General features: G+C 35.0%; 1 pseudogene; it reads right to left on the bottom strand.

Moving 5' to 3' along the window:
- Nucleotides 36,346-37,763, bottom strand: LOC100499545 (MTRNR2L pseudogene; annotated as a pseudogene).

The raw sequence follows: 72,089 nt of genomic DNA, 5'->3' as shown, positions 1-72,089 counted from the left end.
TTTCTAGCTGTAGTTTTGATAGTGTATTCCTCTAACTACAATTCCTGCAGCTTGACTCTTTTCACATGGCTCCAGCCCTTCCAAGGCTCTAGTTAACAATAGTTTGACCTTTTACCTTCAGGCCTTAGGATGGTGCCAGTTTTCCGCTGTTGCTAGACACCGAGTGCTCTAAAATTCCTTAACCTAGTTTACATTTCTGCAAATAGCTCCTTCATCCTACTCCCTCTAGAAGCCTTCATGAGTGTATCTGTTCTGACCAGATTCTAAATGAAAACCTATCCAAGTGACCTTTTAAAAGATTGCAAATCAATGCCTTCTCTCCCAACATCCTCAATCCCTTTCATCCTGCCCCACATTTTCTCCCAAAGCACCTATTATCTTTAATATTGTTGTTTACTCATCAGATTCTTGGAAATCTGCCTCCCTTAGGTAGAGGCAGGCCCATGAAAGCAAGGATCTTTTGTTCACTGAGGTATTCCAAGTATTTTGAATAGAGTCTGGCAAATGATAGACATTGGAAAATTATTTATTGAATGAATGAATAAAGAACGAATAAATACATCGAACTACTAGTCACATATAGTAAGTTTACCAGAAACATTGTTGAGTATTGATATTGGTAAACATTTCTACATATTAACCCTCAAAATTGTATTTATGTCCTTTATTTTAACCTTAATAGCTTTTACAAAGCAATAGTAGATTGAAAATGAATATTACGTTAGATTCCATGTAATATCTGTGGAATCTAACAAAATTAAGTTCATATATTTGCAAACCTGGTTAGTTAGGTATTTTTTGCATGTACTAATAATTGGCCTATCGGTCAGGATGGTTTATGGGGTGCTGCAGTAACAAAGCCAACATTTCAGAGGCTTAAAGTGAAAAAGGTATAATAATTATCAATTTTATTACAAATTGATCTCAGATTGGCAGGGGATCTGATCAATGCCTTCTTTACCCAATTACGAGCTAACAAAGCCTCTGCCATCTTAAATGTCATTGATTGTTATGATCGGGGAAAGAGCACATGGAGAATCACATGCTTGTTCAACCTTTTCTGTCCATAAATACCACGTGCTATTTTTGCTCTCATATGATTGCCCAAAGCAAGGACCAAGTTTAACTTGAAGCGAGTGAAAAAATCCCATTCTATCCTGTACCTAGAAGAAAAGAAAAAACAAATATTAGTGATGAATGTGAATAATTAACAATTGGATCTGATGGCTTGAGTTGCTTAGCATGTGGCAGATGATGGTGAGAAATGTATTACGAATATTCTTAAACATTTTCATGAGATTTATGTGAAATATATAATACATATAATTATATATAGTTATATACTATATATAATATCATAATTATATATGCATAATATAATTACTGAGCAGATAAGGCAGAGGGATATAGCACACTGTAAAAAGAAAATTTACTCTTCTTTGTCCTTAAGGTCCTTGCAGTTTACTGAAAGAGGGTATTTCAAAAAACAAGAAAATAATTTGTTTCAGATAGATAAAACACTTTAATATTTCTTACCCCGATCCTCAATATCAGAATATTTCTTGAAAAACATTTAAAATAAATTTGTTTTTAAATTAAATTGAACAAAACTTGAAAATAAAACCCAAATGTATCAATATCAATTTTGTAAATGCTTTTATTTAGCTACTATAGGGAATTCTCAGGCCCTCTTTGAGGTGTGTGAAATAATGCTAAATTGTCACATTGTTTTTCTTTGGAAAGAACATATGGATGCAGGGATAAAAGCACAGAGCTATCTTATGTGATTTATGAGGTTCTCTGCTTACCCAAGGCTCATTCTTGTTCTCTCATTCCCCTTTAGTAATATACCTGGGTCATTTCCTAAGTATTTTAAGATGGTGTTCACTTCATGCCTGTCCTAATATATTTACAAATACTGCTCATGTTTTCTTCCAAAGATTCTGTTCCAATCACAGATTTATTGCTCCCTACATGGCTAAATTTCAAACAGAACTATGTCAGTAATGATAATTGTAGTAGGCAAGGAATGGGATAAAGAAAATGAAGCAGGAAATAAAATAATTCCTCTTCTCTGCCTTTGAGGTTTTCCTAAAACATTTTTATGGCCACAGTCAAGGTAAATAAATTCACTATTCAATAGTAAAATGCTATAGGTAAACTTGTAACAGTTGAAACATGACTAGTTTTCCCAATTTTGATAGTTTTGGCTTGTCTAATCAAATAAGTAAATAAAATTTCTCAATTCACCAAGCAATCACCAGCCAATATGAGGGCTATATCCTGTCTGGCCACCTACATCTAAGGATGATATACTTTTTTCAGAAATTTAAAAGTTCAAGTTAGTGAAAATACAATGTGAGTTGGTTAAACCAAAACTAACGCTTTTAAAGGATAGTTTCTATAAAATTTTAGTTAAATGTATGCATGTGTGTATGCATTTATTTTTTTATTTTCTCATGATGAATAAGCCAATTAATGCTTGATAAAATATAGAACTTTAATTTGTTGAGACAATTGTTTCAATATCATTAACTCTATTTCTGCTGAGTCACACTGTGAAAAATAACCATTTATAGTGATGGAAACTACCATTTCAAATTTTACTTTCTATTGAATATATATATCATTATACTAAATAATAAAAGTTTTTTACAAAATTGTGAAAATCAGGTCTTTTATTTTTTCTGATAAATAGTGCAAAACCTAGGCAGAGTGCATTAGCTCATGCCTATTATCCCAGCACTTTGGTAGGCTGAGGCAGGCAGATCACCCGAGGTCAGGAGTTTGAGACCAGCCTGGTCAACATGGCGAAACCCAGTCTCTACTCAAAACATAAAAATGATCTGGGCGTGGTGGCGAATGCCTATAATGCCAGCTACTAGGCAGGCTCAGCCAGGAGAATCACTTGAACTCGGGAGGTGGAGGTTGCAGGGAGCTGAGATCTTACCATTGCACTCCATCCTGGGCAACAGAGCAAGACTATCTCAAAAAATAAATAAATAACCTTTTTTTATTTAAAAAAAAAAAAAAAAAAAAAACCCTTAAACAAATAGCCCCAATGCCTTTATAACTATTACATTGTCTGGAGACCAAAGCCCAAGGTGGCTACTAGCAGTTGTTCTACTATTAGTCTTAAGACTAATCCCATAGGACATGATAATTAGTATAAAATGTCAGAAATAATTTGATATATTTTAAATAAATGATGTTCAAGTTATGTTAACTGGCCAAAAATATTATACATGTTTCCCTGACCTCCTTGCTTGAAGTATTTAAGAACGTGATGAATGGAGCAGCATAGTGGAATTCTAGCTGTAAGATTCCATTCATTCCACATTCCTAGTTCTATAAAGGTTTCCATTTCCTGCTCCACTGAAAACTTTCATCTCAACCTGACACTGAGCTTTTCATACGAAGTACCTCGAGTGCTTAGGATAGAGAGCTATTTCCCAGTGCAGAAGAACAGACTTGTAAGTGCAAAGTTAGTAAGGAGTAAGTGTAAAGTTACTATTGGTTCATTTTGTCTGTATTCCTCTGAATGAACAACTGGACCGTTCTTCCTGTCCTCACCTTCTGAGACCTTTCCTGATTCCCTCATTAGGATTTAGACATCCCATCTTAAGGAAGCTAGAAGCGATAGGAATTACCTCATGGCACTTAAATCAGATGTTACGTTTAATATGCTTGTTTCTTTACTACACTCCCCATCCCACCATTAAACTCATTTGTTGTGTAAATTAATACATAGATAATCATACTTTACGTGGCCTGGAATTTTGCCTAGAGATAATCAGAAGTAACTACCCATATGCATCATAATCTTCTATAGGAAGACAAAAAATGCTCAACAACCTCATGACATTTTGAAACTCCTTATTTTTCCTCTTTACTCTTTCTCATGCCTCAGGCTGTCTTGCTGGTTCAGTCCAGATTAACTGGAACTTGTTAATCGACTCCACCATTCATATCAAAGTATAAAAGAATAAGAGCAGCTGAAGATCATACTACTCTCTGGAGATGTGTTAGAGTGAGTCAAAGCCTTTCAAAATGAATTAATTTATTATAGTTAGATCGTCAGAATCTAAGAGACATCATTTGAAGAATATCTGAGTCTTCTCACCATTCCTGGAATCCTTCCTTCTAGGTGCATAGCTATACTTCCTAATATGTAAGGGTAGCCTTAGGAAAGGTTTAGTTCTGGTATAGACTAATCACAATATGCAATCATAATTTGCATTTTTAATGATTTTTTAAAAAAGAGCTGGGCTTTCTCATCATTCTTGGACTTCTTCCTTCTAGGTGTATATCTATACTTCCTAATATATAAGGGTAGCCTTAGGGAAGGTTTAGTTCTGGTATAGACTAACCACAGTATGCAATCATAATTTGCAGTTTTAACAATTTTTTTTACATATTATAGAAATTATGTGAGGTCTCCAATTGTTTACATGAGCCATGCTACTAGGATCTTGTTTTCCATTCTGTCTAAATTTTTCTCCCTGTGAAGGTCAGGACTTTAAGGTGGCTGTATTATCCCAGCTCCTGGTATGTTTGCACCCACTTTCTACTTCCTCTTGAGTGTGGGTGGGCCTGGTGACCTGTTTCCCAACAATTGAATATGTCACAAGCTATAGGATGGCACTCCAGGGATTTCATTCCATTTCACATGACTGACTTGACAGCATACTTGCCCCAGTCTGTCTCTTTCTTTCTCTTTTAAAACAAACAAACAAACAAACAAACAAACAAACAAAAACTGCCATGAATTCCATATACACAAAGAAATGGATTCTGCAAAGAATCCAAGGGCAATCTATAACCTTACTGACTTGAGATCCTGATGAGGACCCAGTCCTGGCTGCCACCTGGATTGCCCTATGCTATCCTAAACAGAGGACCCATCCAACCTGTATCTGGACTCCTGACCCACAGAAGCTGTGAGAAAATAAATTCGTGTTTTTTTGTTCTTTTTTTAAGCTTCCAAGTCCGTGGTAATTAGTTATGCAACACAGACAGCTAATACACTACTTTATTCTCTGATTCTAGACCACTGTCAAGATATAAAACATCCTACAAATTGCTTGGAAATACTAAACCACGGATAGTGACTGTGACTTTTATACTCAGAGCAGCTGGTTTTAGGAAGTACTGGTAACTACCAGGGGAACACATTTTACCCCTATATACACAAAAAACATATGTGAGATGTTACAATAATGTTTCTTTTCTTACTGATGTTTAATATCCGTATCTGCTTAATAGCCAGCGGCGGTAAATGGACCCATCTTGTAAAAAGGCTTCAAGGGGAAATAAATTAAAAGTGCAGTGTAAGCATTAGGCACAAATTTCCTTCATATGGTGTTGCACTATTGCCATATCTGTCCATGTGTCTGTCATGGGTTAAATCAAAACATTCATATAAACATTTTCTGCAAAATCCTGAGTAACTAAGAAGCAAGGGAACAGTTACATAAAATGCTAAACAGGCTCATAGTGACAGGCATGACTTTACTGCTTTACCAATTTTACCTAAGCTTTATTTATGTATTCATTTATTTACTTATTTTGTGCTATTTTCAAGTCTGTTTTCTCCCTTCCCCCGCCACCCTTTTAGAGATAAGTAGTTGAACAGCCCCTAAAGGCAGTTGTGATATGGTGGCCTCACCATGAAATTGTTGTTTTCCAAGTTTTTCTACAATGCTTTGCACTCAGCAACTTAAATCTAGCTCCTTCTTTTTAGAATCATTTTCCTTCACGCCATGTACCATCCTCAAGTGGACTTATATTCCGCTGAAGAGTTTTCCAGGCTACTATATTTAGAGTCACTGATATTTTATTTTCTCACTCAGAAATACAGTTCCGTTTCATTGAGGACACATTTTACATCTGTAAAAACATCTTGACCACATGTAATCTAACAATGTTGTTAGCTCCTTTTATCTTGCATTGTTTCAAGACGAGTTTTGAAAAGAATAGCTTTCTAATATGGTTATGTGGTAAGCAGAATAATGCCCCTTCCCAAAGATATCTACCTCTTAATTCCTAGAACCTGTAAATATGTACTTTACACACAGTAAAAGGGACGTTGCAGATGTGATTGAGTATCTTGAGATGGGGAGATTATCCTAGATTATCTTATTATGCCTCATGTATTCACAAGGGCTCTTATAATAAAGAAACTCCTAGATAGAAGATGGAAGCAGATTGAGCCTGAGAGATCAAGGCTACGGGGAGCTGCGATCGCACCACTGCACTCGAGCCTGGCCAACAGCACGAAAAGCTGTCTCAAAACAAAAACAGAACAGAGAATAAAAGAAAATTGAAGCAGAGACTAGAAAGAGGGAAAAATTCTATGCTGCTGACTGGGAACATAGAGAAGAGGGAGGTAGGAGCTAAGAAATGTAGGCATCCTCTAGAAGCCAAAATGGAAAAGAGAAGGGTTCCCTCCCAGAGTCTCAAAAAGGAACACAACCCTTTGGACCCATTTTAGATTTTTCACCTCCAGAACTGTAAAAGAATAAATGCATGTTGTTTTGAGCTAAATTTGTGATAATCACCGCAATAGGAAACTAATGCAATTTATAACAAAATGCTAAAGTTAGTTTAGAGGGTTCAGAAATTGAAGGATCTTATGGACTTCCACAATCTGAAAGATTCAAGGTGACTAAGTATCTCTCTTTGACGTGTGGAAAGGTTTATAACTTTTGTCTTTCTATAGTTGATAACATGCTTTGTTCTTAGAGTAAAAGCATCTCGTTTATGGGTTGGCATAGCCCATACTAGGGATGTGTGCTATTGCCTCACAAAATTTAAGGCCTACAGCCCTCCACCAAGGACATGTTTTTGAAAATAGTTTAAGCAATAATGAAGTCAAGAGATTATCTGGATCTGGATAGATCATTGAAGATTTTGCCAGAATCCTGTACCAAACTTGTGGGGACTGTCATTTTGTATTTGTGTGGAGACTTCTCTGCTCTACGAATTTCCTTCCACAGGGAAGAATGTCTAGACCCAGGGCACATCTAGCCAAAACTCTGTTACCAGATTGAGCACACGGAAGAACATGAATCCTTCTTGACTTATGGCAACAGCAAATGCAACAACAAAATAAAATTAGAGCTCTAACCAAAGAAGGCCATTTAATAGAAAGTTTACAGATATTGCATAAGTAGATACACATCTTATTCAGGTAAGGATTTGATGATGTTGTGCTTCGCTTAATAGACCATTGGAGACAATAGTGTCTAAATCCCATCTGGTTCTCATGATAAAGAAAATTAAACTGTAGGTGGGAGTCAAGGAAGAGAGCCTCGGAATTTTTCTTTAGCAACTTGATTTTCCTCTACAATTTGAGAAAATATGTGAATTAACTCTTCCTTGGATAGACATCTTGAAAGTGCCCTATCAGAGCTGAAACCTTCCTTCCTGTGACTCAAAACCTAAGCTCACCATATTAAGGACACATGCCTTTGCAGAATTACCATAATAATTCACAAATACAAGAATCCTTGTGTTTATGGTATAAGCACATAGGTTCCCTTAATGCCTATCTCACTCCAGTTTTGAATTGATACTTTTCTTCTGTGTACCATAATAAAATTGGAGCTCAAATAAAGCCCAGTTATACGTTGGCTTTTCCATTGTTTGTGGGGGGAATCTCAGAATAAAATAAACGGATTAAGTGATAGACTCCTATTTCAATTATAAATAAATTTTATGAAGACATGACTTCATGTCCAGGATAATTAAAAACTTGCTTATGTTTCTCCATATCACTGTAAAAAATTGCTTCACTGGAAGTAATTATTTTCCACTAAACTGTGTTTTGAAAAATTCATATGTAAAGTTTGATTAAGACCATGTTTTGCCTTTCAAGAGAAAGAAAAATCATAATCTATAAATATTAAGAAAAATAGGTTTGTTGTACATATGCTTATAAACAAAATAGCAAGTTTGGTGTCTAAAGGCAACAACCTCTGAGATATTTTGGTTGGTGACTCAGATGTGGAAGGAGTAGGTAACATTCTTCTCTGATCCTAGTTCTGTTACTACAGTCATTGAGTGAACTTAGTCAAATACAACAATGTAGGCAGCCCACTCATTCCACTTCATTAATGAAATAGAATTGGAAGAGGCTGCCTCTGAATGTATTTCAACATCGAAGACTTCTTATTCTGTTCTAAGAGGAAGGCCATCTCTGTCTCAATCCTGACATTGTTTTTATCTTTGTTTTTTTTTTTTTTTTTTCTGCATCTGGAACACACACGAATTTAGCTGGCATTTGTCATCTGTGTAGTTTTAGTATTTTGTAACTATTCCTGACTTTTGCCATACCCTACACCTCACTTCCTCTGCAAGACAAACAAACAAACAAAAAATAAAACCTGGAATTTAGTAGAGTCAGAGAAAACAAATTCTAGTCTCATTTTGAGAACTTTATCACTTTTAGTTATAGGAAGAGATTAAATGTATACTAATACTTTGGGTGTCATTAAGTAAATAAAATTGAATGTTGAATCTTACCAAGATTGTTATCAATGACCAACAGGCCTCTCTTCTGAGCTGTATTCAAACAATCTATTTTATGCATCCTAACTTTTGTGCTCCTAGGTCTGTTCACCCCAAGGAGGGTATGTTTATTTTCTGAATTGCATGACTGCCCTTTAGGCAGAGATCTTTCATTACCAATTCTGGTGAGCACACTTATCTGATACAGTATCAATTTAGCTTGCTGGAACACCAAAATGTCGTTTTGATTTTAATATCTTCCTCTTAAAAAAAACTTACATATATATACACATATATATGTGTGTATATATACATATATGTATATATACATATATATATATATATATTTTTTTTTTGAGATGGAGTCTCGCTCTAGCCCAGACTAGAGTGCAGTGGTGAGATCTCTGCTCACTGCAACTTCCACCTCCCAGGTCCTAGTTCAAGCAATTCTCTTGCCTCAGCCTCCAGAGCAGCTGGAATTACAAGCACCTGCCACCATGCCCAGCTGATTTTTGTATTTTTAGTAGAGCTGGGGTTTCACCATGTTGGCCAGGCTGGTCTTGAACTCCTGACCTTGTGATCCTCCCACCTCTGCCTCCCAAAGTGCTGGGATTACAGGCGTGAACCACCGTGCCCAGCCATTAAAAATATGTATTTTTATATACTGTTTTAAACTATAAATTACATATAATTTATATATAAATCATACTGTTTAAAAAATATATTATTAAAGGAAAACATGCTAGACAAATCTCTATATATGGCTAGTCTGCTTACTAGCTAGTGTGTTTGCTTCCAGAAATAACTTACATACAATAAACTACTGTGGACAATTATCAGAAAAGCTAATTGATAGAGCATTTGAGGCTGAAAGAATCTAAAATCTCACTAATGTTTATTTTGTTTCTGAAATAGCAAAGTATTCTTGATGTTTAGGTTTTTGTGTTTTGATGGTAAGCAAACATGGTGAACAAATATATAAGTTTATTGTGAAAATGGCAGTTTATTAATGAAATACCAAAATTAAATTTATACTTAGTCACAATATTCAGTTCATAACACACTTTCATAACTGGTCCATAAATAGTTCATTTTTTGTCTCTCTGTCTCTCCTTTTTTTTTTTCCTCTCTCTCTCTCTCTCTCACACACACACACACATCCATACCCACACCCATACCCACACACACCTGTGAGCCTACTGTCGAAAATGAGAGCTAGAATAGTCACAATAGATTATATCAACCTGTCTCTCTTCTCATATCTCTGCTTTTGCCAAGTGATGTATCTTTTTATTGTTTTCATAATTCCTGTGATGTTACTTAATATAGCTTTGGCATAAACATTTTGCCAATATGTACACATATATTATTTAGTTTTAGGTGTTTTTAACTTTATCATTAAAGGTAAGATGCTGTAAATAATCTTTGGGACCATATTACTGTCACTTTATATTAAACTGTTACCATTCAACCATATTATAAAATATAGTTGTATCCATTAATTTCTTTTCTAGATATTTCATTGTTTTAACACAGAGTTTCTCAACTTTGATAGAACAATTGAGGTTTGGGGCTGATAATTCTTTGCTGAGTGTCCTTGTTCATTATAGGATATTTAGCAGCACTACTGGCCTCTACCCACAAGATGCCAGCAACATCCCTCCAGTTGTGACAACCAAAAAATGTCCTTAAACATTTCCAAATGCCCTCTTGGGAGCAAAAGTCACCAGAGGTTGATTTGAAATGTCACAGTTTGTTTATTCATTGCATTGCCAATGTGTTCCTGCGGGGTGCTTTTTTTCCCAAATTTTGTATCATTCTGGTGAACTTTCTGAACTATCCTCCTGATATGCATCTTGCAAAAGTTTTTCTGAGGAATGGAATTGCTTGCTTGTAAGGCATATAACCATAAATCTTCACTTAAAAAACGTCAAATACTTTTCCAAAATGCCTGTACTGAATTGCCCTTCCACCTGCTCTGTGAAGAGGTCCTTTGATTCACAATTTCTTCAACTCTCATCTTGTCAAATTTAATATTTGCCAAGGCTAGTTGAACAATTATAAAACAGTATCATACTGTAGTCCTAATTTACATTTCCGTGATTACTAAAATTAAACATTTCCTCATAAAGACTGAACATCTTACAGTCTTATAGACCTATTTTCCACTTGTGTATTGTATTCTGTTAAATAGTGCCTTTGCCTGTTTTTTTCTTTTTCTCTCTCTCTCTATCTCATCTAATTTTTTCTTTTAACACTTGGTTAGTTATATATGTTACAAATATTTTCTCTCAGTTTATAACTGTACTAGTCCATTTTCATACTGCTATAAAGAACCTCCTGAGACTAGGTAATTTATAAAGGAAAGGGGTGTAATTGACTCACAGTTCCACCTGGCTGGGGAAGCTTCAGGAAACTTACAATCATGGCAGAAAGGGAAGCAAACATGTCCTTCTTCACATGGTAGCAGAAGAGAGAAGAAGGAGAGCAGATGAAAAGGGGAAACCCTTTATATAACCATCAGATTTCCTGAGAACTTACTCTCTATCAGGAGAATAGCCTGGGGAATACTACACCCATGGTTCAATTATCTGCACCTGGTCCTGCCCTTGACACATGGATATTATTACAATTCAAGGTGAGATTTGGGTGGGGTCACAGAGCCATGTAATTTCAACCCTGGCCCCTGTGAAATCTCATGTTCCTACATTTCAAAATACAATTATGACCTTCCAAGAGTCCCCCAAAGTTTTAACTTATTCCAGCATTAACCCAAAAGTCCAAGTCCAAAGTCTCATCTGAGGCAACACAAGTCCCTTCCACCTATGAGCCTGTAAAAATCAAAAGTAAGTTAGTTACTTCCTAGATACAATGGGAGTACAGGCATTGGGTAAATACACCCATTCCAAGTGGTAGAACCTGGCCAAAATGAAGGGGCTACAAGTCCAGAATCCAGCAGGGCAGTCAAATCTTAAAGCTTCAAAATACTCTCCTTTGACTCCATGCCTCACATCCAGGTCACACTGATGCAAGAGGTGGGCTCCCACAGCTTTGGGCTGCTCTGCCCCTGTGGCTTGGCAGGGTATAACTCCCCCATCTCTAGGCTGCTTTCATGACTGATATTTAGTGTCTGTGGCTTTTTCCAGGCACATGGTGCAAGTTGTTGATGGATCTACCATTCTGGAGTCTGGGGGACAATGGCCCTCTTCTCTTAGCTCCATGAGGCAGTGCCCCAGTGGGGACTCTGGGTGGGTGCTCCAACCTCACATTTCCCTTTGTCACTGCTCTAGCAGAGGTTCTCTATGAGGGCTTCACCTCTGCACCACACCTCTGCTTGGACATCCAGGCATTTTCATACATTGTCTGAAATTTAGGCAGAAGTTCTTAAACCTCAATTCTTGACCTCTGTGCGCCAGCAGGCCAAATCCACATTAAGCCACCAAGGTCTGGGGCTTACACCCTCTGAAGCAATGGCCTGAGCTGTACTTCAGCCCCTTTCTAGCCACAGCTGGAACTGAAGCTACTGGAATACAGGGCACCATGTCTTGAGGCTGCATGGACCAGGGGGTCCTGGGCCTGGCCCAGAAAACCATTTTTCCCTCCTATGCTTCAGGGCCTGTGATGAGAGGGGATTCCTTGAAGATCTCTGACATGTCCTGGAGACATTTTGGCTCCTTGTTACTTATAGAAATTTCTGCAAGGGACTTGAATTTCTCTCCAAAAAATGAGTTTTTCTTTTCTACTGCATCATCAAGCTGCAAATGGTCCAAACTTTCATGCTCTGCTTCCCTTTTAAACATAAGTTCCAATTTCAGATCATTTCTCTGAAGTTCAAAATTCCACGGATCTCTAGGGCAGGGGAAAAATGCCACCAGTCTCTTTGTTAGAGCATAGCAAGAGTGACCTTTGCTCTAGTTCCCAAGAAGTTACCCATCTCCATCTGAGATCACCTCAGCCTGGACTTCATTGTCCATATCATTATCAGCAATTTGGTCAAAGCCATTCAACAATTCTCTGGGAAGTTCCAAACTTTTCCATATCTTCCTGTCTTCTCAGCCCTCCAAACTGTTCCATACCTTCCTGTTACCCAGTTCTAAAGTAGTTTCCACATTTTCAGGTATCTTTATAGCAGCACCCCACTCTACTGGTACCAATTTGCTGCATTAGTCCATTTTCGTACTGTTATAAAGAATTTCCGAGACTGGTTAATTTATAAAGGAAAGAGGTTTAATTGACTTACAGTTCCACATGGCTGGGGAGGCCTCAGGAACTTACAATCATTGTAGAAGGGGAAGAAAACACAACCTTCTTCAAATGGCAGCAGGAGACAGAAGAAGGAGAGCTAAGCTAAGGGGAAAGCCCTTTATGAAACGATCAGATCTTGTGAGAACTTACTCACTATCACGAGAATAGCATGGAGGAAACCATCCCCATGATTCCATTATCTCTACTTTGTAGAGATAATTGTTCCACCCTTGATACATGGGATTTTTACAATTCAAGGTGAGATTTGGATGAGGACATAGCCAAACCATATCTATGACCTATATTTTTAGTTATTTGAGGTGCCTTTTTATGAACACAAGTATTATACTTTAATATAGATAAATTTTTCTTTTCTTTAGCATTTATTAATTTTTTGTTAAAATAGCTTTTCCTAACCAAAAGTTAAAAAGGTATTTGTATTTACCCGTATTTTCCTAAGTACTTAAAAATTTTGCTTTTTACAATTATATTGTAGTATAATTAGAATTGATGTATTTTGTAAGACAAAAATCTTATTTTTTTGTTGTTTGTATTCTCATATAGGTAGCTATTTTGTTCTGCTTCAATTTTAGAATAGATTTTCCATTCTCCACTGATACAACATGGCTCTTCCTTGATAAAAGAATATTCTATATATACATGTTTGTTTCTGGGTTTGTAATTCTATGCCATTCATCAATTCATATATCTATGTGCCAGTCATCTCTTAATAATAAATAGACATATACAGGACAAAAATCCTACCTTAATCTTTTTAAGGAAAATTTCCTCCAGATGTATCTGGGTTATACTTGGTCATTGGGTAATTCATGTAAATTGTAAATTCACCTCAGAATAGTTCTATAATTTTAAGATTTTTATCAAAATTACACTAAAATTTAAGATAAATTTGAAGAAATTTTATATATTTATTAAATGTAATCTTTACTAAATTAATTCTATTAATTCTTCCCATATATAAACATTGTACATCTCTTCCTTTGTCTTCTTTAATTTCTCTCAATAAAGATTTATAATTTATCCCTTGTAAATCTTGGATATTCTGGTTATGTTTACAACTAAGTATTTTACCTTATTATAATTTTGGTTGATAACATGTATTATGTTTTTAAAATGATTTTCTCTTGATATTTGTTGCCATTTTATATAATTGAAATATTATCAATTTAAGTGTCAAATATTAATTTCAGATCCAGTCACTTAGTATTTATAATAATTTGTGATTTTTTTTTGTTAGTGAGTAGACAGTAATATGATTTACAGAAAGTTAAAGTTTTATATTTCTTCTTCTTCTTCCTAGGCTCTACAATGGTCGCACAAAAAAATATCCACATTCTAATCTCTGCAGTCTGTGAATAATATCTCATATGGCAAAAGAAGACTTTGTAAATGTGGTTAAGGATCTTGAAATAGGGGTATTATCCTGGATTATCAAAGTCGGTCTTAAATGCAATCACAATTGTGCTTGTAAGATAGAGAGGCAGAAGGGGATTTCACACAGATACAAGAGGAAAAAGTGATGTGATCATGGAGGCAAAGATTAAAGCAAGGTGTTAAAATCAATAATTCAAGTAATTTAAGTAACAAGCCAAGGAATGCTGACAGCTACCAGAGGAGGCAAATAATGAATCTTCCCTGCAATCGTTAGAGGGAATGTGGCTTACTGACATCCTGATTTTGACCAACTGCGAACCATTTCATAATTCTGGCTTCCAGAACTGAAAGAGAACAAATGTGTGTTGTTTTAAGCCACCACATTTGTGGTAATTTTTACAGCAGCCATAGAAAAATTGTTCTCTAATGTTATGCCATTTATTTCTCATTATTTTATTTGGCTTGCTAAGAAATCCCAGATCGTGATTAATAAAAATAGAGATAACAAGTGTGTTGATTTTGGAAGAATATTCTAACATGTATATATTTTTCCACTTAAGCTGTTGTTTGCTGTGTATTTGTAGGTATATTCTTTAGTTAAAAGAAGTTTTATCTATTTCTAATTTACTAGAATTTATTATATCAAGATTTTTTTCTATTTAAAGTAGGACACGGTATCTGCAGACTTATCATATAAATTATATTTGTATTTTCAGAAGAAAGCCACTGATTATTAAGTATAATCTTTAAATATATTGTTGGATGTTTGCTAATACTTCTTTGGGATTTTTGCATCTATTTTTATAAGCGTAAGGGACCTATGATTTTTCTTTTTCTGAAATTTTCTGATTTGGGTGTCAACGTTACATTTGTTTCACAGAATAAAATAAATAGTGAATCTTCCTTTTGTATAATCTGGATGAGTTTTTATAAGATATGAATTAGTTTTTGAACATTGCCAAAACTCAACTGTAAAACCTCTGGACTATGAGTTCTCTTTGAGGGAAGATGTTAAATTACAGCTTTACTTTCTTAAGCATAGTACTACTGATAGATCCTGTCCCTTTTTCTGTCACTTTTGATAAGTTACATTTTTCTAAGATTTTATTTTTATTTTATCATATGTAAATTTTAGAAGTTGGGGGATAAAATTACATATAGAATACATATTATATTTTAACCTTTGCTATCTGCAATTATGGCCCGGTTACATTTTTTTGCCTTATCTGTAATTATATTCTTGAGAATGTTTTTTATTATATCCTTATATTAGATAACAATTTAACTGAATACAAACGTCTAGGGTCAATCTGTAATCACGTCTCAATTTTTGTTTGCAATAATTTTTATTTGCATTTTCTTTAGTTTTATTTCTATGACTCTTTTTGGAGGTTGCCTATTTTGTTACTCTTTTCAAATAGCCGTACTTCAAATTTATTTTTTGCTACTAAGTTCTAATTTAATTCTGTTGAAATCAGAATTATAAAGTGGTTGATGGGAATTATAAATAGTTCTTTGAGAACAATTGTAATTTTTTAAAACGTAATACACAATTTAATTTAAATATTTAGTGCATACTTGAAAACATGTAATTTCTAACTACTGAATGTACTGCTTTTTACATAACACATACTCTTTCTCTCTTTTTCCTCACCATCTCTTAAGTTGAATAAATCTATTGTTCACAACTTTCATATTCAACATATAATAATTGAGGAGGCATAGTAAAATCTTCTACTCTGACACTGGGTTTGTGTATGTCTCTGTCATTATGTCAAATTTTGCTTTATATAGTTGAAGACGGTTTTATGAGGTGCATGCATGCTATTAATTTTATGTATTCTTACAAAATTAAGCCTAATGGCCTAGTATAATAAAACATTAATATTTGCTGATGATTTTTGTTTTTAAAATAACTTTGCCTGCTGTAATACAATATCGTGAACTATCTTGCTTCATAGTATACTGAATTTTTTTTTTTGTCTTTCATTTTGCTTTGTATAACTTTATCCTCTATGTTTAGGCATATCTTCTTAACATCTTATAATTGGATTTTCTCATTTTCTACTTTAAAAAATCTAATCCAAATCTAGTTTTTAGCAACCTCATTTTGTCCTTTTATGTTTATTGTAACGTTAATACAATTGAGCAGCATTTTTTCTTCCATTTTACTTTTTAATTTTGGTTTGCCAAATTTTCCTTCCCTTATAATCCAATCTCACTTTAAAAAATGTAGTTTTATAGTTTCAGTTCGGTCCAGTCAACGTATTTTGTTCTTCTCACAATAATTTCCATCATATGTACAGGGTCCAGTTAGAATTTCAATTCTTGGTAACTATAAGTAGAATTTATACATTTCCTTTATTTGGTCTTAGCAATTGTTTAGAATATAATTACCTTGAGGATGCTATGAGATTATCCTAAGTTCTTATTTGTCTTGCAGCGTCTTTTCTTGCATTGTCTTGCAGAATTTTTTAACTTTGACTACAAACTTATTTTTATACCATACATTTAGGAGAAGACATTCTAAGGACTTATGTGCCTGAGACAGTTTTTCAGAAATTATACCCATAGATTTGAAAAAATGTTTGCTAAATAAGTTCTAAGCTCCGAGTCATATTTTCTTTTTTACTTAAAAAATATTATTCTAGCACCTTCTTTAATCCATTGTTGCTATTGAAGAGCAAGCTAGTTATTTTTTTTTTTTCCCTTTTAGACTGCCTGTTATTATTCTTTAAAAGCTTTTGGAAGTTGTTTTGAATTTGTCTAGGTTTCATTTATTATTTTTATTGCTATTATCTGTTTGGCTTAGCATTTTTTACTCCATTTCAACTCAATGTTTTTGTCTTTAATTCTGAGAAATGTATCTTCATTATATCTCCAAATATTTTATTGCCTTTATTTTTATTTGTCCTTTAGGGTTCTCTGTTATCTGGATGTTGACCGTTCCTATTCTTTTACAATTTAGCTTTCATTTTATAAGTTTCTATATTCTCTTCCACTTCATTCTGGGAGAGTTCCTAAATGTGATTTTCCAATCAATTATTTATTCTCCAGCTTTTTTCTATATATCGTTTATCTCATCTTTTGTGTTCTTTTTTCAGTTTTTTGTTTTCATACTTAATTATTTAATTATTTACTATACATTTTTATTTTATGTTACCAATGTATTTCTGTATTTTTACTGTGTTTTTAATCTATATCTTAAAATTTTTAATACTTTTGCTCCTGGTGATATCCAGTTTTTTAAATCTGTAGTTAAAGTCCTCCTGAGCTCATATTTCCCTGGGAACTCTCAGTGTTTTTGTTTGATAATGCATCTAATAAAAGCTGTATCGAGTCTTTGTCAACCCAGGTGGTCTCAAAGAATGAGAAGGGGTGTCCTCATGTTGTAGATCCTCAGGCAAATAAACACTTCATTTTTATCTCTTTTTGTTCTTTTTTAACCTCTTGCCTGTAGGGAAAGTGTTATAAGGCTTTGCAGTACATCAGCATCAAGAGATTCACAATGGAAGAATGAGTGATTTCAATCTAGAGGCTAGTCATAGACAGGTGTTTCTTCATCTCTTCATAAGTTCAGGCCTTTGTCTTGGGCACAGATTATCCCTGCAGAAAGTTAAACCAGTGGTTGAGACAGTGGCCTTGGTTTTTTGCAGTGAGGAGACAGGTATTTATTTTTCTAAACTAAGTAGAGCAGGTAAAGGAAACGGAAAAACTCAGACAACTCCAAAATGGCCCCCATGCCACTCTTCCAATTACAGCAACCACAGAAAACATTTCTAAACAGTCTTTCTTTTTCCCAGTTATTTGTTTATTTTTTCCCAAATCTTATTTTCTCTCCTTAGTTTCCCAGATGTTGATCTTTTAGGAGGGAAACATTAGTCTAGGCTACATTAAAACACATGGTTTAATAGGTCTGCAAAATACATATTAATCGATACCTATTTTATTGCATTACTTTATTAATAAGGACATTAAGATTCAGAGAAGTTAAATAATTTACTTTACATCACAGAAGTGCTAATGGAAGCTCTACCCTTAAAACTAGCAAGTTTCCTGAGTTGTAAGAGCCTGTTTTTCTTTCTTAGTAGTACACAATGGAAGGAATCTTGGATACAATAAAATATAGTTATTATAAGTGTACTTTTCAATGAATACCTAGCCTATATAAATTTTATTATAATTAAACGTAAAAGAACGAACATATAAAAAGAGGAAATTTGGTGGCCTTTTTGCTTCCAAACATTCTACCTTGCTTATCAGAAAGTTACATTGCATGATCTATAATTTATAAACCTATTCAAATATTAAAAAATTGGTAAAGTGATAATAATTCCAGTAATTTTTTCCAATACTCTATTTCCTCCTTTTTCTTCACACATGTCAATTAATTATCTTCATATTATTTTGAAGCATTTTAGAATTGCCACAATAAGGCAGAATATTGATTATGTAGTTCTTACAGATTTTTATTCACATACTGAAAACGAATGCAATTTTTATTTGCACAAATGTGCATGTTCTTAAAAGTACCCAGAAGTATCATTTTGATAGGCAAATTTATTAAGTACAGCACATGCTATATTTTAAATGAGATAAAATGTGTCTTTTAAATATCCTTTTCCCTTATTGTGCTAATTGACTTAACTTTTATCTCCTGTGCTGGAGTATTAACTCTTGCATCTGAATAGCCACATTTTAATTTTCTTTTTAACCCTCAACCTTAGCATAGTTACTGTCACTTGGTTGGTGTTCTGTAATTGTCTTATGATTGAACTAATCAATATAAAAATATAATTTTAAAAATTATATTTTATATGAATGCTCTATTCAAAATTTAAAATCTTTCAGAGAAGCAAACATACAGTATTCAATTCTAAGAACCCAGTACAGTGCCTTTGACATATCAAAAAATATGGAATATAGCAATGATACATTTAAAAAGAAATATTTGATTATGATGTGAATACTGTAGACAATGCAATGACTTTTCTTCCTCATGAACTTATAATTTTAAGTGTATATTATATATATGTAATTTTAAGTATGTTATATTTAATTTCTGTATATACATAATTTCATTTATATTAGTATATACATATAATATGTACATGCATAATTTTAAGTGTATATTACACATATTTTTAGTATACATACAATTTTATATACTTTAGTATATACGTTGTATATACATAATAGTATGTACATAAAAGTATATACATATTATACATAATTTAGTTTATACATAGTTTTATGTATATATGATATTTTATATATACACATAATTTCATCCATATCTCTATATACCTATATATATAATTTAAAATGCATCCATATATATATATGTAGATGAAAAATTATATGTAGTAGTAGAAAATGTTACCTTTATCAAGTAGCATGATTCACACTGAGGTGGCAGTTTCCAATTTGGATGGCCTCATATCTTCATCTATAGGTCAGTGTACATATGTTGTACCCTACTTGTATGTAAAACCTCATGCTTAAACATCAGGCATAACTCAATATGCTGTGGTTCTGCTTCCGGACTCTTTTAAATATCAAGCTGTACTGAAACCAAATCTCAAGCTCAAGTCCTTCCCTTGGACACAGTAATAATGCTTCAAGACTTTCTTTCCATCCTGTACTTACCAACAGTCAAATAAACAAACGTAAATATGCCCCAGGTCCTCTTAACTTACTGTTAGCTTGTGAAGTAATATGAGCTTATCTATTCATAGTGAAGTATCAATTCTTATCAAAAATTTAGTGTGCCAGTACGTCACTGTAATTTGGATTGTAATTTTGATCTAGAGGCCAGGGAGAAAGAGGGAGCATTTCTATGCTGTGGCTGTTTAATAGAAATTTTGGCACTCTGAAATGTTACTGGAAGATCTTTTGAGATGAAGTGGGCACTCTTATGTCTTTCAAATTATGACATCAGTGTCAATGTCTTTCAAAAATATTTGTTCACTTATTCTTCACATTAATTTTGATCAATTATATACCTCTTTACAGGTTAAAATATTTTTAAAGTGTTTTATTAAACTATAAAGTAATAACAAATATTATCATTAATAGTGCTACTAAAAAGCAGTTAGATAACCTATTTTTTAAAAAATAACTTCAATAATATTAATATTTTAAAATGCATACATATGTATCTTATAAATTACTCCAGGAAAAAAGTGTTATGCTAAATAGAACTAGTGTTCTCATACAGAAAACAAGATGTAGAACCCTCGAATAGAAATAGAAAAGGTTACTAAATGAAAAATGTACTTTTAGCCAGTAAAAATTGATCTATTTCTCCAAATTTTAGATTAATGTAATTAGCTTCTTTGGTAAAAGAATATGAAAACTGTCAAATTAAAATAGATTGTTCTCATATTTTAAGTCACTTTAGTTTGTAAGTTGATGTGGTTAGTTGTTTGTGTCAACTTGACTGGACCATGGAATGCCCAGATATTTGGCTAAACATTTCTGTGTGTGTCTGTGCAGGTGTTTCTTAATGAGATTAATATTTGAATCAGTAGACTGAGTAAAGTAGACTGTCCTCCCCAGTGTGGGGGAGCATCATCCAGTCAGTCAAGACCCTGAATGGAATACAAAGGCAGAGGGAGAATTTGCTCTACCTGCCTGACTCGTTGAGCTGGGACATCGGTCTTCTTCTGCCTTTGGACAGGGACATATACCATAGGACCCCCAGTTCTCAAGCCTTTGGACTTGGATGGAAATCACACCAAGAATTCTCCTAGTTCTCAGAGCTTTGGACTCAGACTGGAACTACACCATGGGATTTCCTGTGTCTTTAGCATGCAGATGGCAGATCATGGGACTTTATAGCCTTGATGACAATGTCAGCTAATTACCCTTAATCTCTCTCTCTCTCTCTCTCTATATATATATATATAGCAGCTTTATTCATAATTGCCAAATTGCCATGTATATATGTGTGTGTATGTGTGTGTGTATTCCCTATTATTATATATAATATATTAATAATAATATATTACATATTATTTTAATATAATATATAGTACATTATATATAATTAAATATATCTAATTATATATAATGTACTATATATTATTATATATATTCCCAATGTGATATATCTATATCTATATATCTATATCTATATCTATATATCACATTGATATATATGTGGTATGGTTTGTTTGTGTCCCCATCCAAATCTCATCTTGAATTTCCACGTGTTCCAGGGACCCGGTGGGAAGTAATTGAATCATAGAGGCAGGTCTTTCCTATGCTGTTCTTGTGATAATGAATAAGGCTCATGAAATCTGATGGTTTTATAAGGGGGAGTTACCCTGCACAAACTCTCATTTTGCCTGCTGGCATCCGTGTAAGACATGACTTGCTCCTCCTTGCCCTCCACTGTGATTGTGAGGCTCCCGCAGTTATGTGGAACTGTAAGTTCAGTTAAACCTCTTTCTTTTTTGAATTACCTAGTCTCAGGTATTTCTTTATGAGCAGCATGAAAACGAACTAATAAAAAATGATACATACATACCTACATATATATATATACACATATATGTATATATGTATATTCCCTATTGTTTCTCTTTTTCTAGAGAACCCTGACTAATAAAGCGGATGTCTACAAGTTCCCATTTAAAGTTAATTAAATTACTGAATTAAAATAGTAAAACGGGCTTCGGCGGTGGCTCACATCTGTATTCCCAGTACTTTGTGAGACTGAGACGGGTGGATCACGAGGTCAGGAGATCAAGACGATCCTGGCTAACACGGAGAAACACTGTCTCTACTAAAAATACAAAAAATTAGCCGCGCGTGGTGGTGGGGCCTGTGGTCCCAGCTACTCCAGAGGCTGAGGCAGGAGAATGGTGTGAACCCGAGAGGTGGAGCTTGCAGTGAGCCGCGATTGTGCCACGGCACTCCAGTCTGGGTGACAGAGCGAGACTCTGCCTCAAAAAAAAAAAAAAAAGAAAAAGAAAAGAAAAAAGTAAAATGGATATAATTTGAATTTCTGGTCTATTAAAAATAGTGACTTTTTTGTTACGACAGTTTTTAAAATATAACCAAATGAATTTGAGTGATCTCACAATTTCAAAACTAATGCCACTCCTTTTGTTTGTCAGAACTGTAAAATTGTATTTTCTACATATCAACATTCTTATTAACACAGCTTGATTGAAAGAATTCTGACCATAAGCACGTTGATTATTTCTCTTTGGAACTGGTGAAATCAGAAAAATAAAATACTTATTTTGTGTACATAGGATCAACAATATTCACTTAATGTGGCCTTATCTGTTTATATTAAAAGGTTTTCTTCTGGCGGTCACTCATTTTTATTTAGTAAACATCTAATAAATAACTTATCTTCAAAATATACAAAGAATCCTTCAAACTCAATGATTAAAAAAAAAAAAACTACTCAAGCATGGACAAAATAGTTGACAAATACCTCACACAAAAAGATATACAGATGGCAAAAAAGTGTTCAAAAATATGTTCAACATCATTTTTTTCACTAGAGAAATGAAAATTAAAATAACAATGAACACCACTATAGGGGAAAATAAATTCCACCTCCATCCTCTTGGAGCCCTGGCTGGGCCTAAGAATTAAATTCTCTTTAGACAAATTAACAGGAGAAAATCATACAAATTTATTTAATAAAAGCTTTTGTTTTTGTTTTTTGACACGGGCACTTTCATAAAGGTATAAAAGTCCAAAGAAGCAGTTAGAGTCCATCACTTCACTTAGGTATTAAATTACATAAAGTATAAAAAACTGTGTAAAAGCAACTAAATTATGTGAGGAGGCTTAAAATATAAGTTGTTTTAACAAGATCTGTACAAAATTCTGTGGGTCACAATTTTGCACCCTTATGCTAAAAATGGTGCATATTTCACGTGGGAATTTTATATCTAGGTTTAAAGAATGAGCAAGAAGGAAGATCGCAGTGAACTTAGTGCACCTGCTATCCATACCAATTCAAATGGCTAAAATTAGAAAACAAACAAATACACAAACTGACAGTAGCAATGCTAGTGAATATTCAGAGCCACAGGAACTCCCATTTATTGCTGTTGGGAATGCAAAAAGGGAGAGTAGCATTGGAAGTCAGTTGGACAATTTCCTACAAAGCTAAACATAGTCCTGCCACGCATTGCAGCAAATTGCACTCTGATTGATTTGAAAGCTTATGTCTACACAAAAACTTATGCATAAATGTTTATAGTAGCTTTATTCATAATTGTCAAAAACTGGAAATAAACAGGGTGTCCTTAACTAGATAAGCTGTGGTACATCCATACAATGTAATATTATTCAGCAATTTTTAAAATACACAAATTCATATCTTAAAAAGACATGAATAAATATTCAAGAGCTATCTCTAAGTGAAAAAAAGTAATCTGAAATGACTACAGATTGTATGATTCAAATAATATGACATTCTGGAAAGAACAAACAAAGAGATCTTAAAAAGACCAGTGGTTGCTAGGGATCCTAGGAAAAGGGGGAAAGGTTAAATAGATAAGACATATGGAAATTTTCAGAATGAAGGAGTATTATGTGTGATATGGTAATGGCAAATACAGGAGTTTATGCATTTGTCAAAACCTGCAGAATTTTACAGCATAAAGAAACATAATGTGGGAAAAACCTATTCAGGAGGATGTAGGATCTCAGGATTGAATGCACACTGTGACAAAATGTTCTAACTGCATTACAAATAATTAAAACAACTTCACTGAAGGGGTCCAGGGAAAAGATACTGGCCTAAATAACTTTGGAAATTAGTGGAGTCGATATGAATAAAGGCAAAAGGAACTGTACATAATCACTCTATTCAAGTTGCTATATTTGCTTCCATTTGGGATGGGTTTACAATTCTAATACTGCTATACAGGTGTACTAAAAGTGAGCAATTCAGCACATATGTGGTACATGGAGCCATGTTTCTCACTGTTGGAGAGAGAAAGTTTACAGATACAGTTGAGAAAGGTAGGGGGAAGTCTAGAATGATCAGTGTGGTAATGAATTATAGATGAAGACATCAGTATGAACTAATATTTGGTTCCATGTAGCTACAGAGGGTAACACCCCCAAAATACTGGAAAATATGTATGTACACAGGATTATTATGCACACATATATTTTCATGCTCTATCAGCTACGTTTATATAAAAGCAATGAAATCAGTATCAAGGAACACACCTAACACCCAGATCTTGATTATTAATACCATTCTGCAATAAAAGGAAGAAAAATGGCTGACAAGCAGGATAAAGGTAGAAAATATACAACAGAAGCCTGGTAAAGTAGTACTCAAAATACACACACACTCTTACATTGGTGGGGTTATGTCCAAGGGAGAAGCCTACTGAAAGAGCTCCCATTGGTCAAAGTTAGAAAAATTTGAGCTGTAACATAAATAAAGAGATATTTGATTATAACCCAACACGGAAAATAAACATCCACTGAAGTCTACTTTGACTTAAACGTGGTTGAATAACCACATAAATAAATGGAAGAGAAGTGACAAATCTCCAATGTAGGAATCCAAATAATTTATGTAAAAAACTCTGCTCTTACGGAGGTGAAACAAAACTCTTCACTCTTTAAATGTGAGATGGATACAGTGACTGCCTCTAAAGACACAACATGGAAATGGGAATAAGACAATAACTACACAATAGAGAAACCTGACAAAACACTTCAGCCAAAGAACAAGATCAGCATCAACAGCCATAAATCATATTTGTAACATGTACCTGCTATGGTTTGAATGTGTCTTCTCCAAAATCCAGGTGTTGCCAATGTGATAATATTAAGAGGTGGGGCCTTTAAGAGGTGATTGGATCATGAGGGATCTTCCCCATTCATGAGATTAAGGACTTTAACAAAGGAGGCTTCATTCAGTGTTGGGCTAGCTTGCCCTTCTGCCTTCTGCCATGTGAGGACAGAGTAAGAAGACCCTCACCAGACAAAATGCTGACACCCGGGTCTTGGATGTTCCAGCCTCCAGTACTGTGAGAGGTAAATTTCTGTTCTTTTTATAAATCCCCAGCCTGTGATAGTCTCTTAATACAGCACAGAATATGAAAGTGCGCTTGGCGTGATGTGATGAAAATGGCACTTCTTTAATATGCTTTTTTTGCGAGAAACCCCTAACCCCATTCTAACCATAGAAAGCACAAAGTAAACAACAAAAAAATAAAAAGCATCAGAATAATTCCAAGAGAGACATTCTACAAAATACTCAACCAGTACCCCTCAAAGCTGTTGAGTTTATCAGATGCAATGAAGAAACTGTCACAGCCAAGAAGAGCATACGGAGACATGACAAATAAATGTATTACAGTAACCTGGATAGAATCCTGGAAGAAAAAAAGAGCATTAAGTGAAATTTTAAAAACCGGTTTAAACTGTAAGCTTTAGTTAATGGTAATATATCCATACTTTTTTTTAAATTGTAATAAATGAGCGATACTAATATAACATGTTAAGAACAGTGCAAACTCAGTGTGGGGCACATTGAACTCTGTGTACAATCTTCTTAATTTTTCTCTATATCTCAAAAATGTTCTAAAAAGTAAAGCTCAGTTTTTAAAAAGCAAGCAAAATAGTCCTGCCTTCATACAAGATAAATTTTGCACTTAGTATCCTCATTATACCTGTGAACAAGAAAAAAATACAAATTCTTTAAAGCAGTGAGAACATTTAAAATGTCTTTTATTGGCTTAAATTATATATTTACATATAATTTTATCTTGTTATTACACAAATTAATGATCAAAAGCCCCTTGTAATCAACATATCATATTTTACTACAAAAAATTACAAATTAATTTTTAAAATATTTTGTGAAATAATGGTGCTACATTTAAAAGGACTTTAAGTAAAATATTACTAGTCCACAATTGATTTAAAAACATACAATACAAATATGAACTGATTACGATTAAATCTAAAAAAGAGACTTTTCAAATGCATTTCAATGAAGTTGGGCTGTTCTGTGTAAATGTGTGTGTGTTCTTGACTTCATGTATCAATGTGTTCACTGGTTGTGAAACATATTTTTGATAAGATTATTTTTCATTTTTCTAGATGTAAAAAAACACTGATGTAATTTAAATAAATTTTATTATAACAATGACAATCATGTTTTTAAATTTTTGTGTTAAAAGCTAAAATAATGATTTATCATTAAAAATTCTTTGTAATGATCTATCAACAAGTAATGAGTTTCTCCTTAAAGAGTGTTGAAAGAAAAAAATGTTAACCATATTATTTTCAAAATTATTTGTTATCAATTCCTGAGTAGCATTTATTTCCTCAGAGTCTGGAAATTTTACCAAAAACAAGATCTTATCAAATGGTTGATTATGTATGTGACACTTTTATTTTGAAGCACCTCATTTAATCTAATACACTCAGCATTTAAAATCTAAATATTAATTTTAATAAATTTTTATTATCATGCTATATTTTAACAAAATACTTTTATCACAGATGTTAAATTCATTTTGCCAATACTTTTAAGTTTGAGGTTTAGGTCATTCCAAATATGGGAATAATTATTACATTACCTACATATTTAAGCAAATCTTTATGGTCAAGCTGACCAGACAAATCAGGCTTACTTTTTCTCTTAAAGAACAATTGATTCCATATTTCAATTGAAATACACACATGAATAAGCATTTTTTGTAAACATACACAACATGTTTTATAATACAGATTACTAAAAATACCAACTTAAGTTAGAGAGAGAATTAGCTTTAGATTTCATAATAAATTACTGAACATATATTTATTTTTATTTGATTTATAATAAATCAATGAAAGTGTAGGTATAATTGTGAGATATTAAAGAGGTGAAAAGTATGATGCAAAGCATTTTTTTTGGTGAATGCGTATAATGGATGTGCTGGGCATTTGGGGATTAATTACTACATATGTGTACATGTACACGTATTTATGCACATACAAATGTGTATGCATGCATATGTGTGTAGTGTGTGTGCATATGAATTTATGCAGACACATGAATGTATTTTTACCTATCTACATATGCATGCATATGCATATGTGTACCTGTATGTATATGGGTGTATAGACATATATGTGCCATTTTTATTATGAAGTCTCATAATCAAATTTTCATTCTACTTGATGAAAGAGAAAATCATATACTGCTAAAAATTATTGGCCTGGAAGAGAGTAGATGTAGCCTGTAATAGTAATTTTTTTTTGTAAAGAGATGGACAAAGGTGTAAAACATTTTATAAATTGAAAGAGATGAAGGCCATAACTGGAATAAATATTTAATAACCTCTTTAGAAAAAAATAGGATTTAACAACCTTATTTATTTTCACAAATATATGTATAAGAGATAAAATAATTTTTTGCTCATGGGTCTTAAATAATAAATCTTAAAGTACTTCAGGGTCCAAAAAGTAAAGTATGTTTTGATATAACTTCCTGATCACATTCTATGTCTTCTGGAAGCACTGTTCTACTCATGATAGACTACTATGGTCTGTTTGTGTCCCTCCAATGTTCATATGTTGGAATCCTAAACCTCAATTTGACAGTATGACATCAGACTCTTTGGAGCTACCAAAGAGCTACTTAGGTCATGAGAGTGGCATCATCCTACACAGAAGTAGTGCCATCATGAAAACACACAAGAGAGCTTGCCTCTTCTCTCTCTGCTGTCTGCCATGTGGGGACAAAACAAGAAGACAGTCATCTGCAAACCATGAAGAATTAACTCACTGGACACTAAAACCACCAGCACATTGATTTTTGAATTTCTCAGCCCCTGAAACCTGTGAAATACATTCGTATAGCTTAAACTACTTAGCCCAGAGTATTCTGTTAATAGCAGCCTGCACTAAGAAATCAACCTGGTGATAAGTATCTTGGAAAGCATTTTAAATATATTTGGGAAAAAGGTCTGTATTTGTTCTTGGTAGGTTAATTTGATATTTCTGTATTTAAGCTGGGTAAATGATTAGTTTATGTTTCTATAAGGTGCCAACATCTGTACCTTATAGAACTATTTCTGTCAAACTAGAAAAGTTCTTATTATGAAGTGGGCTAAAATTTTAACAATCTACTATGTATAACATATTGTATTTAAGATTAACATATATTGGTTGGGTCAAGGTTTTTGGATTAAATCTGGGTGCTTGTGCTCTTCTAATGTCCATGTAAGTTAATTGTTTCAACACAGACAAAACTAGGCTGCCGAGAATAAGACTAAGCAAAGTGAGTGGTTTATATACAAGGGTTTCATTTTTCCTGAATATCCTCATACAAATGAATTAACTTTGCATCATTCTGGGGCAGTGAGTAAAATCCATATGCATACTGTATGTTTCTTTCATTTTCAGTTCATATTGGCAATAATAACTTTCACGCAGCACTTTTCCAGGAAATTAATGACTGGTTGGAGTTAATGGACTAAGGAGCAACCCCTCCCAGGCAGTCATTAATCTCTAGAAATCCTTTGTACTGCAATTGCAATTGCTTAAATAAAAGCTTGCAAGAGAATTTGAAGAGAAATGCCAGACCTGTACATGTCACTACAGAACAAATGGCAGTTTCGATCCCAAATAAATCTGTAAATGAACAAATAATTTGTGTTTCAATTGTTCTGTTTCCTGAAATGCTGTGCAGCATTTATCACTTTTCAAAGTGCCAATGCAGATTGTATTTCTTCAGGATTCAATGCAGGATGGAATTATCCTAAAGTGGATTTTCACCTGAAGTAGTAGAATGTAAACAGCACTTTAAAGAACTAATTTGCAATATTAGTTTTTTATATTTATAAATAACTTTAGAAGGCCCTTGGGGCCAAAGAGTTGTAACTTAAGCAAAACTGGCAGTAATTGAGTATGCGTAAAATGTCTTTATATATATATTCTCTTTCCCAAAACACTATTATCCACTGGTATCATTGTGTGTAGATATCCTCTTCTCTCCGAATGTCCCTTCTTATTCTTTGCTATCGTATGAATATTTGTGTCCTTGGAAAATTCATAGGTTGAATATTAACCCCCAGTGTGATGGTATTAGGAGATGAAGCTTCTGAGAGGTAACTAGGTTATGAGGGTAGAATCCTCACCAGAACTTGACCACGCTGGTGCCCTGATGGCACATTTCCAGCCTCCGGAACTTGTTTTATGACACCAAATCTTTGGTAATTTGTTATGCATCAATAAAACGGATATACTATACCACTTTCTTAAGAGTTCACAATAAAATCCTGTGAGTACATATGTATCTGTTAATGAGAAATAAAATTCTATTGTTTATAAACCACCTAAGTTATTTGTTACAGCATCCCTAACTGACAGTACCTTTTCTGACTTGGTTTCTTTATCTTATCTAAAACTAGTGTTACTCTGGGAACATGCTCAACCATTTCTTCTTATTGTAGGGTTATAAGCCTTCAGTTACTTTCTATAGGTTAAAGTCTTACCCCAATCTGAACTAACCTACTTTTCACTTAGTCTGCTTCTCTTTCAGTGATTTCAATCGCAGCAAACAAGCATCATCGACATCCATACCAGAGAAGTCATTTTCAAAATTCTCTTTTCTTCACTAAAATTCTCTTTTCTTCACTAAGCCCCATTTTCAAAACAGCATCTCAAATGTATCCATTGCTTGTCAGTTATATAACCACTTCCTAATCTGATGTGACATTGCCTTTCACATGGATTTATGGGCAGCATAATTGATTTTTTTATTGCCATTCTTATTCCCCTTAAATTGCCATTTCCAGAGAGTAATCAATGATCTTCCTAAAATGCATGACTATGTTACCTTACCAGTAAGATCTTCAATGATGTGACATTGTCTTTTTAATACTGGTCACGCTATTTCATATGATTTACAAGATTATCAATAATCTGGCCTTCATAAATCAATAAAAAAGAAAAATATTGTGAATATTTTGTCATTGTTCAGAAGTCCTCCCTTTGCTCATTGTGATGGTCAGACCCTAGCCTCCTAGCATTCTTGTGAAATCTTTTCCCCTTGAGTGCGGGTAGAATCTGTGAGTTGCTTCTTATCAATAGATATGGCAAAGGTGAATGGGTGTATATGATTAGATGAAAGTGATTATGTTACACAAAGATTGCAACACCTGTCATCATACTTGGAGGCTCTCTTTTTTGCTGATTTTAAAGAAGAAAGTTGCCATGTGGGGGGTTGCCCTACTAATAAGGCCACATGGCAAGCAGCTGAGAGTGGCTTCTGGCCTGTAACTAGTAAAATACCGAGGCTCTCAGTCCACACATCTGCAAGGAACAGAATTTTGCCAAAAACCACATGAATGAACTTGGAAACAGATTATTCCCACATGACCTAGGAAAGCCTCAGATGAGAATCCAGTCTTGGCAGATACCTTAATTGCAGCATTGCAGGGGATCTAGCTAAGCTATGCCTAGATTTCTGACCCACTGAGACTGAGAAAATAAGTATGTGTTGTTTTATGCTACCAAATCTTTGTTAATTTGTTATACATCAAAGAAAATGAATTTACTCTACCACTGCCTTAGGAGTACAAAGATCTTTTGAGTACATATGTATAGCTAGGTGTCAACAATATAAAGCAGAAGGTTATTTTTTATACTCAAGCACAGACATAAACCAGTACATTTACAGAGAGCAAGAATATAAATTTTCTTTCTTTTTTTTTTTTTTTGAGATGGCGTCTCGCTCCGTCACCCAGGCTGGAGTGCAACGGCACAATGTTGGCTCACTGCAACCTCCGCCTCCCAGGTTCAAGAGATTCTCCTGCCTCAGCCTCCTGAGTAGTTGCGATTACAGGAATGCGCCACCACATCCAGCTAATTTTTGTAGTTTTAGTAGAGATGGGGTTTCACTATGTTGGTCAGGCTGGTCTCGTACTCCTGACCTTGTGATCCTCCCGTATTGGCCTCCCAAAGTGCTGGAATTACTGGTGTGAGCCACCGTGCCAAGTCTATAACTTTTTTCTTTAAACCTGCTTTAGATAATAACAGGAAAGTGTTACCTCAAATAGTTAAGCATAGATGAGCTAAGATAGTACTCTGAGGGGAAAAAAATGGTAATTAGAATAAAAAGAAAAAGAAAAAAAAATGTGACAAGCATACAATGTGGAGAGAAGATAAATGGGGAGCCCCAAGAGACATTTGAAGAAAAAGGAGTACTCACCCCTAGAAAGGGTGAAATAACTGAGACTGATACTTCAAAGCCCCGGCTATTTATTTATACGTCAAACTAGTCACAGTTGAGGGCATAGAAAACTTCCCCTCTTGCAGCCTGGGAATTTAGAGCTGAAAATCAAATATTGAACTGTGTTACTTAAATTTTACAGATAAAAAAAAAAACAACAAAAAACTAAGTCCCAAAGAGCCTAAGTTAACTTTCTCAAAATCATACAGCTTACAGTTGGCAGGGCCCAAAATAAAAATGAAGATTTCACTTCCTTCAAATGATATATCTCTTTCACCCTAATTTGTTTTGAATCACAGCGTAACAGATTATATGGTTTGATTGATAACATCAAAACAAGTACTGATTACAGGCAAGACGCTTCTGTGTCAGTAAAACAGTTTCTGCTTTGAAAAGAGACTGCAAATATTTGTATTTTAATGACTTTTGTTCAGTGTTTTGAATCTTTCTGCCCTTTCAAAGTAAATATCTAAATGTTCACAAACTATTAAACCTCAAAGTGATAGAACATTAATTTTCAGGTCCTCTATATGTTTATTAAGGCTCTGTCTAGAAGTTAGGAGTTTTTTTACCTTAGACATCAAGTTAACATGTAACTTGGGGTAGAAGATAATTTTGTTGGCATCTGATGAGACCCCTGAAGGGTTGTTAGATCCTGTTTCATGTAAGAATAAAGGGTGAACAGTTGCTAGAGCTGTAATGATGAAGAATAAGATGAAGTGGGGGCAAAAAATCCGGTAAGGGTGGCTTTGTTAACTGAGAATCCACCTCAGATTCACTGGACAAGGTCAGTTCCAATATATGGGATGGCTGATAGTAGATGTGTAATCACTGTAGCACCTCAGAATGATATCTGGCCTCATGGACGCATGTAGCCTATGAATGCTGTTGCTATAGTTGTGAGTAGGCAGATAATGCCAATATTTCAGGTTTCTGGAAATGTAAATGATTCATAGTATAAACCTCGGCCAACATGTAAGAAAAGGCAGATGAAAAATATTGAAGTGCCTTTTGCATGAAAAAAGCGAACCATTCAGCTGTAGTTTACATATCGGCTGATGTGAGTGACTGAAGAGAAGGCAGTTGAGGTGTCTGATGTGTAGTGTGTGGCCAAAAACAATCCTGTAATGATCCGGAGGATTAGGCAGGCACCAAGAAGTAAGCCACAGTTTCATCATATAGAAATATTTGATGGTGTGGGAAGATCAATGAAGGAGTAACGAATAATTTTTATTAGCAAAGGTGTTTTGCAGGTATTGGCCATTAGTGTTCTCTTATGGTTGAAATACAATGACAGTTTTTCATGTCATTAGTCATGGTTACAGTCCAGGTGAGAATAATGGCATATGCACTATTTTGTGTTCTTTTTGTTATAGGGTTTGTAGGTTTCTCTTTGAAACCTTCTTCTATTTTTGGGGTGTCCAGGGTTAGTTATCAGTGATGCTGTTGGTTGTGGTATTGTGTTGAATTTCAGTAGGGCTTTCATGGGGTTAAAAGTCTTTTTTATTTATTTGGGAGGAATAGTGATTGTTTTTGTTTATACTGTGGCGATGGCTATTGAGAAATATCCTGAAACATGAAGGTCAAGTATTGACATCTGAGGAGCTTTATTATTAGGATTATTAATAGAGTTGGTGCTGGTTTGGTGAATAGTTAAGAATGATGGGTTAGTGGTCATGATTGATTTTATTAGCATAGAGAGTTGGATGATTTTTGAGGGTGAGAGGGCTGGATTATTGTGCGAGGATTCTGTGGGTGTGGCTGCCTTGTAGAGTTATGGGTGTTGATTAGTGGTAGTTGCTGGTTGACCACTATTTGTTAGTATTTATATTGTGATTGAAATTACTCAGGGTAATAGATTAGATAATTAAGAGTAGGGTTAGAAGGGATGGGATAAAAATAGAAAGAAATTAGAGTTTAATTACACCTTTCTGAGTAGATGCAGTGACAGAGGCTGAAATTTGGGTTTGTGAAATGGTCTTTTGTATAGACTTTTCTAGTCAAATTAGCTCTGGTAGAAGTGAGGCCAGGTTTTGGTTTGTGAATAGGCTGGAGTGGAAGGTTGTATGGTGAATTGTGGTTGAATAAAATCCTAGTATACTGGAGAAGTTGAATGTCTGTAATGGATATTTCAGTTTAAGGTTATTGGTTATGAGATCAATTTCTATTGCTGGCAAGAAGCCTAAGGTGGTCACACTTAGGGCTGTGAGCTTTAGGTGGAGTGGTACTGTTATTTGGGGGGATAAAACAGGAATAATACTGTTGGTGATAAGGAATCCGGTGAAGATGCTGCCGGATTGTTAGGCCCTTAATTGAATTAACTAGGAAGGGGTTATTTTTGTTAATAATAATCAGAATCACGAAGCGAGGTAGTCTTATTAAATTGAGGAAGATAATATAGTACTGTAGACAGCTGTCAAGGAGGTGGCGATAAGAGTAATAGAAAGGGCTCAGGTATTGGTGTATGATATGTCTGTAGTTTCGATAAGATGTTTAGACTACAAGCCTGTGAGGAAAGACATACCTGTAAGTGCAAGGCTGCCAATAATAAGGGAGCAGGAAGTGAGGGGTAAAGTCTTGAATAGCCCTCCTATTTTTCAGATGTGTTGTTCATCATTGAGACTATGGATAATGGACTCTGAACATGTAAATAATATAGCTTTAAAAAAGGCGTGACTACAGACGTGAAGGAATGTTAGGTGTGGCTGATTAATGCCAATTGTGACTATTATAGGGTCCAGCTGGCTTGAGATGGAGAATGCTACCATTTTTTTGAGGTCATTTTGTGTTAGAGCACAGATTGCTGTGAGTAAAGTAGTATAGCTCCCAGACATAATGTAAAGGTTTGCATTGATAGGTTATTTTCGATTAAAGGGTGGAAGCGGACGAGCAGGAACACTCCTGCCACAACTATAGTTCTGGAGTGCAGTAGGACTGAGACTGGAGTTGGACCTTCTATGGCGGATGGAAGTCAGGGATGGAGGCCGAATTCAGCTTACTTTCCCACTGCTGCTAAGAGAAGCCTAATTAATGGAAGGGAGTTAGGAGTAGGGTCTAGAATAAATATTTGTTGAAATCCTCATGTATTAGAGGACAGGAGGAATCATGCAATAGCTAAAATAAAGCCAGTATCACTGATGGAGTTGTACAGAACTGTTGGCGGGCTGCTGTATTAGCTTCTGCTCGGCGGTACCCTCAGCTAATTAGTAAGCAAGACATGATTCCTATGCCTTCTCATCCGATAAAGTGTTAAAAGAGGTTGTTGGCAGTAACCAGAATTAATATTGTGATGAGGAAAATAAACAAGTATTTGAAAAATTGGTTCATGTTGGGGTCTGAATTTATATACCATGCTGAGAATTTTACAACAGATCAGGTAACAAATAGTGCTACTGGGATAAATACTGTGGAGAAGTAGTCTAGTTTGAAGCTTAGTGAGAGTTTGAGAGGGTTGTTACTCAAAGTCGGTTTGAGATGATAACTTCTTGGTCTGTGCATATAAACATGGTTGTAGGAATGAGGCTAATGATGAAGGTGCATGCGATAGATGTTTTTACGTAATTTGAGTAGGAACATTTTTGCAGGAGTTGGCTAAGAAAATAGTAATCAGTAAGGTTAAGGGGATTAGGGCTGTTATAGCAGTGGAAGAATACCTGTTTGTTACTTTTTTTAAAGCACCAATGTTTTTTGTTCCTAAGACCAATGGATAACTCTAATCCTTTAAAAGTTGAGAAAGCCATGTTTTTAGGCACGGGGGCATGAGTTAGTAGTTCTTGCATACTTTCTCAGTAGATAAGAAGTTGCAGGCTTCTATTATTAGATAAAAAATCTAATGTTTTGGTTAAACTATAGCTACAGCATGCAAACCTTATAATAATTTCGTGGTTTGTGGATAATAGGAAGAGAGGCACAAGATGTATAGATATTAATGTATTTTCTCATGTAAAGGAAGATGTAATACCGTCAATGTAATATACAAGGGTCCTTTGTTGTGTCGTGCTTAGAATATACAGGGAATAAAGGGCTATAATCAGTGTACTAAGTCCTGTAAGCATAATAGTAATATTTGACCAGAAGAATGAGGCCATAGTCACAGAGTTCTTCTACTAGATTAATGGTAGGAGGTAAGGAAAGGTTAGTGAGATTTGCTAGAAGTCATCAGGAAGTTGTTAGCAGAAGCAGTGTTTGAAGGCCTCAGGTAAGTAATATGGTTCAGCTATGGACTTGCTCGTAGTTTGAATTTTCTAGGCAGAATAGTAAGGATGAAATGAGTCTATGAGCAATTATAAGAGTTACTGCATCTGTAAAGCTTCAGTAGGGTCCGAATAATGTTAGCCATAGTCACAAGTGCTATGTGGCTTACAGAGGAGAAGGCAATACGTGATTTTAGATGGGGTTGTGGTAGACAAATAGAGCTTGTCATAACTATTCCTGGTAGAGGTGATAGGAGGAAAGGGTGGGCTATATGTTCTGTTAGGGGTTGAGGGTAAGAGTAACCCATATTATACCATTGCCACCTAGCTTTAGGAATACTGCTGCAAGTACTATTGAACTGGCAATAGGGGCTTCTACATAGACTTTGGGGAGTCATAGGTGAAATCTGTATAGAGGTATTTTCACAAGGGAGGGGAGTTCATAAGAGGAGAGTGATAGAAAGGGCTAGGATGGGAGCAATAATTTAAAGGGTAATAGTAAACGTTGAGGGCCGTAAAGGTTCTTTGGTGAAAAGTTTTATTGCATCAGCGAATGGTTGAAGCAGCCCGTAGGGACCTACAATGTTAGGTCCTCTGTGTAGTTGTATACAGCCTAAGATTTTTCATTCGATGATTGTAAAGAATGCTATAGCAATAAGAGCGGAGATAATGAGTAGGAGAAGGTTAATTATGGGCATATTGTTAAGAACAGAAGTTGAACCTCTGATTATAAAGTTTTATGTTTTATGCAATTGCCGGGCTCTGTCATCTTAACAAACCGTGCTATTGCATAGGGTATGTGATGATTTTTTAGATTGAGATAGCATCGTCTATGCAGTGAGGGTGGTTTATGAAGTGGGCCCTGTTTCTCTTGTCCTTTCATACTAGGAGAAATGTTAAATAGATAGAAACCAACCTGGATTACTCTGGTCTGAACTCAGATCATGTAGGACTTTGATCATTGAACAAATGAACCCTTATTAGTGGCTACACCATTAGGATGTCCTGATCCAACATCGAGGTTGTAAACCTTATTGTCAATATGGACTCTAGAATAGGATTGTGTTGTTATCCCTAGGGTAACTTATTCCATTGATCAAATTATTGAGTCAATGTGTATTAACTTGCTTAGACTAGTGTGGTCTTAGTTTAGATTGTTCAGAGGTTGAGTTATGCTCCAAGGTCACCCTAACGAAAATTTTTAAGGCAGAGATAATAGGTTAGGACCTGTAGGCTTGTTTGAGTTTTTATTTGCATTAATGAATTAAAGCTCCATAGGGTCTTCTCATGTTATTTGTTTATATTCGCCTCTTCACGGTTAGGTAAATTTCACTGATTAAAAGTAAGAGACAGCTCAACCCTTGTGTGGCTATTCATACAAGTCCCTATTTAGGGAACAAGTGATTATGCCACGTTGCATGGTCAGGCTACCACCACAGTTGAACATATGTCACTGGGCAGGCAGTGCCTCTAATACTGGTAATGCTAGAGGTGATGTTTTGGTAAGCAAGCAGGGTAAGATTTGCCAATTTCCTTTTAGTTTTTTGTCATCTTTCCTTAGAGCATACTTGTGTTGGGTTAACATTGTAAATAACAGGGTGCTTATTATATCATTTATTAATATTAGGCTGCTGTCAGTGGGTTATTCAGGTCTGATGTAAGCTTATGCAATGGAGAACATGTTCATGTTACTTATATTAACATTATTGCTTCTATTAAGTAATAGATTAGTCCAATGTGATGTTAGGAGTTCAGTAGAGTGATTAGAATCTAAGATAGTTAGATGTTGAGCTTAAATGCTTTCTTAATTGGTGGCTGTTTGGGGGCCAACTATGGTGGTAATATTTTTTACTTTCTGTTGGAAAGTTGTTTCCTAGGGTCTAAAGAGTTATCCCTCTTTAGACTAACAGTTAAACTTACAGGAAGATTAGGTAATTCTGTGGGTAAGTTTAAAGTTGAATTAGGATTCCATCTTGGACAACCAACTATCACCAGGCTCTCGGTAGGCTTGCCATGGCTACTCATGAATCTTCTATTTTGCCACACAGGTGAGTGTGCTCTTTTAGCTGTTCTCGGGTAACTTGTCTGGTTTTGGGGGACTTGGCTATAGTTCTCTGTGTAAAGTTATTTCTATTTAATACATTATGCAGAAGGTATAAGGGTTTGTCTTTGTTTTTGAATGCTTGATACAACTCTTTAATCTCCTCATTTGAAGAATGAGAAGGTTATCATGAAAATTGATGGAAAGAGTCAACTAAAATATTATATCCTGTGAAAGGCAACAGTTGGAGAAAATATCTCACACTTTCTAGGGATTGAGACAATCCAAAGACCAATTTAGATTGCCATCTAAACTATTTAAGATCTGAGTGTCAGCAGAGAGTTAAGTAGCTCATTTCAGTGGCATTGGAAGATCCAAGATATAAACATCAGCAGAAAAAGAAGTGAAATTGGGAAAATGAAAATGATACATTCATTTTCTATAGTATCTATTGATTATTAATAAACTTCAATGATTAATGTTTTATCAATAAAGTAATATTCCAACTAAGGATACTTAGACTATTCAGATAGGAGTATCATAAGTTAACTGATTTGTTTATGGTTGAATATATAGTTTATAATTAGAATCCACCTTTGTTTTCATCTACATAACCTTGTGGTTACAGGAAGAAAGGAAGAAGCATATTGAAAAAAATGAGAGGAGAAGAGAAGAATAAAAAGATATTTACCAGAAAGGCTGATTGTGTTCCAGACACATTCTACTATGGCCTGAGATCTCCTCTGAATTATTTAAGTGTAACCCAAACATAACTGGGAGGTAACTATGATACGAGCAACCTATTAATCAGACATCAGAGGTGCTAATTACTACTACTAATATGGTTTGGCTGTGTTCCTACTCAAATCTCACCTTGAATTGTAATAATCCCCACATGTCAAGGATGGGGCAAGGTGGAGATAATTGGATCATGGATGCAGTTTCCCTTACACTGTTCTTGTGGTAGTGAATAAGTCTCATGAGATCTGATGGTTTTATAAATGGTAGTTCCCCTCGCAAGCTCTCTTGCCTGCTGTCATGTAAGATGTGCCGTTCTCCTCCTTTGCCTTCCTCCATGATTGTGAGGTGTCCCCAGCCATGTGGAACCATGAATCCATTAAACCTCTTTTCTTTATGAGTTACCCAGTTTTTGGTATATCTTTATTAGCAGCGTGAGAACAGATTAATACAACTTCTTACATTGGAACTCAAACTGCCATTTAATGATCATTTTAACTTCTGCATCCATTGTCACTTCTTAAAATTTTTACTTCAAGGAAAATAAGCACAATTAAGAGAGATAATGAATATGGCAATGCCCAATATATCAACATTTGTCAGCAAATGATTTTGGAATGTTATTTAACCTGATCTTCGCTCATATTTGTGGAGAAGATTTTATTATGCCATTTTTAATATAAATTCCTAGAGGTCATAAAAGAATACTTAGAATTGTTTTTTCATGGCTCTCATTTTCTTCAGAATTCATTAATAAGAACTTATACCCCTTAAATGAAGAACTTCTGTACTGAAGAAGCAGCATAGATATATTATGTATTACGTTCCAGACCTTCTAGGAGCTTATGATCAAACTGAGAAGAGCACAACTGAAATTTCAGAGTATGGTTCTAAATGTTATAAATCTTCAGACAAAGGAGATTAATGTCCACAAGAATACCCAGAGTAAACTCCATGGAACTGGCAGGATTTGGTTGAAATTTATTAGACAAGGAAAGGAGAGAAAAAAAGGCATTTGAGCGTCTCTGAAATAATTACAGCGATAGTATCAAGGCAGAAATTGGGTATGTCACGGAGGATATTAGCATTCATTGTGGGCCGGATATGCACGAAACCAAATGTCTACATAAAATACACAAATTAATTTCCAAGTAAAATCTTCAAAACTGTAAAGGACATACATACTTTACTACTCAAAATAACTTTTGTGATAGATATTGACTTCAATATCTTACACATAATCCCAAAGTGAGTGGACACCTCTCTGATTCTTTGCAGAGCAACAGGATTGCCTCACTGCTTGGATTCCACAATGGCCTTAATAAGCACTAAGCTTCCTCCCAACCTTCATGAGAACTCTCCAAGTCCCTCTGCTCTTCTATTCCTGAGCTCTCACATGCTCTCCCTGTTCCATACTAACACCCAACACACTCGTGAACTGTTCTTTCTATCAGATTTCTCTACATATCCAATCACACTAAAGTTTTGCCATTTTAGTTGCTTTATTGAAACTGAGACTTCAGATGAGTTGGTGAACGGTTCATACTGAGCCTGACAAACTTCCCCACTTACGTTCCTCTTCTTCCTACCTCACACACTCAGAAACCATAGAAAATCCTACCTTTGATTCATTCAAAGTAGCCTCACTTCCTTCTCTAGAACCTTAACACAGTCTGACATCCCATATCCCACAGAGACTCAACTGCTAACAAATTACTAATCAAGTTTCAACTTTTTCCAAAATCTGTTGTTCACATATAAGGCCATGTTGTAAAAGATTGTATTTTATTTTTTTTATTTATTTTTTGAGTTGGAGTCTCGCTCTGTAGCCCAGGTCGGAGTGTAGTGGAGCGATCTCGGCTCGTTGCAACCTCCGCCTCCCGGGTTCACGCCATTCTCCTGCCTCAGCTTCCCGAGTAGCTGAGACTACAGGCGCCCGCCACCACACCCTGCTGATTTTTTGTATTTTTTAGTAGAGACGGGGCTTCACCTTGTTAGCCAGGATGGTCTTGATCTCCTGACCTCGTGATCCACCCGCCTCAGCCTCCCAAAGTCCTGGGATTACAGGCGTGAGCCACCGCGCCTGGCCATAAAAGATTTTAAAATGAGCAAAAAACAGCTGAATGCCCTATTCTGTCAAGCTTACTTTTATGGCAGATCTTCATCTCTCATTGTCCTTGAGTTATTTATAACTCTGAGTTGTAGAGATCTCATAATAATGCAAATAATTCCAGTCCATAGAAATGCAAATAAGTTCTGTTTGATGGATTGTAGTTGATTATTGCCTTATAATGTTGACTAATTGCGCATGTAGTCGTACATTCATGTCATCATTCCTGATTGTCTATGTGTTCTTTACATTCTCCTCCAAAACAGCTGTACCATCTTACTGTTTCTCTCATTAATTAATGAGTTAATAAAATCTTTTGTTTCTTTTCTTTTTTTTTTTACCAAAGTAATGATCATCTGTATTTCCTACAAAATATGTTATACTCATCTGCAAGCAGTCTTCAATGATTGTCGTTAACTTCTGGGAAAATATCTGAGAAGGCCCAAATTCAAGTTTAGAAATTTTAGAATAATTTCTTTTCTATCAGATACGTTCAGAAAAACCCTTACTGCCTTCAATAGTCCATAGAATATCAACGTAGTAGATTTCTTAAATGCATGGTACAGGTTGCCATCTAGAAATAACACTAGGTAAGGGAGGGACATGTTACTTAAATTTTGGTATCATAAACTAACACATATGCTCCTGGATTAAATTGTTTTATGTTCACCACGAACTAATGGAATGTAAGCCTTCAGATTTTGTGCCCCACATTTTTTATGTTTGAAATAATATTTATTCATTGGAATCCTAATCATAGACATTTTGAAGGGATCATAGTCCTTTTTTCAAGAAGCTGGACATGACTTGACTTTAAGCTTCTAAAGATTTGTCTGTGTAGGGTTGCAAAGCAGGCAAACATAAAATGCCACTCTATTATAAATAATCAAGAAGCATATTAGCAGACTCATCCTATTTTTTACCTGCCAAAATTTCACGTAAGTTTGTACAGGCTTTACAAATGTGAATTATATTTGATTTGATGTATCTCTCTTACATGTTTTGCAGAAGAATAAGGCGCAGTGTTGGATAGCTTCTCCCCTCAGACTGTTGTATTTCACAGGATGTATTCTTTTAGTTGAATTTTTCTATCATTTATTATGATAACCTTCACATTCTTCACAATAAAGAGATAATTATCTGTTAACCTAGTATCTAAGGTAAAAAGCCCTAACCTGTAGGCAGAAATTTTGTTATAGGATCTATAGGAGAACTGGATAATAAATGATATCAATTTGAGTTTTTATACTTTGTGACTCTCCTCAAATTTGCTGTCAAAAGACTTAGGCTTTAAAAAAGGAACTTATCTACTCAATAATTCAGCCACTCATTCATTTAGTCACTCGAGTTATTAAATAATTACTGTGTTCCATGGGCTGCATTTAGAGCTGGGTATAAACGAATAAATAAAATATAGTACTGACAGAACTCTAAGTGGGTGGAGAAACACAGATTGCGAGTAGGGGGTTTAAATTTTGTCTTTGCATATTATAAATTGCAAGATTTTCCTCCTTTAAGTAATTTAGCACTCAGCCTTTAATCTCTCAAATCAGGAACTTTATATCAATTATTTAGGACTTTTGTGAAGACTAAATGTGACCATGTTAAGCAAGTGCCTGACACATAGTAGGCACCTAACATATGGTAGCTATTCCTCATAAGATAAGACCATTTGGAGAACAAAATGTTGTTCTGGAAACTGAGTAGAGAGTGATTTAGTGGCAGGTAGAATCACGGATTGAAGTCATGACACTTGATGTAGTTTTTAAAACCAGACTCAGAAATAAGCTAGATACAGAAAAAAATCTATTACATAATTTTACTTATATGTAGAATCTTTAAAAAAAAGTCAAATGTACAGAGCTAGGGAATAAAACAGTGGTTCCCAGAAACAGAGTGATGTATATTGAAATGGGTGAATATAGGAAAAAGGATAGAAAGAAACAGATCTGTAGCATCAACAAGTCTAGAGATCTAATGTATAACCTGAGGACTGTACTTAATAAAATGATATTGCATTAAGATCTTTGTTAAAGAAATAGATTTTAGCTGCTTTTATCACCCAAAAGGTAACTATGCGTGATGATGGATATGTTAATTGCTTCACTATAGTAACCACTTTAGTACCTCTGTATATCCCAGAACGTCATATTGTAAACCTCACGCATATACAGTAAAATCTGTTAGATAAACAAACAAAATTTTTGAGATACACATATAGAAGAAGGTGGTAGCATTTCCAGGCAATATGATTGCATGTGTGAAAACAGGTATGAGATTTTCACAGTTCATGTAAAATAATCTATTTTGTTTTTAGAAACAAAAGTAGGAATAAAAACCCTGAACTCTCAATTTGGGGTAATTAAAACATTAAGATCCAGGAAAGTTTAAAATCTAGTATTGGGTTTATTAAATTTAGAATAAATTATGACTATAATTTACAGACCTTTTTGCATTGCTTAGTATATGATTTTTCCCAGAAAAGAGTATAGTAAAATATACTTTGTTATTTTTTTTAATTATTTTTTGGTTATATCTACTCACATTTTTAAAACAACAACTATATGATTTCTAAATATTAGAAAAGAACTTTTTACTTTCTTTTACGGGAAAAATATGGGTGGAAAATTTACTCAAGAAAATCTTTTAAAATGTTAAAAATATATACAAATATACTCCCAAAGAATAGATGGTACTAATTCTCCAGAATTTCTAAATTAACCTCACATTTGCTATTCCCACAAAGATTAGGGTTGCAAATTCTACCGGAAGTGGAGGGGGTGGAGAGACAGTTGGAAGAGTAGTATGAAGCATTGTGTTTATTCAAACATCAAGGTAGACATTGCTGTGAAGCCTTCGTGGATGCGATTAACATTTACAATCAATTGATTTTATTATTTTATTTATTATTATTATTAGTTTTTGAGACAGAATCTCCCTGTGTCACCCAGGCAGGAGTGCAGTGGCATGATTATGCCTCACTGCAACCTCCACCTCTCAAGTTGAAGCGATTCTAGTGCCCCAGCCACCTGAGTAGCTGCTACTACAGGCATGCACCACCACGTTGGGCTAATTTTTGTGGTTTTAGTAGAGACATGGTTTCTCCATGTTGGCCAGGCTGGTATCAAACTAGTGGCCTGAAGTGATCTGTGTGCTGCGACCTACCAAAGTACTGAGATTACAGGTGTGAGCCACCGTGCCCAGTCAACAATCAATTAACTTTAAATAAAACAGAGTCCCCTTCACAATGTGGGTATACCTCATACAATCAGTAGAAGGCCTTGAGCATAAAAACAAGGGTTTCCAGAGGAAGAAGAAATTCTGTCTTAAGTCTGAAACACAGAAACCCTGCCAGTATTTTCAGGCTGCTGGCTTATGCTGAAGAATTTAGACTCAAGATTGCAACATCAATTCTCACCTCGATTTATCAGGATGAATTTCCAGGCTGCTTGTCTGCCTTATGGGTTTCAGTCCTGTTAGCTACCAAAATCACATACCAATTCTATAAAAAGGTCTCTCTATATAGAAAGATGATTGATAGGATTGATGGATGGATGGATGGATGGATGGATGGATGGATGGATGGATGGCTGGACGGATGGATGGATGGATGGATGGGCCAGATACCTATATATATAGGTTCTGTTTTTTTTTGTTGTTGTTGGAGAATCAGAACTCTAATACCCACTGTAATATACACACAAAAAAATCAATTTTTCAATATCTACAGCTTTAAATAAGGCTAGACTTGACAAGCATATTTAGAACAACTCAAGTCCTTAAGAAGTATATTGAGTAAGAGAAAATGCACCATGCAGGGAATCACAATTCAGCCCTTCTTTATTATCTGTATAACTCACCACCTCTGTGACTATCACCCTTCACTACCTAAATACAGTTAGCTGTAAAATAACAAAATTAAATTTGCTCACAGCCACAGGTTTTTCCTGCTCTAACATTTCATAATATCTATGATCCATCATTGGTAATTGTCATCTCTAGAAGGACCATAATATACAAAAACTCCCAGTAACACAGGGCTGGAATAGGTAAGAATATGATTGAGGAGAGATATTTTCTAAACATAAGGTAAGAAATAAACTTGTAAGGAATTTGAAGTCCCTATGTATGAGGCATGCATAGGAATCTGAAATAAATTTAATTGGTTCATTAAAGTGAAACATACTATAGAAACCCTGGTGCCCATCTGGCCCAGATGAAGGCTTTTGTTGTTGTTTTTCATTTGTTTGCTTGTTTGATGTGTTAGCTTTAGCTTGTTCAATGACTGTTGCTGTCTGAGATGTAAGGATTTCTGGCTCTGCGTTTCTATTATGTATTCATATCAGCTCCTGGTCTTTTTGACCATTTGTATGTCTAGTTACACAATAACATTGGCCAAAAATCTGGGTTTCTCCAGAAATGTGGTTTTAAGAACTATTAGAAAAGTTTGCTGTGCCTGATACTGAGGTTATTTATATCATCTTCAGGGTTAGGGAATGCCTCTAACATGACCCAGTAATGCTAGGATTTAGAAATTTAGTAAAAAAAAGATCCATAGTACTGAGTTTACCTGCCTAGAACCTGGTAACAATAATTTTACCTCAGTTGTACCATATAATGATGGAGACATAGTAATAGTAATGGTAATAATAATAACAAAGTAGAAGGATATCATATATTCATTCCACCAATGCCAGTAACATATAGACAGAAGTTAGAAATTGACTACCATCACAGAATACATTCTCATGTGTTGGATTGGTTCAAGGGAAAGTTACAAAATCTGATGTCCCTGATGAAATCACATCCTTAGAGTAAATCAAATGAGACTTTAGGTCCTGAATTCTCTGGTCATGCATTTCTGGACCATATGCCTTAATGTTACTCTTGCATTAATGTTAACAGATCTGTAGTACAAAGTGTGACCCCTGGCCCAGCAGCAGCGGCATCACATGGGCACTTCTTAGAAAGATAAATTGTTGGTTCCCATCTCAGACCTACTGAATCAGAAAATGGGGGTAAGGTTCAGGAATCTGTGTTTATAAAAACCCTTCAGATGACCCTGACTAAAGTTTGAGAACCAGCACACCAATTTACACCTAAATCTACTTTACCAATAAATATTCTTCTGTTTAATATCTCCAGAGAAACCTACCTTCCTATTCTTGTATGCATCTAAAGATGGAACCTTACAGAGAAAAGCCGAACAATCAGATAAACAAACAAGGCAAACAAAAATAAGCCAGTGAAGGAATTCCAAAATGTGCATGTGGAAACAATGTTTCTTTTACTTCTATGACTGGAAATTGTGTTTACAGTAAGAGACCTGTGGCTAAATGAGGTTCCTTCCCCTGTGATCTCAGAATCTGAAATATGTTGTTTAATACTTATTCATCTTAGGCTTTCCCAGGCAGCTAGTGTGAAATCAAAAGGACTGTAGACATCTTCAGACACTGCAGACCTAATATAGGTAATTCTAATGTTCCTTTCCCTTTTTATCTTTATACATCTTCATTACTAATCCACTAGTTCAAATGCTAGCTGTAGAAGTTGAGAAGAAGGCATTTATTTAAATCCAAATTCAAACAAATCTTAGGTAGTTAGAATCAGTGCTGAAAAAAAATAGAGATAAAAGGCCATTTGGCATCTTGATTAAAATTAACCAGAAATAATAGAATGTCTAGAGGATGGAATAATATAAACACACAGCCTTAATTTCCTATATCCAAATTATTCAGCAATTTGACTCCACTTCTCACTGATTTTCTGTTATAGGGACAGGAGACAATTTTGGAAGGATCAGAACTATTACCACATACCAAAGATAATGCTTCAAGCCCTTGATTCAAAATCTTTCATGTTTCCAAACAATCTATAATTAAAAGTCCACCTACCTTCAATTCTAGAAATAATTTCATAATGCAATTTTAATTGACTGTTATTAGCAGGACCAGATTAAGTAGCTTGTTGTGGTCATGATGAGTTTATCTGTTATGCTTATAATTAGGACTCCCACAGCCAATAAGCCCAGAGGGCCTCAAAGCCCACAGTCAACCCCTGTTGCCAAGAGCCACTTACACATTCTTAAATCATCAAGTGTCTATTCCTGCCGCCACCGAGAGTCACCACCCTCTGCTTTCCTCTTTATATTTTTAATCTAGCATGTGGATTAATTTGCTTTCTGGGAACCTCAAGGGGCTAAAGGCTTCATGCATGGACCTATTTGCTCTTCTCATAAGAATGCCAATTGCTATGAGAAGCTGGAGCTAGAAACTGGGGGCTGGGGGCTGGGGACTGGGATTACTGCACTAATACCCCCAGACGTTGAGAAGTCAGGCAGCCTGCTGAAATGTTAGTTCTTGAGGAGAAAGCATGTCTTCTCATTTTAATTTTATTGTTATCATTGCTGTGATTTTAAGCAACTTTATTCATACCTTCATATATTTTGCAGCTTTCCTCTTTCTTTTTTTGACCCTCCTCTGAGAATAGATAAAGCCTATTCTTCTCGTTCTGTATTCCAAAGAGAAGCTGAGTTATATGTCTGTTAAAAGTAATGCCTTTTTAAGAATAGCTCACATATACTCTAGAAAAGCTTCAGGGTCAATTTGAATGTTATTCAGACACTTTCAAAGACTGCTGTAAACAACTGCATTAAGACTTATCACTGATTTAGTATACACAATAAACTATCTTCATATAGACACAATGTTAATGTTTTTTGTTTTTTGTTTTTGTTTGTTTGTTTGTTTTGTTTTTTTGGTTTCCAGCAATTAGGAAGCTTTAAAAATCCTGATGCCTGGTTCACATTCTAGATCAATTGAATAACAAAATCCAGTGGAGGACTCAAGCATCAGAATTTGTTTAAAGCTTCCCAGAAGTTTCTAAAGGTAACCAAGGTCGAAAAGCACTGGAAAGTGATTCCACATTAATCCCTTAAGAATAAACAGCACAATATCAGGTGGGATGTGGTTAGAGTCTATAATCTATTACATTTCCAAAAAAATTCTTGGATTGTGATTAAAGAACTAATTATTAATAATCAGGATTAGAACTAGTCAATAGAAAGACTGGAAAGAAGATTGTCTGCTTAGTTCAGGAGGCTTCTGTAGAATGTACCACCCCCTCCCTTTTTTAAGGAACAATTTACGTTACCCATTAACTACTTTACAGAAGGTTTTTCTCACTTAGAAAAATATCTTATAGAAGTTCTGTCACTTATTATTCATGTGATTTTAGGCAAGTCTTCTAATCATTAAAAGGAGCTAATATTACTACCAGCTTCATAATGTTGGTGGGTTTAAGAAGATAACTCTCATAAAGCAATTAGCGCCGAAAAAAAGCTGGCATAAAATAAGAACCCTATAAACATTAACTATTATTATCAGCATGAACCCAAGTCAGGTGTTTTGGGTATGGAGACAAATATAAAATGTGTTTTTATGTTTTGATTCTAGCCACTGAGTAATTATTATTCTTAATTTAACCTGTCAGAGAAATGCACTAAGATATTTTATGATTCATTTATGGAGTATAAAGAAACATGGTCATTTGCTTTGTCTTACAGATAGTAATCTTTCAATAGGGTCCTTTTTTGGTTGATTTTCCCCCCATACTTTTCCCCCCATACTCTAAGGTAAAATAACGTTGCAAAGAATGGTTTTGAGGCTGTCTAAACAGAAAAACCTGTAGGGTACAAGATGGAGACTTTTGACCTATTTTTTTGTTCATCTTATCTTAATAGGATTTCAGTAAGGATAGCCGATGTCTCTATCTACATCCTTTGAACGGTAGACAGGATAGTGCAACAGTGCCTCATCCTAAGGCAATTCTAAAAATTCCACATCCTAGATTTAATTATTTATCAGGCTACTTCCTTTCCTAAACATGAAATAAAATGTCCCAGTTTCACCACATTAAATATGGTAATCCAGGAAAAAAAGAGCAAAGTGATTTTTAAAAAGAAAGAAACATTAAAAAGGAACTCATCAGGAAGCATTTCAGCAGCTAATTAAACTGGAATATGAAAGTGTCTAGTCTAGAGTAAAAAGGTCTATCCCTCAGATTTTTAATTTCATCAAATGCCATTTTTATTACTTGAGAACTTACATATTTGACATATCTTCAGAAACTTGATGAATTATTTGATTAATTTTGGTACTTCTGCGATGGCTGCCAAATAAAATACAAGAGGATTCAGTCTGTCTCCACAAATATTGTGTCTACCACCACAAATATTGCATGGCACAAACTTATACTAAAAAACATTTTTCGAAATTTAAATTTAATGGTGTGCTTCTTTAAATATTTTATTCCAATTTAACCCATAAGATAAGATTTTCTGTTTTTAATAGAAACTTTGTAACAATTTTTATCAGTTGAAGGGTATTGCTTTTTCATTTAACTTGAATAAGTAAAAAAGGGTGAACTCTTCAGAGACCATAAAATGCAATCATTTGATCAGATCCATTCTGTTGGCTAAAATCATGTTCTTAATGAAGAATCAAGAAAAAAGAAGTTTACATTGACATAGTCTAAATTATGTTTTATTTTCTTTGATTTTTTTTGCCAGAATTACCTGCATTGATGAATGTACATGCTGATGTTTTGTTTTGTGTTTTAATTTACAAAAGCATAATTTTTTTAATCTTAAATTTTCTGTGAGTAATCCAATTAAATATTTAAGAAAAAAATCTGCAATTGATTCCTAACATATGCTTTATAATTAGTGTATAGTACTCAATAAGTGTCCATTTCATAAAAGCTACCATGTAAAATAAAAAATGAAATAATTAAAAGAAGCAACTTTTACACTGAACTACAATTTGATATCATAAGAATATCAATGTATGACAAGTATGCATTTTTGAGACCCAGCCTTTCCTTCTGCAGCATTGTGACCTCAGGCAATTTATTTAATCAATTCTTGCCTCTATTTCTTCCTCAACAATAAAGATATCATAACAATACCTAAATCATAGGCTGTTTGTTAGAATTAAATAATAATAATTCACACGAAGCGAGGGCCGTGGCATAAAGTATACTTCAGAAAATATTAGGTGCTGTTTCATTTATTAGTGTTAATTATCAAAGAATACTCTGAGAGAGTATTTCCAATACATTGCTCTTCATCAGTGAGCCCAATTCTTGATATTCTGGCTATTTCTATATGGGGTATTGCAGGTCTGCAGAGAAAACAACAATCTAATTATAGTCAACAGTTGAAACCTCCAGGAGTTGCATACTATGTAGCAGAAAAAAGTAAAAGATGAGCCTGATAAGGTGATATTACCTGAAAATTGTTTCTAGTAGATTCTATCCACTGATCTTCTCAGTGGACTCTTTCCTGTAATTGTCAGACACGATTGACTCTAACAAAGTAAATATCTATAAAGTTATTTAGAATTTTCTTTAATACAGAATGACCCACATAGCTGAAAATTAATAAAGAATAGCTGAATCCACATCAAGAAATGATAGCCATAGAGTTATTATGTAATTTTTATACATTATCATAACCATGATTTTATATGAAATCCAGACATGTCATACTGTACTAATTACAAATTTATTTCTTACAAAATTAGTACTTTTTAAAAACTACTGGTATTAGTTCAATTTTTCTCCTCTGTTCAATTTTGGATATTGTTTTTACCTCGTTTTGTCTCATATCTTTTTATTAAACAATTTCACTTCTCTGTATCAGGGTCCTGATTACTTTTCTCAGAAAAACATTTGTATTTGTTTAACTGCTTAATTAAAAGTTTGTCAGAGCAAAATTTCATTTTTAAATTTAAAAAAGTTTCCTTTAAGCATGAGTTTTTATCAATAACATTGTTTAAAAGGCTTTGTTTTTCTCCTATGTACTTTGAAAACACCATTTACATTTTAGGTAAGCAATTTTTGTTTCATTTTATCTCCTACTCCCTCTCAACCTCTGCCCCCTGCCATACTTCCCCTCTCCCTTACTCCCTCCCCACTACTTTCCTTCATTTTTTTTTTTTAATACATTGCCCAATTCATAAGCTCTAGCTTTCATCTGACCTCGGGTGCCTCTTAGCTGCTGTGGCTTTGTGATAGGCATTTTCTCTTCGTTCTGAACACTCTATGTGCTCTGATTGTGACTTCTTTGTTCTGACTCCTTCTTTTAGTAAAAACATCATAATCTTTTCCTCTTTTTGAGTAGATGTGGAAAATTTGATTACTGGGGGAAAAAAATAAAATAAATAAATAAATAAATAAATAAACCTTGATGACTGTTTAAAGTCACAGGTTTAGCATTGCCTGAGTTTTAACTCCTTAAATATTTAGTCTTTACTGACATGTGAGCAACAAGGTCTGGCCTGTTGTCTCTTTTCCTTAAGTATTTCGCTCTTATCTCTGATCAGCAATTGAAACACTAGGTGAAAGAGAAACAGGTAGTATTTTTCATCTCTCTTAGACAAATGCATTATTCAAAGGTTATATGGTAACATAAAGCCTTTTTTTTTAAAATTTATTATTATACTTTAAGTTCTAGGGTACATGTGCACAACGTGCAGGTTTCTTACATATGTATACTTGTGCCATGTTGGTGTGCTGCACCCATCAACTCGTCAGCACCCATCAACTCATCATTTACATCAGGTATAACTCCCAGTGCAATCCCTCCCCACTCCCCCCTCTCCATAATAGGCCCCGGTGTGTGATGTTCCCCTTCCCAAGTCCAGGTGATCTCATTGTTCAGTTCCCACCTATGAGTGAGAACATGTGGTGTTTGGTTTTCTGTTCTTGCTATAGTTTGGGCTGAGAATGTTGGTTTCCAGTTGCATCCATGTCCCTACAAAGGACACAAACTCATCCTTTTTTATGGCTGCATAGTATTCCATGGTGTATATGTGCCACATTTTCTTAATCCAGTCTGTCACTGATGGACATTTGGGTTGATTCCAAGTCTTTGCTATTGTGAATAGTGCTGCAATAAACATATGCATGCATGTGTTTTTATAGCAGCATGATTTATAATCCTTTGGGTATATACCCAGTAATGGGATGGCTGGGTCATACGGTACTCCTAGTTCTAGATCCTTGAGGAATTGCCATACTGTTTTCCATAATGGTTGAACTAGTTTGCAGTCCCACCAACAGTGTAAAAGTGTTCCTGTTTCTCCACATCCTCTCCAGCACCTGTTTTTTCCTGACTTTTTAATGATCGCCATTCTAACTGGTGTGAGATGGTATCTCATTGTGGTTTTGATTTGCATTTCTCTGATGGCCAGTGATGACGAGCATTTTTTTCATGTGTCTGTTGGCTGTATGCATGTCTTCTTTTGAGAAATGTCTGTTCATATCCTTTGCCCACTTTTTGATGGGGTTGTTTGTTTTTTTCTTGTAAATTTGTTTGAGTTCTTTGTAGGTTCTGGATCTTAGCCCTTTGTCAGATGAGTAGATTGCCGAAATTTTCTCCTATTCTGTAGGTTGCCTGTTCACTCTGATGGTAGTTTCTTTTGCTGTGCAGAAGCTCTTTAGTTTAATGAGATCCCATTTGTCAATTTTGGCTTTTGCTGCCATCGCTTTTGGTGTTTTAGACATGAAGTCCTTGCCCATGCCTATGTCCTGAATGGTATTACCTAGGTTTTCTTCTAGGGTTTTTATGGTTTTAGGTCTAACATTTAAGTCTCTAATCCATCTTGAATTAATTTTCGTATAAGGAGTAAGGAAAGGATCCATTTGTTAAATAGGGAATCCTTTCCCCATTTCTTGTTTTTCTCAGGTTTGTCAAAGATCAGATGGCTGTAGATGTGTGGTATTATTTCTGAGGGCTCTGTTCTGTTCCATTGGTCTATATCTCTGTTTTGGTACCAATACATGCTGTTTTGGTTACTGTAGCCTTGTAGTATAGTTTGAAGTCAGGTAGCATGTTGCCTCCAGCTTCGTTCTTTTGACTTAGGATTTTCTTGGCAATGCGGGCTCTTTTTTCAATCCATATGAACTTTAAAGCAGTTTTTTCCAATTCTGTGAAGAAAGTCATTGGTAGCTTGATGAGGACGGCATTGAATCTATAAATTACGTATTTCATGATATTGATTCTTCCTGTCCATGAGCATTGTATGTTCTTCCATTTGCTTGTCTCCTCTTTTATTTCACTGAGCAGTGGTTTGTAGTTCTCCTTGAAGAGGTCCTTCACATCCCTTGTAAGTTGGATTCCTAGGTATTTTATTCTCTTTGAAGCAATTGTGAATGGATGGAAGTTCCTTCATGATTTGGTTCTCTGTTTGTCTGTTACTGGTGTATAAGAATGCTTGTGATTTTTGCATATTAATATTGTATCCTGATACATTGCTGAAGTTGCTTATCAGCTTAAGGAGATATTGGGCTGAGATGATGGGGTTTTCTAAATATACAATCATGTCATCTGCAAACAGGGACAATTTGACTTCTTCTTTTTCTAACTGAATACCCTTGATTTCTTTCTCTTGCCTGATTGCCCTAGCCGGAACTTCCAACACTATGTTGAATAGGAGTGGTGAGAGAGGGCATCCCTGTTTTGTGCCAGTTTTCAAAGGGAATGTTTCCAGTTTTTGTCCATTCGGTGTGATATTGGCGGTGGATTTGTCATAAATAGCTCTTATTATTTTGAGATACGTTCTATCAATACCCAGTTTATTGAGAGTTTTTAGCATGAAGGGCTGTTGAATTTTGTCCAAGGCCTTTTCTGCATCTGTTGAGATAATCATGTGGGTTTTGTCTTTGGTTCTGTTTATATGCTGGATTGCCTTTATTGATTTGCATATGTTGAACCAGCCTTGCATCCCAGGGATGAAGCCCATTTGATCATGGTGGATAAGCTTTTTGATGTGCTGCTGGATTCGGTTTGCCAGTATTTTATTGAGGATTTTTGCATCGATGTTCATAAGGTATATTGGCTTAAAATTCTCTTTTTTTGTTGTGTCTCTGCCAGGCTTTGGTATCAGGATGATGTTGGCCCCATAAAATGAGTTAGGGAGGATTCCCTCTTTTTCTATTGATTGGAATAGTTTCAGAAGGAATGGTACCAGCTCCTCCTTGTACCTCTGGTAGAATTCAGCTGTGAATCCATCTAGTCCTGGACTTTTTTTGGTTGGTAGGCTATTAATTATTGCCTCAATTTCAGAGCCTGCTATCGGTCTATTCAGGGATTCAACTTCTTCCTGGTTTAGTCTTGGGAGAGTGTAAGTGTCCAGGAAATTATCCATTTCTTCTAGATTTTCTAGTTTATTTGCGTAGAGGTGTTTATAGTATTCTCTGATGGTAGTTTGTATTTCTGTGGGGTGGGTGGTGATATCCCCTTTATCATTTTTTATTGTGTCTATTTGATTCTTCTCTCTTTTCTTCTTTATTAGTCTTGCTAGTGGTCTATCAATTTTGTTGATCTTTTCAAAAAACCAACTCCTGGATTCATTGATTTTTTGGAGGGTGTTTTGTGTCTCTATCTCCTTCAGTTCTGCTCTGATCTTAGTTATTTCTTGCCTTCTGCTAGCTTTTGAATGTGTTTGCTCTTGCTTCTCTAGTTCTTTTAATTGTGATGTTAGAGTGTCAATTTTAGATCTTTCCAGCTTTCTCTTGTGGGCATTTAGTGCTATAAATTTCCTTCTCATAAAGCCTTTAATAGTGACAAAATAACAATAGATTAATAATTTAGGGAGCTGGTACCCAATGTATCAATGTATGTACATTCATTAGCATATTAATCTGCAAAACAAGTTGATGGAATGGTGACTTTCTTAATTTTTAGTCTCCGTTTCATATGACAGGTTATAGCATCCATCTTGTAAGTAGTAAACTCAAAATTTGAACACAAGTAGTATGACACCAGTGCCTGAGTTTTTTACAGTGACCATGTGATATCTTCCCACTGAGAACATTTAAACTGTCTTCACACCTGTATTACTCCTCAAAGTTTCCTTTGTCTTAAACAATCCACTGGGAAAATAAAACTGTTATCCTTTAAAAATTGAGTAAAGTCTTTTTCTTCTGTGTTGCTTTTGTATTTGACAAAACCTAATTGTACACATTGTTATCCGCTCGTTCATTCATTCGTGTATTCAGTAAAGACTTATTTTGGGCTTACTATGAGAATAATGCTTTGTTACTTCTGCCACTTTGAGGATTTCAGATTTTATTATTTCTATTTTTTACTAAAATGAAACTCCACAAGTGCTGATTAAGTGAACAGTTTCTATAAGAATGATTGATAAAAAGTGCTCAGAAGCGTGACTGTGGGCCTTCTACTTGGTACCAGGTGTGCCGACTGTTTTAGCTCATCAGATCTTCTTTCCTGGGTAGTCCAATTCCTTTGCCTTATGGAAGACGTTGTTTTTCTTTTGCTTCTGGCTTCTTTTTCTGGTTGACTTCCTTCCCTCTCTATTGCTTTTTTATACTGCCTTAGGTGTAGTGAAGTTTATATTATAAGTGCCAAAGGAAGTTCTTGTTGAATCATGAGTTTTCCTTGTGCTAAAAGGGAGAGTGAGTATTGTTATAACAGTAGGATCTATTCCTCACAAGGCCTCGTGTAAGAGCTAGAGAATTGGCAGCATTATACAGTCCATAGTGTGATATTCAATGTCATGAAGAAAAAAAAATGGCCTTTCATGCATTTGGGGACCAGAAAACTGCATCAGGTTCATGGCAGAAACACTAGCCTCCAGACTGCCACTTAAGGATAAGCTCACTGTGAGAATGTCAGCACTACTTGTTTGACAAGGTTTTTGTAGGAGAGTTTTCCATTCTTGCTGGTTTTTCTGGAGTCAGAATGTACCCTGCACTGTAGGAACACAACTACTTTCACAAAAGAAAGAGAAAGAGTATTGCAAAGTGGACAATTGTGATCCATTTTGTTTAGATTTGTTCAAAATGTATTGCACCACAGCAAGAAATGTATTATAAACTTTGTCTAACTTGTGCTTCTATACATAGATAAACCCCTCCTCCAGTATAGCTTTTGTTGTTCCTTGTGGCCTGTGTATTTGTGTCTTCTGCTTATTTCCAACTGACAACAAATGTCTTAGAGGAGTGCTTCTCAACTTGACTGTTTGTAAGAATTTCCTGGAGAATTTGTAAAAACAGATTACTTGACCCTCCCCACAGAGATTCTGATTTCATAGTTCTGAAGTGAGGCCTAAGAATTTGCATTTTGGCTGGGCACGGTGGCTCATGCCTGGAATCCCAGCACTCTGGGAGTCCGACGTGGGTGTATCATGAAGTCAGAAGTTCAAGACCAGCCTGGTCAATATGGTGAAACTTTGCTTCTACTAAAAATACAAAAATTAGATTGGTGTGGTGGTGTGCTCCTGTAGTCCCAGCTACTCAGGAGGCTGAGGCAGGAGAATCGCTGGAACCTGGGAGGCAGAGGTTGCGGTGAGCTGCGATTGCGCCATTGCACTCCAGCCTAGTGACAGAGCAAGACTTTGTCTCAAAAAATAAATAAATAAATAAATAATAAAATAAAAATTGCATTTCTTACCAGCTCCCAGATGATATTGATGTTGCTGGTCTTGGAATCACATATCAAATAACATTGCCTTGGAGTCACTGAAAATTTAGAATTGGAATGAATCCTATAGATCATAGACCAGAGATATGAAGTGATTTGTCAAAGGCCACACATCTACGCTATTTAAATATTATAGTGTTTTCCATTATGCAATTCAGATGTTTTTATAAATCGACCATCATCACTCCAGAATTAACAGATGAGTTGCTCTCAGCATGGTTTCTTTGGCACATGTAAGTCATTTACAAGATAAAATCAAGATAAAGTAGACTTTTATCTAATTCACACTTGTAAATGTGATTTTGCCTTCTTACTGATTGTACAGACAGGTTTAAAACAGTCTGTACAATCAGTAAAAAGATACAGATTGAGGAATTCATGGGTTTTTTTTTTTCTTCACTTAACGCTGTCTTCAAGGTACATGGTGGTTATAACATCATCCAGAGATTTAAGTAAAAGTCTATTACATGTGACTAACTTGTTTCTTTTCTTCATCTTGCATAAAATGTTTAAAGCTAGTTCCAGCTACCTAATTATACTCCACTTTGGTGGAACAGGAAAGGCTTCCAACAGGAAAGTTTTCCGTATACCTTAGACAAGTTGAAAAACTGGCAACATGTTCAATTTGCACAAAGCAATCATGGCTGAATAAAAATCACCTATAGTTCCTATCTAGTAAATAATTCTGCTCTAGAGTAGGAAGAATGATATGTCCTTGGCACTCGGTCCTGGTGATGTATTTTATCATGTCTTACCTGGAAAGGTCTCTAAGCTGTGGCAGACATATATTTTTTGCCTCTTTCTTTTGACAATGTGTCGTCTTCTTTTTTCTTTTCCTTTTTTTTTTTTTTTTTTTTTGCCTGAGTCATGCAAGTTAAGTTTTCAAAACAATTTATATATATTTTTCTTCCTGAGATGATAAAAGCAAGTTTTTGACTACTGAACATTTTTTAAGGAAGACTACAGGGGGAAAAAGCCTCACATAATAGTGAGAGATGCCAGAGGAAGGCCATGCCTTCTACAGATCCATGTATACTGCACTAATGGTGAATAAAGAAACCCAAGAAAGCTAATAAGAAGGGCTAGAAAAAGAAGGAAGGGTTAATTTGTAAGCCTCCATGAGAAATAATCTAAAATATTGTTCAAACTTAAGAAAAATCTAATTAAAGGAAGAATAGGGGTATGATGACAGATGAAAGGAATTTTAAAGCAGGGAACACTGACATTTCAAGAGACAATTTACTGTCAAGAAGAATAATTTTGCCTGGCAGGTAATACTAAAACAGAGCAAAACACAGTGATATAATATCATTTTAGAGAAAGCGTGTCAACACAAATATGGTAAGTCACAAAACTCTTGAGAGAGAGAGAACCTGCTTGCCACTGGGAATGCAAGTTTGCCTGTCCATTGATATCACTAGATAGGAATGTTATGGTCACACTTTCTGGATAAGCATACATTAGTGTATCCATAGTTAGTACAATCTGCATTTATACTTCTTAAGAAACTGTACTGAAAAGAAGGAATTTAATTGTAACTCATGCATGTGCCACAAATAAAGATTCTGTGTTTAGTGAAACAAAACCCATGATTTGATGCATGGTTTAAGTACTCTAAATGGAATATAAAAGGGAGGTAAAATTGAACTTATAGAATGTAAGCTTAATGAAGACACATTTAAGAGAAGAGACAAGAGTTTGATTGCAAATTTAAATGTCTTGTTTTTGGACATACTGGGTGTATCAAGGCAGTATGACGTGCAATATGACTTGGGTGTATCAAGCAATATGATTTTTCTTGACTCAAGAAAAGTCAAATGCATTAAAGTTTTAGAAGAATCTGTGAAAACAACACTGAGAAAGCATTACTATCCATCCCTCCAGGTAGCTGCATAGATTAATATTTTTGAAATCCTTCAGGAATGATTATAATGGGTATTTTCAATTCTATTTTTCTTTTTCAGCACACAGTGCAATAATTGTTTTCTAATTATTTTAATGAGTTCGTGGTAATAGTAATAAGGTTCTTTAAAATGTAACACACAAAAATTAAAATAAAATTTTAAGATAAAATATACATCTATGAGTCCATAGTGATATAAATAATTGAATGATTAAATAAATGGAAGAGAATAAATCATTCTTGCAGAAGAATTCCAAATAGTATACATAAATAATCTCCCCTCAAAGAGGTGAGCCTAATCCCACTATATTAGTTCTCATGCTGCTAATAAAGACATACCTGAGACTGGGTAATTTATAAAGGATAAGAAGTTTAATGGACTCACAGTTCCACATGGCTGGGGAGGTCTCACAATCATGGTGGAAGGCAAAAGAGGAGAATGGCACATCTTACATGTCAACAGGAAAGGCAGCATGTGCAGGGGACCTCCCCTTTATAAAACCATCAGATCTCATGAGACTTATTCACTATCACCAGAACATCACGGGAAAGCCCCGCCCCAATGATTCAATCACTTCCCACCAGGTCCCTCCCACGGCACGTGGGAATCAGGGGAGTCACAATTCAAGATGAAATATCTGGGTGGGGACAGGGACAAACCACATCACTCACTTTTCTTGAGTATGGGCTGGGCACACTGACTTGCTTTCAAAGGAAAATAATAACTTTACATTGGAGAGGAGCTTGGCCAAAAACCTGTTGCCCAAGTGATCAAAGTTAGTGTCACCATGATGTCATGTAGATATTATGTTACCCTGATACGATGCTGTGAAAACGCACTTTACTTTCTGTGATAGTCTTACCAAAAGCTCTAACCCTAATCTAATCATGAAAAAGAATTGTATAAATCTAAAGTGAGGAATAGTCCACAAAATATCAGATCAGTAATTTTCAAACTGTTGAAGTCATGCAAAATAAGACAAGACAGAGAAAGCTGGAAGGAGAGCACACGAAGGAGACATAATGATCAAATGTTATGCCAAAGAAAGGTTTTAGTTGATGGGAAAAAGAAGTTCTCTTTCACTCTGATCTCTCCTTTTAGATACAAGCACATATTTCCCGTGCTCCAACACAAACACGATCAATAGTACACTTACGATATGATAGCCTATTAGAATAATGCAAATAATTTATATAAGAAAAAATTAAACATAACAAAAATTTGTAGTATCTAGTACATGTATCGAAAAGTATAAAAGGCACAGAATGAATATTTTTTCTTGTGCATAAAAGTATGTTATTCCTATTCAAATAAATGAGAAATGCAAAGCAATAGTAGTGGAAATATTATGGTTTAAAAAATTTTGGCAATCTAATTTTTAAAAATGTATATGGCAAAATAAAGAAGTAGATAAAGGGAGAAAAATAAGATTATTAAAGACATTTCAAAGATAAAACATTTCCTTCCAGATATCCAGAATTAAGAAATCTACATTGTTTAAAAGGAAAAGACAAATTTACAAATGCTAGTTGAATAAGATTGAGAAATGGAGCCATGCTTAGAGAGAGTTGAAAAATTTAGCAATTGCTGTCATGAAATAAATGAAAATAATAGATTCTATTCTTAAATAAATAATTTTGAGGCAATTGATGTTCATACGGAAAAACTAAAATCTGATTATCTCACACGACATAAAAATAAATTTTAGCTGTGCTAATGACATAAATGAACATAGTCAATCTTTAAATGTATTAGAAGAAAACAATATCTTTATAATATAAGTAAAGGAATAAAACACTTAGGAAAAATAAATGCAAAAATAATACGACTAAAATGTTCAAGTAAAGAATAATAAATTTTCTGCATTATATTCTTCAAACATGCATCTCCATGTTTATATCCAGAACATACGCAGAGCTACTAAAATAAGTGACACAGGAAACAGGTATCAGGTGCCAAAGGTCCGGGCTACAGCGCCTGGACTTGACTTCAACTGTATTCTGAAATCAGAGGGTTCCAGGAGCTCCGGGAAGCCAGGGAGCGGGAGCAGGCACTTCCGAGCCTATGGGGGAAGTGGGGCTTCCTGAACCCTGAGAACGCAAGGATGCCTCGTCCAGAGCCCCGACTGGCGACAGTACCTGCGCTGAGGAGCACTGGACTCCCGCTCCCTCCAACCTGGTAGGGGACGGGGCTCCCGCCTGCTCCTAACCCCTGCTAGCTCCCCACAGCCTCCACCAGGACTGCCCTGGTGCAGCTGGCTTCCTCACAGTGGCCGCTCCAGATGGGCCCCTGCTGCCACCATAAACGTATATTTGCACATATGCTTTTTCAAAACCACCTTGTTGCTCATGAATGTAAAAGTGTCTTCCCTGCCATGAATTCTAGATTGATTGCTTAGTCTTGTTTTCAACATTATTTACAACAGGAAGCCTACTGTTCTCATTTACCTTTCATTCCTGTGGACTAGCTGTTTCTTCATGTACCCGGCTCTAGGTACCTCCTTGTCACTGCTCTTAGATCTTCATGAAACAATGCTTGCTTCCACATTCTTTTGTGCCAATCAAATCCTGTTTGTCATGTAAATTATCTCTTGAGGGTCCATTGATGTTTTCAGATGTTTACTCCATATCTGAGTCTTTAAAAACTCTTCCTTCTCTCATGGTTTGCTGCCCTTTGTAGTCTGTACTGTACAAAGTTGTGTTTATTATTTTTCTGTTATTTGTTACTTTATTTTGTTTGTTACCTCTTCAGAGTTTGTAAAGTCTTGGTGACAGGAAGCAGGCTTCTACTTCTTTGTAGACTTCATTGTACCTGACACAGTAGTTCTTAATAGATGTGTTTTTAAAATGCATGCCGGTTCTCCAGTAAAACAGAGACATCGGTAATTGTGGAGGTTCTATTAGGCTCCTGAGTTATGATAATACCCGTTTCTATACAATTAACAATTCCCCAAATAATAAAGAACATACTCAAGAAGTTTGTATTTTAATGCAAGTCTCCATTTACTGATAGGACAGTAAACCATGTTTGCCTCTCAGTAAGATATGATATGTTAGAAATCTCTTAGGCAAATAAGTATTCAATTCCAAGAACAAATATCTCCGGTACAAACAAATCATCCTTCTATTGATTTCAATATAAGTTAACGCAACTGCTCAAGGACGGCCTGTTGAGGGAAGAAGAGCTGCCAGAATTCAGCTAATCCATCATAATACTGGCTAAAGCCCCTAAATATATTCTACTGAAGGAAAAAAAAATGGCATTTCAGGAAGATTGCAGGCAAAGATTTCTTTCTATTTTATTTGAAATAATTTTTTTCACTTTTCACAGAGAAAACATAGTTCTCTTGCATGTATTTCGTATTGTAGATGATTTTCTTCAAAAAATCAAAGTAGAAATTTGGACCTTTCTAGCTGTTGGTTGCAAAAATCTGTTTTTTTAGGATCTGATGTTCGCGTGTTCGCAAATCCAGTGTCAGACCCTGGAAATTGTCCTACGTGGAATTATCTACATAATTCATAGTTCTCTTTTTATTTTCTGTGGTCCACTGAGTCTACTTTGAAATTAATGGAGGTTTGGAACTTGCATCAAGTGAGGCAGTTAGAACTAGTCCAGATATAAATCCCAGAGAAAATAGTCATCATTGCGTTTTTTTGAATATTGATAACTCAGTAACTTTGAGCTATCAGATGCTTCAGAAGAAAGAATCAAGGGAGTCTTTGTTTTGGATTTGTTTCCAGTTAGGTAAGTGAATTTACTTTAATGATAAAATGAATAAATCCCAAACGGAAACTGCACTAACTGTTATTACCAGGGAAACAAAGTATCTTTGTTGCCATTTGGTATTTGGCAGGGTGAACAACATCTTTGGTGAAGTCTTTCAACAAAGAGCCTCAGCAGATAGAGGAACAGATAACACAAACAAAATAAAACTAAATATGGGTGAAATAACCAACATAAGAAGTTTTAAGGTTACATTAGATATAATAATATTACTTTTGATCTTATGTAAATGATAATTATTTCAAAATATTTTTCTTCAGTGGTAAAAGCATCATAATCTATATTTAGAGCTCAGTGACATTAATGAAGATATTATAATAACATATGTAAATAAAAACATGAAAAATTTAATGTTCACAAAATTGAGTCAGAGAAATATGTTATAAAACAAACATTTTTAAAGACTACTAAGTTTGTATTTCATGCCTTTATTTATGTAATTAATTTTCCCTTATTATATGTATTACAATAAATTTACACAAATGTTTTTGTAATGTGTGTCAAGGACACAAATGGACACACACAAACACAAATACAAATAAGAAATGGATTAGAATAGATTTCTGGATGTAGCTAAAAGAAGCATACATGCGAAAGAATACCATTAAAATGCATTTGAAAGAATATCATTAAAATGTATCTTGAAAAGATTTTAACAAATATTAATGACGTAGCAGTATTGTTAATGTCCATGTTATATAATCTCCTCTAAAATGTATAAGTCCCACTTACACACACACACACACACACACACACACTTCTTGCTACAACTCTTTTCCAATTCTGCATGTCTTTCTTCACATTTGCGTCTTTATGTGGAATACCCTCCCCTCCTTTTTTTAAACAATTCTTCAGTGAACTAAAAGTGCTACTTACACTTTATAGAGTATTTTATATATCTTCTCTTCAAGGAAGCTTTGCACATTCTGCTCACCTCTAAGTCAAATTTAGATTCCTTCCTAGATCTTCACAGAGGACCCGTCCATAACTTCAGCAGGAGCTGATTGTTTTATTACTTTACTGTCTCATCCACTAAACTAAATGTCTTGAGTAGGTCTTATATCTCTGTTCTCTTACTGTTCAGCTCAGTCCTGGGGAAGAGGGTTTCATTCAATCAATAAATCTTTGTTAATTTCAGATTTAATTGAAGACTTCCTGTATTTATTCACTCTTCTCGTAAGGAAAATGACTTTTAAATGTTTTTTAATTAAACTGTGTAATTTATGTATACAATGAACTGATCTGAACAAACTCACATATAACCATTATTTTTTGTGTTAATCTCCATGAATATAATTACTTTATTTGCTATCAGCAGCTACCCTTTGAGAAAAAAGTGAGAACAAAAATGATGCATTGTTGAAAACTAGGTGCTATGAATATTTTATCCCAAAGCACACCTGCAACAGTTCTCTGAATTAAGTTTCATTGCAATCTGCCAGACAATTTGTATATCAACTAAACTTCTAAGCCCACACACTATCTCCTCTAAAAGTCTTCCTTGAATGACTTGAACCAATTAATGGGTCATCTCTGAATTGTACAGCCTATACGATTTTTACCTTAACATATCATTTCATATTATCCATTGACTATAAATATATGAATATTATATCCTTATATGACTGTAATCTCCCTGAAGGCAGAGATAATGTACCAATAAATCTCTAATACTTCTTGTCATTACAAATTGGTATGCATGTGCTAATTTCAGTACTTTCAAAAGCTTTATTGAAAGAATGACAGTCTTTGCCTCACACTTACTCTTTGCTAAGATGTCTGCTAGGTATAAAAACAAACATGTAATCAAGCTTTAAAATGTATTAAGTGATAGATGCAGATTATTTTAATAGATGAATGTTATTCAAAACATAAAATCTTTTTCATGCCATTTTGGAATCATTGTTCCATCCACACACAAGCACACACTTGTTTTGATTATCCATCATTCCTAGAATATATTGAACAAATAAACTAGTTACATGGTTTAACAATCCGTATTAGTTTTCAAATGATCTCCACAGTAATTTTAAGCCATGCTTTGTTAATGGACTAAAATGTTGAATTCGATTAGAATGGGGAACGTTTAACGATTCCTAGTTAATAATCAAATCTTGATCCTCTGACCTTTTATTCTTGTTTCTGAATTTTTTCCCTAGACACATTGACAGCTTTGAATGTGTCTCAGCACTCTACCGTGAATGATTATGCATGTCTCCAATCTCAGGCATTTCTAGTTTTTCTGTTAAACTATATACACTCATTAAGCTCTAGAACTCACATTTTCCTACCAATATCAGCTATTTGGATGTCAATTGTGCCTGGTCTTTCACTGGTTGTGGAAAAGGTAAGGTTCAGGTAGTTTGTAAATCTCCTCTTGAAATTTGTTTTTGAGCTCTTTGAATCCTGATGCAGGCTTGTCCCCTGTGTTAATGACCATTAATTTTTTATCAACCTGTCCAATTTTGCTGTAATGTTTCTTCAAGAAATAATATACTTCAGACTTATGTATTTTTTATATTATTTTCTAATATTTCTTAAGAAATAAAATAGTCACATTTTGATATTGAGGAATTCAACATTATGTAGGTTAGTAATTTAATTATTTTTGACAATCATATCACTTTGTTTTATCTTAGAGGCTAGTACAAATGAAAACATTAAATCTAATAAATGTAACCATGTAAATTTGCTATATGAATATAGATTTGAGATGTATGGTTATGAAAATTTCTCATAAAGCACTTTGTAAATATAAGGACAAATTCTAACTAATAATTATGCGTGGACTCACAATTAGTAATATTTTGCAAAGAGAGAACAAGTGTACAATATCAAAAATTCAAATTTTACCTATGTTTACTGAAAAGAATTGTATCTCATTAATATTTCTATATCTCTGACATATAAAAGAGGATCTAGATTGTGATACCTTACAAAACAACTAAATACATGTTCTTCAAAGTTCTGATATTTGATGTGTTAAATTTCTAATTACATGTATAGAATGTATACTTAATTTATTACTACATGTACATGATATTTTAGGAAATGACATATATGAATAAAATGAATACATTTCAAATGCATTAGATCTAAGGGCTAGACTTTGGACCAATTAAAATATGAGTGAAACATGAATAAAGATATTCTCTGCATTTGTTTTCTATGTCCCAGTTTAATGTAAGTCATGGTAAAGAAATGAGTCAGGTGAGAAAGTATCGACAGCATTTAGAAATATGGATTCTAAGAATGCCCCCTTCATTTCCTCCACCATAGCTTCTGTATGCAGAAATAAAAATAATACTAAGGAAATAGAAAGAAGCTATACTCAAAGGACTATGGCAACACGATTTCTACTGGAGCTTCATTATTTTCCTGTTACTTCCTCTGGTCCATGTCAATTTCACTAACAATCTTTCCAAGAAAGACCAGGTTTCTATTCCAATAAAGAGCACCTAATTTTTTTCAAGAGCTGAGTCTTCTGTACTATCTTTGCAATATCATTTATTACTTGTGTGACTCTAAGTGACTTGCATATTGAACTTCATTTTTGTCACCTATAAAATAGGATAATAATACTGTTTTGACAGATCTCACCATGTGCCTGTATCTCACTGCATCCTGTGCAGATCTCTATCAGTATATTTAGCATTTTATAGTAGATCAAAATAATCTGCTTCTGTATCTATCTCTCACACTATATGCAAGGGCAGACACCATAATTTACTTTAAAAAAAAAAACTGTAATATTTAGCTTAGTACAATGTATCTGACATCATGATCACTCAATAGATATTGGTTTAACTGAATGAATCTATTGTTTAAAATAGACAATGCATGTAAAAATAATTTTGCACAGCAAGTTTAGATTATCTCTCTTCTTATCTCTTATTCTTTTTTAAATTAGAACTACTTGAACAAAAATATTTTATTTTAAAGACATGAAGATTTATCATGAGATAAACTAGCTACATGAGGAATTGTAGCAATGAAAAAATGTTTAATCTAATTATGCAGCATTTAAAACATATCTCAGAGATTCCTCAGCCACGGGATCTATTTGACAAAGAATCTTCACATGACATTTGTTCAATTAATGTCTTGAATGAATAAGTTAATGAAGAAATTAAGGAATACTCCTGCTTAATCCATCTCACTATCTCTTTACTGCAATCACAAAAGGTCTATTTTTCTTTTACATTGTCTCTTGCTTTAGCCCATAATTCAGCCTTTTTTTTTTTTTTTTCTCATATACTTTATGAGCCAGGAGCCTCCTTTTGCCTATTTTACCTATTGCTATCCACAGTTTGAATAGCATAATTTCCACCCATGTTACAATTTAAACATCTAACTATACGTTTCCTTTTTATAAAGAGGATGTCAGATTGTCTTCCCGTACCTAATTTGAAACCGAGTTTTTCTCATCAGTTTTTTAACTTGGGCCATAAACACACTCTACTTCCAAGGTTAAGAATCTCCCACCCATTCTTCAAATACCCCCTGGATCCCATTTGCTGATTAGCATCTTCCACCCCACTTACTCCTGTGTAGCATATGCACCTGACAGCAATAACTTAAGCTTACTCTGCGAGACCCTGGGGTCTAAGAATGTGTATTTTAAGTCCCAAGTTATAGAATCCAGCAGTGGCCAACCCAGAGATTCACTCCTTATCTATGAAGAACATCTGAACCTCTGACCCATTGCTTGAAACATGGGCCATGCAGGAGATAGCGGCTCTTTGTTTGGTTAGATGGAGGTTGCTGGGTGAAGGGAGCTAAGTGAAAATTCTATATAAACTCCATGCTTTTCACAAACAGTAGTGGTTCTGCTGTCCAGCCTGCTGCTACTGGACTGTCCCCGCATGTAAGTACCCCCAAAACACCATACGTCTTGTTGGCTGTCTCCAAGTCTCTTCTTTGGCCTCTCAGACATGGTGCTATCCCTATTAGAGTCAAAAGGAGTCTGGCATGACAAGTCCTAATTAGGCACACCTTAGAAATTATAAGTCATCAAGAAATGTAGATTCCCAACAGCCTCTCAAAAACTCAAACACCTAGTGATGATTTATAATTAACAGAAAATATATGCATCTGAAATACATTAATTTTGTAGGTTGCTTGTAAAGGATCGGAATACTATTGATTGTTACAATAGTCTAGTCTTAAGAAGTTTCCATAACCAAGAAATTTCTCCATTTCTCAAACAGGAGGACTCCCTAGTCAAGGAAGTCTCTATTATTCTCCAGTTCTACTTCCTAGGTATCTTCACCATAAACCTCTTCACTGTCTTTTTTTTTGTTTGTTTGTTTGTTTGTTTTTTTTTTTTTTTTTTTTAGACGGAGTCTCGCTCTGTCGCCCAGGCTGGAGTGCAGTGGCCGGATATCTCAGCTCACTGCAAGCTCCGCCTCCCGTGTTCACGCCATTCTCCTGCCTCAGCCTCCCAAGTAGCTGGGACTACAGGCGCCCGCCACCTCGCCCGGCTAGTTTTTTGTATTTCTTAGTAGAGACGGGGTTTCACCATGTTAGCCAGGATGGTCTCGATCTCCTGACCTCGTGATCCGCCCGTCTCGGCCTCCCAATTCACTGTCTTAAATTGTCCTTGAATGCTTCAGATGAACTAGGCAAAATTGGCTCCCTTTCTTTCCAGCATTGTCTCCATCATCGCTTTCCTCTTTCTGTGTCTGCTGCCAGCTTATCTGTTTCCTTTTTTTTCTTTAACCATTTTATTACAGTATGTTCAATACACAAAAACCTGTGGCTATTTAACAAATACAACATGATGCTTTTCTATTTCTTATTTTTCATTTTACTCAGCTTTCACAGAAGATGGGAACATTTTCTTTAGTAGAAGTTGTGGGACAGAGCTTAGTTAATTCACTCTCTAATTTCCTATGTAAAGTATATTCTACATTTATCATGAGATATGCTATCTATGGAATATGTCCACTCAGTTTTCAAATATATTTTCAAAGCTATTTACAGAACATACTCATATGACACTAAAGAGAGACCATCAAGCATGGAGCAGAATCACAGATGCTGTATCCAAACACCAGAATTTCTTATCCTAGGTTTTAACCACATATTGTGAATTTTTCAAAATTTAACTATATTAGCATCTATTATGAAAATATACTGATGATTCTTATTAATTTAGATTAGTTGAAGAAAAACACAAGACAACCTGTTGAATTTCTCAACTTGTTAACAAATACAAGATCATTTCAACAAAGAAATCTTTTATTTTTTTCCCTTGTGGATACATATTAGTCAAATTAAAACAGCTGATAAGAGAACAAAAATCAAAGAAAGACTGGAATTTTTCATTATTTTTATGTCTCTTAGGCTTTTATGGAAACCACACTTCTTTGTCTTGTAGTTAAAATGTAGATGACTGGAAGCATACAGACAACTGGACGTGGAATCAGAAAGCAGAGATGTGCGCCTAAGTTTTACCACCGCCAGTGGTGTTAAGACTGTGATTCCACTCAGTCCTCCTCTAAATGCACCCGCATCTGGGGTGGGGAGTTTGTAGAAATCCAAGAACTTCTTATTTGTAACTGCTTGTGCCTTTCTGTCTCTGCCTCAGAACTCTGGTGCCTCTAGAGCTTGCTAAACACATGAGAAAGGTAGCCCAGTGGAAGCTGGGATTGAACACTCCCAGAGCAACTGTTATCTAATAAGGAATGGAAAATGGTGTTAAGGTTAATATATCACCTTTCTTGTCCTTGTTACTCAGTTGGACAATGCTGAGGTGTATGCCTCCAATTCTGCAGGCTGTCTCCAGGGAGTCTGAGTCCTACTGCAGTAGATCATACATTCATGAACACTTAGTTGTATATTTTTGCTTTGTTGATTCATGCATCATGCTTCTCACTTGTGCTTCTTGAAACAACTCCCAAATATATTACCAACACCCAAATTCTTATTTTAGGGCATATTTTGAAAAGATACTGAATGAAAAATTACCCTTGAGTGAAATGTTTTAGCATATTCTAAACTACAGTTTGAACACTTACAATATTTATTTAATGGGATATTAAATAGAACTGTTCCTGCCTTACTGTCTCAAGATAGGAATCAATGGTAATGACAAGCATAGCTAATACACATAATTTAAAGGAAGCTGGCAACATTCAGGAGTATGTTTTTATTCCTATGACTTAATATCAACAAACACCAAACCTCCCACCACCAACCTACACATGCCTACCTGGGTCTATATGAGAAATTCCCCAGCATAGGGAGGAGAAGTAAATAATTGTCTTATACTTGGCTCTATGGGGAGTGCAAGATTGTGATTAGAGATATTTCCCCTTATTCCACATAGGGAAGGGAAAGGGGAAGTTTGCACTTGCTTACCAAGACAAATGTGCCTAAAAAAATTATTTGCTGAAATAGTCTTAACTAAAAGAATGAGAATATAATAGTCCATTCCTCAATTGGATATGTTTATAAAAGAGTGAACTTCTTGGTCTTACCTTGTGCTTACCAAAGAGCCAAAAAGAGAAGTGAACAGAGAATGGAAGCAGGGCAACATGCAAACTCATCATAAGAGCAGCCATAAAAAAGAATGAGTTCATGTCCTCTGCAGGGACATGGATGGGACATGCAGGGACACTGGGGCCTGTCAGGGGTTGGGGGCAAGGGGAGGGAGAGCATTATGACAAATACCTATACATGCAGGACTTAAAACCTAGATGACGGGTTGATGGGTGCAGCAAACCACCATGGCACATGTATACCTATGTAACAAACCTGCACTTTCTGCATATGTATCCCAGAACTTAAAGTAAAATGAAAAAGAAAGAAAAAAAAAGAATGTGCTTATGTGTGAATGCCTCCTATGTGTGATTTTTTCCTATGGATACTGTGCCACATAGTTGTGTTTGAAACACGTCTGCAAGAACTGAACTAGGTATTTGCCTTATAGGTAGCTGGGAGAAAAGAGATAAAAATAACGAAAAACAACCCAGACCTTAGTCAAAAAGTTAGGAAAATATAAAATTCAACTGAGAAGTATTATTTTTATATGACTGTTGAGGAGGAAAAGATTGCACAGGGAATCCAGGTTAACAGTTGAGAATTGCAGCCTATAGCCATAGAGTGCCTGGAAGACCCACACTAGCATTCACAGGCATTCCCCTAAATACAAGTGACTCAATGGAAAATGGACAGAGGCATTTAAGCTATTTCCTAGAGAAAACATGGGAATCAACATTGGTAAAGATGTGCAGACTCAGTAATAATCAGGTAAATATAAATTAATTCAACATTCTGTTGCTATTTTTTGCCTATCAGGTAAGAAAATATTTAGAAGTGTGATACTACTTCTTGTTCTTTCAGTAAGTGGAGACATCTCTCATACACTTTTTTGTTTGGTTATTAGTTTGTATCTTTGCATATTTATTTGCATTTATAGCATAAGACAGTGTAAAGATGTTTGCTTATAAAAGTTTTTGCTCTGGGTATTTTATTACTGTTTAAAAAATCAATTAATATTTAAAATTTTCTAATAAAATAGTAAAGCTTGCTTCGTCTCATCATCAACACCAATTTGCATTGCCAGAGGTATCCACTTTTATCTCTGTTTATGTTTCTTATTTACCTTTGAATTGTTATTGTTAGAATTATATTATTTTATATTGATGTGTTAGTTTTATATATTACCTACCGTCTTTCTGTCAATAGACAAAAGATGGGGATTAGCTTTCTTATTCCATCTGCATTAAAATTCTAGCTGGGCACGATGGCTCAAGCCTGTCATCCCAGCGCTTTGGGAGGCCAAGGTGGGCACCTCACTTGAGTTCAGGAGTTCAAGACCAGCCCGGCCAATGTGGTAAAGCCCTGTCTCTACTAAAAATACATTAGCTGGGCATGGTGGCAGGCCCCTGTAATCCCAGCTACTTGGGAGACTGAGGCAGGACAATAGCTTGATCCCAGGAGGCAGAGGTTGCAGTGAGCAGAGATCGTGCCATTGCACCCCAGCCTGGGCAATAAGAGTGAAACTCCATCTTGAAAAAAAAAACATTCTTTTCTCTCCCATAATTATTTATATCATAATTTGTTATTGAATCAATAGCCCATATTCACAACCTAATAGTATATAAATCTTGCTTTCTATGTTCTTATCACCTACCATTAGTTATACCCAAACATCCTAATAAATCAGTCATCAATCCATCGGTACTCTACAAAACCTCAAATGTTTCAGGTTACCTACTAGAGCTTTCTTTCTTTTCTTATAGCTCTTACTTTTCAAACCCTCCATTTCCTGGTTTAATTTGAATTGGTGATTCTCTGATGTCAAGTTTTGGTGTTAAGATGACTCTTCAGTTTTATTTTGATTGGGTTTCCATTTTCCTGCATCTCATATATACTTTTTAAGTATCGGTCATGTTTGGGAAGTAAATATTTTCAGGCTTTATGCCTAAAGCAGTTTTTTTATTTGTTTGATAGTTTATTTTAACCCACACATTTGTTGATAGTTTAAGTTATATGAAATTCTAGGATACAAATGCTTTGCCTTAAAATTTTGAAGCCATTTCTTCATTGCCTTTTAGGTTCTGGAGTTGCCTTTAATAAATGTGCTGCTATTCTGAGTCCTAACCAGTCTCAACGCTTTTCTAAACATCCTGTGCTTGTTTGCTTGTTTTAACTCAGTGCCTTATAACAACAATTTATTGCTATTCTTCATGACTGTATGGGTTGACTGAACTAACCTGTGATCCTTCATGATAATGCAACAGTGGTTGGATATAGGTCATCTAAAAGTGTGACTGGTCAGGATGTCCACGATGGCCCATTCTCATGGGTTGCAGTTCATGCTGGCTATTACCAGTTGAGGTACCAGATGGGGCCATCCCTGAGTGCCTACATGTGTGGCTTTTCCTTGTGCCATGACATTTCATTGCATGGAAACTATTTGTGGAAGAAGTGTCCTAAGGCAGAAACTAGAGAGCTTCTTATGGCCCAACCATGTAAATTTCTCTGCATCATTTTTGCCACATTTTATTTCTTATAGGACTAGTCCAAATTAAAGGAGGGATAGTGATTAGACAAGGAAGCAAGTACTTGGAAGTATGGTTTATTGCAGGGCCATCTTTAGAAATTGACCACTGCTTCTGTTATTCCGAAATTTGTCAGCGATCTACATTACTGGGTGTTTGTGTGTGTGCACGTGTTGCTTTTTATAATATAGAAAATCATGTCCTTATTTCTAGGAAACATTTACATTAAAAACATTTTTCTTTCATTTCGTTTTTTATGAATTTTTTCAAAAAGTTTGTATTAGTTGAATAATAGGATTGTTAGAATATTCCTTATTTATCTTTTCTATTTCCTCCTACCCTTTTGTTGCTCTCCTCTGCTTGCCTGGAGATTCTCTAAATTATCTTTTGATATTTCTCGTAAATTTTTCTTTTT

The sequence above is a fragment of the Macaca mulatta genome, chromosome 7 (assembly GCF_049350105.2).
Source record: "Macaca mulatta isolate MMU2019108-1 chromosome 7, T2T-MMU8v2.0, whole genome shotgun sequence".
NCBI lineage: Eukaryota > Metazoa > Chordata > Mammalia > Primates > Cercopithecidae > Macaca > Macaca mulatta.
This window is presented reverse-complemented; position numbering and strand designations above follow the sequence as displayed.